Source organism: Myodes glareolus, chromosome 6 (assembly GCF_982192425.1).
Source record: "Myodes glareolus chromosome 6, mMyoGla1.1, whole genome shotgun sequence".
NCBI lineage: Eukaryota > Metazoa > Chordata > Mammalia > Rodentia > Cricetidae > Myodes > Myodes glareolus.
In genome coordinates this window covers 103,337,345-103,401,365 of record NC_142031.1, presented here as the reverse complement: position 1 = coordinate 103,401,365, position 64,021 = coordinate 103,337,345, and the positions used below count along the sequence as shown (strand labels likewise).

The following is a 64,021-nucleotide window of genomic DNA, read 5'->3' as shown; positions in this document are numbered from 1 at the left end:
TAAAATATCTTGGGGTAACACTAACCAATGTAGTGAAATACCTGTTCAACAATAGCTCTACGTCTTTGAAGAAAGAAATTGAAAAAGATGCCAGAAAATTAGAAGATCTCCCATGGTCTTGTATAGGTAAGATCAACCTAATAAAAATGACAATCCTACCAAAAGCAATGTATAGATTCAAAGCAATCCCCATCAAAATCCCAACACAATTCTTCACAGACCTTGAAAGAATAATAATCAACTTCATATGGAAAAACAAAAAATTCAGTATAACCAAAACAATCTTCTAGGTATCACCATCCTTGACATCAAGCTCCATTATAGAGCTATTGTAATGGAAACAGCTTGGCATTAGCATAAAAACAGACATGTTGACCAATGGAATCAAAACAAAGACCTCAGTATTAATCCACACATCTATGAACATCTGATTTTTGAGAAAGAAGTTAAAATTATACAATGAAACAAAGTATCTTCAACAAATGGTGCTGCCATAACTGGATGTCAGCATGTAGAAGAATGCAAAGAGATCAATATGTATCCCCATGCACAAAACACAACTCCAAATGGATTAAATATAATATAAATCCAACCACACTAAGCATGATAGAAGAGAAAGTGGTATGTAGCCTCAATGCCAGAGCATAGGAGACCCCTTCCTAAATATAACACCAGTAGCACAGACACTGAGAGCAACAATAAATATATGGACCTCTTGAAGTTGAGAAGCTTCTGTAAAGCTTGTTGACACAGTCTGAAAGACAAGAACACAGACTACCTAATAGGAAAAGAATGTCACCATGCCCATATGAGACAGAGGACAAATGTTTAAAATATATAAAGAACTCAACAAATTAGACATCAAAATTCCGGATAATCCAATCTAAAATATGTGGTACAGAACTCAATAGTGAATTCTCAACAAAAAAAAATCTCAAATGGTTGCAAGACAACATCCTTAGCCACCAGAGAAATGCAAAGCCAAACGACTCTCAGATATCATCTTGCACCACTCAAAATGGCTAAGATCAAAAACACCAATGATAGCTTATGCTGGAGCGAATGTGTAGTAAGGTGAACACTCATGCATTGCTGGTGGGAGTGCAAACTTATACAACCACTCTGGAAGTCAGTATGGCAGTTTCTCAGAAAATTGGGAATCAACTTCCCTCAGGAGCCTGGAATACCATTCTTGGGCATATACAGAAAGGATGTTCAATTATGCTACAAGAATATTCAATCTCTTTCATTTGTAATGATTTGTTATACATTTCAATATGCGGTCTATTTTAGAAAAGTTTCTTTATAATGCTAAGTAAAATGTGTATTATTTAGTGTTTGGGTGGACTGTTCTGTAGGCATTTTTAAGTCCATTTGATATGTGATGGGAATTAATTCTGATGTTTCTCTGTATATTTTTCCTTGCAAGATAACATGTCTCTTGGAGAAAGTTGGGCATTGAATTGTCCTACTATTAATGGATTAGGGTTAATCTTTGTCTTTTAAAACAGAGATTCATTTCTTTGAAATTTCTGTCCCAAGGTTCTCAGAAAGCCAGTACATCTCAGAAAGCAGTTGTATCAAAACCCAGAGCCATTGTCCTTGGTTTCTCAGTAAGCCCTCCTTGTCAGTCACTTTCAGAGAGTCCGGTTTGATCACATGCTCCATCAGTCCCAGTCCAGTTGGCCTTGGTGAGTTCCCATTAGATCAGCCTCACCATCACAGTGGGTGGACGCACCCCTCGTGGTCCTGACTTCCTTGCTCATGTTCTGTCTCATTCTACTCCTCATAAGGACCTTTGGAGCTCAGTCCAGTGCTCCAATGTGGGTCTTTGTCTCTATCTGCATCCATCGCCAGATGAGGATTCTATGGTGATATGCAAGATATTGATCAGTGTGGCTATAGGATAAGGCCAGTTCAGGTGCCCTCTCCTCAGCTGCTCAAGGAACAAGGTGGGGACACCTCCTTGGACACCTGGAAACCCCTCTAGAGACTAGTCTCTTGCCAAACCTAAAATGGCCCCCTTAATTAAGATCTATACTTCCCTGCTCCCATATCCACTCTTCCTCCATCTTAACTTTCCCATTCCCCCAAACTCTCCCCATCATCCCGTTCTCACTTCTCTCTACCCATTTCCCCTTACCCACACCCCACCCCCATTCCCAAGGCTCTCAATTTTTGACTAGCAATCCTATCTACTTCCAATATCCAGGAGGATAACTACATGTTTTTCTTTGGATTCACCTTCCTATTTAGTTTCTCTAGGATCAAGAATTATAGGGTCAATGTCCTTTATTAATGTCTAGAGTCCATTAATGAGTGAGTACATACTATATTTTTCTTTTTGGATATGGGTTTCCTCACTCTGGATAGTGTTTTCTATCTCCATCAATTTGCATGCAAAATTCAAGATGTCATTGTTTTTTTACTGCTGAGTAGTACTCTAATGCGCATATATTCCACACTTTCTTTATCCATTCTTCCACTAAGGTGCATCTACGTCGTTTCCAGGTTCTGGCTATTACAAATAATGCTGCTATGGAAATCAGTGTGACAGTTTCTCAGGAAATTTGAGATTAATCTACCCCAGCAATACCACTCTTGGGTATATACCCAAGAGATCCCCTATCATACTACAAAAGCATTTATTCAACTATGTTCGTGCTTGGATTGTTATTGAAATGTGTGTGTTAGTTCTGGTCCTCACATTATTGATTTTCATTGTTGTGTTCTCAGTGGTCTTTATGGTTTAATAATTATGACTCATGTTCCTTCCAAAGTCTCTATATTTTGCTTATCCCTCTATTTATCCAAAAATAAAGCTTCCTGCATGACCTTAGATTTGGTTTGATGAATTAAAATTATTTTTACGCTGTAAATGTTTGTTAAATTGTTCCCTTTTCTTCAATCATGGCAGTAGTTTTGCTGGTCATATTGTTAAATTGGTTATCATTTAGAACTTGGGTGGTATTATTCCAGGTTCTTCAGGCTTTGAAAGTTTTCCCTGAAAAATCAGCTGTTCTTTGAAAAGTGTTCTTTACTCGTGATTTGCACTTTTTCCCTTCCAACTTTCAATGCACCTTTATTGCTCTGTCTCCTCAATGTTTTAACTATGAGATGCTATGGAAATTTTCTTTTCTGGTCTTTTCTTTAATGTGTTCTGTGTGCTTGTTCTATGTGTGTGGGTGAGTTTTTCCTTAGTTTGGGACAGTTTTCTTCTAAGGACTCCTTGAAGGTCTTGTGTTCGCCATTGACTTGGGATTCTTCTCCCTCACCTATGCATAGAATTTCAAGGTTTGATTTCTCCATGGTATCCCACATTAACAATGTCTACACATACACTCCACCAGCTAAGTTACATCCCCAGCCCACAGCTCACTATCTGCTGATTACATCAACTCATGTCTGGGCCCCTGTAAGAAAGATTAATTTTCCCAAGTGTATATCTGTACATTTTCTTAATATTAGCAAAAGTGCTTTTAATTTCTTGGTGAGGTCATGAAGCCACTGTCAAGTAAGTAAGAATGTTATTAAGAAACATTTTGGAAGCAGAAAGGATTCCATGAGGAATCAAAATGTTTTTCTACTTCTTTTGAATGTCATGTTATTTTTACTTTAGTTTTGTCCAGAAGGACCGGGATGAGCTAATCCACACAGACAGATATGGGCTGGGGAGAAGAGTTCACACATGGGAAAGCCAGTGTTCAGCTGCTCCTTCTAAATTGTTGTCCTGGAATTAGAGAAGTTCACTCTTCCAGTTAATGGTACCACTTTCTAACAACCTCAAGCTCATAATTTCCCCTTTCCAGGTGACATGGTAATTATGGGTCTAGAGAGGGTTTAGCTGATGACATTTCTTCCCTATAACTACTTCTTAGGGTCTCATTCCAAATGGATGTTTATCAAAGGTTGGCCAGGTGAGTGTTTCTTTTTCTCTTCATTAATAATGAGAGTTGTAAATGGTAGAAGGAAGCAGAGTTTTCTGTAATAAATGATTAGAGAATTCTCTGTTTAGAATTCATTTTTGAGCCTTAATGTATCAAGAGAAAACACAGCCAATGCCTGCAGACATAAAATATTAGTGTAATGAGTTGTAAAAGAACATAAATATCACTTGCAATGACCTCTGATTGTAATGTATGTGACAGTAGAAGGTGGCATTTTGGAAGGAGGAAGAGGACAGGGCCTAGCAGAAGTGTGGATAGACAGGGAAGGCTAATAGGGTGAAGCTGATCAATGGATATTATGTATTGAATGAAAATATAATGATATCTATCTCTTTGTACAATAAATGTATATTCATATCTCTGTAAAAAGTGACCCCATATGGAATATTTTAATGAGCATACCTGACTATGGATTCTTCTGAGGGTGTATTCATATAATCTATACACATGATTCTTCCTAAATAATTGCAGCTGTGTTAAATTTTCAACCCTCTCACAAAACCCCTGAAATGGCTTAGAATGTGAAACACAAAGAACAAGCATTCATTGTTATGCAGGAGTACATTTATAATATTAAGATATATATAAATTATATTTTATATTTTCTCATTTTTCTATCTTTCTCAAACCTATACATTGATTTATAGGAAACTTCACCAGGACTATGCAACAAACATTAATTAATTTAGTGTTTATCAGTATTTTTCTGTTCTGTTTAGTTTGTGTATACTTAGAAATTCTTAGGAGAGTTTCACTTCATGGTTTAGTAAAATGTAGTATTGTATTAATATTTTATTAATTAGATTGAAATGTTTTCTTACATTTGTTTATCCTATTGTAATAATTTTTAATGAAGTAGATCTTTTTGGTCATCTCAAAAGCATCTAGAATCCTACTTCACTTATTCATTTAATTATTTCTCATTGTATTTTATTTTTCTAAGAGAGAAAATAAACTGTTTAAATTATTTTAATGTTATATAAAAATATAAACTGAGTAATTTTCAGTAGGAGTTTGAGTGTTTTAATTAAAATGAATTAATTTTTGATATTTTAAGTTTCCTTAGTTGAACATTGTTACACTGCTACTGGTATAATATTGAATAAGCTTTTCATTAGCAGTAAGAAATATTTTCAGTTCTTGAATTACTAGCATCAAATTATTTAAAGTCAAAATACCCAAAGTTGGTGATCTCAGCCCTGGGACATTTTTTCCAATAAAGGTTCTTGGACAAACCGGAACTGACTGTATGGTATGCTGAAGACATCTCTACACCTTTTCAGCTCTCCAAGGGCCCCTCATGCCACCACCAACTTAAAGGAACAGACCCATTATAGGATGTTTGTGTCAGTGTTTTCGTCTAAGACGGGTAGGGAAAAGACAAGGAAAGGGTGCAGAGAGCTAAGGCCGCCTCTCTTTGGCTTTGTTGAATTGCGGCGAGGGGGGGTGCAATGAGAAGACACAGAAGTTTCTGCACCAGTGGAAACCAGGCCAAGTCACCATAAAAGGGCCAGTAGATTTTCTTTCTTATATCTTTGTCCAGGACCTTGTGCATAGCAAGCAAATGCTCTACCCCTGAGTTACATAACCGACCCCCTCCCCATTCCTTCAACTCCACCATTCCCTTTGGGAAAATGGTCAGAAGGACTGAGCAGGGTCATGGAGGGCTAGCCAAAGAGCAGCTATCACGGAGGTGTCCCTTGGTGCCGTGTATCCTCACCCTGTGCATACCAGTGCCTCCTCTCCGTTTTCTCTTTCATCGATGTCTCTGTTCGTTTAACATTAATAATAATTGTAATCCATAAAGGCGTTTATATTTATACACTGTAACATATCCAGAGCATTCTAGAAATAAAACAAAGGGGATTGGATGCCCCTATAGAAAAATTATAATCTGGGTTCTGGGACCTATTTGTGTTATCTGTGAAAAATGGAAACTGCCCTCTACTCGTTCTTAATTTTTCAAGAGGGAGGTAGTGTTGGGGAGAGAAATATTCGTTGCCATTGACAACTGCTGTGCATGCAAGGTTTTGGAACCCAGCTTCGGTCTGGAGATCATATGCTATGCTTTTGGGGGGTATAGGTCTTGCCAACCTGGGACCATTTAGAGAGAAAGGGCCTTTTTTGCATTTCAGTCAATCTCTTTGATACGGTGCAAGACACTAGAACAAAAAGAGAGCATTCCAATCAAACAAAATAAAGACAATAGTATCTTTTCTTAGTCAATCCCCAACCCCAGGTATCACACAGCTCTAAACTAGGAGGGCAGCCCAGCTCTGTCCATTACACTGATCCATAAAGACATCTGGATTTCGGCAAGCAGCCTTGAACTCACCGTTTTTACCCACTGACCATATGGTGCCTTGCCTTTCCTTAGCCAGGGTTTCCAATGCATCCCTCAGACCACATCACTTCCTGAGACCGTGTTACAGGTTAGAGAAGCTGAACAAAGAGACAATGAGTTGAGAAGACTTGAATCGTCTTACGGGAATTAAAAGGTTATCAGCTCTGGGTTGAATTCCGGTTCCATCGTTTATTAGCTGTTTCAACTTCGGCGTGTGACCCCCTCCTGTTGTGTAAAATGGGACTGTACCTCTGCCCACTTCAAACAGGTATATCCTTGAGCATTCACTGGTACCTATCAGTTGAGTGGCCTCGCGCAAGTCACAGAACTTTTGGCGGGGAAAACGGAGGCTGCAGTTCTGCGAATTGGCTTTCACTCTCGGAGCATCTGCCTTGCCCTTCTCCAGAGTTTAAGCAACTAAAGCGCACTTGGCCGGATACAGGAATGAGAAAAGCTGGGTTTAAAGTGATAGTGATATAGGATCGAGAGGCGGGGTTGGGGAGGGTGAGAACGGACGAAGACTTGTGGGAGGGGCTTTGCATTGGGTTTGCATGCAAGTACAGGATTGGTCGAGGATAGACTTCGACGACCCCCCCCCCTTATGAGCCCGCCCTAGGATTCACTGCGCTTGCACACGTCCCATTTGCACCGTCGCGAACCCACTACGTGACCTTATGACGCGTGTCGCACTCACGTTGCCTGTGCGTCAGCGGCTGGCGCCGTCGCTGCTTGGCGGGTTGTCCAGGTAACCGCGGGAGTTGTCTCGGTCAGCGAGCATCCGAGACCTGTGTGCCTCAGCAGTTGAAGCACCTGAGGACCCTGCTGAGCCCTCAGGTGAGGAATCGGGTGACTCTTCCATTCCTCGGCCACCGGGCGTTCCAAAAGAAAAAAGTGGGGTAACAGAAGTTTATAATGTTGAGCGCCTACTGTGTGCAGAAGATTGTGAAAGATCTTTCAGTAGGCGACATGAATTGCTAAAGACCGCAAACTTCCATTGCATCGCATACATCATTTGAGTGCCAGGCGTCGAGTTACATCACAGGGATGATGAGGGAGAGGCGCATATCTAGACAACGACCATAAATCTACACAGGATGAAAGAAGCGCAAGGCTGACGTTTCATTTGAATTGTGAAAGCGTGTCTCAGATTCAGAAGCGGCTGGGCTCTAGAAGAGGAGCCCAAAAACATGAAGGATAGGTTTGGGAGTGAAGGGATCGGAGTTCAGGTTTAGCACTGATTTCACCAAATGGTATCTCTGGCTTTAACCCTCGTCATACGTGGCCTTTCTGGCATTAGCTTCGTCATTTGGGAAAGAAAAGCTGTAGTGAGAGCAACTCCAAGAGCCTTAGGAGAGAGTTAAGTGAAGTTCAACATACATACACACACACACACACACTATAACCAGGGTTGGTGGCGCCAAAGGCCGGAAATCCCAGCAGGTGAAGACAAGAGGGTCAGGAGTGCATTCTTGGCTGTATAGAAAATTCAAGGCCAGCCTGGGCGGCGTGAGACTATCTTGAAAAAAGAAAAGAAAAATTGGGCCAGTGAGATGGTTCAGTAGATAAAGGCACTTACCACTAAGCCTGACTCCCTGGGTTTGAGCCCCGAGACCCACACAGTGGAAGGAATGAATCCATTCATGCAAGTTATCCTCTGACCTCCACACATGCGCCACCCCACCACACACAATAAATACATGTAAGGAAAACAGTCTTTTAACTTTCTTTTTTAAAAATTTATTCTTTGTGTCTTTCGTATCATGCATCCCGATCTCACTCATTTCCGTTCCCTTGCATCCGGCCTCTTCCCCTGCAACCTACCCCCCACCCCCACCCCGCACTCCCCCCCCCCACAATATAATTTAAGATAAGAAAGGAAAAACAAAAAAGGAAGAAGGGGGAAATCTCGTCATGGAAGCTGCAGTGTGGCACAGAGAGTCACACAGTAGACTCCTTTGTCCATACATCTTTACATGTGTGGGTTCATCGCAGAGATTCATGGGTTTCGTTCGAGGTCCCTGGTCTCGGCTACACTGCCAACACTGGGGCCTCACCGGGACTCTTCTTGGACATCCTGTTGCTGCCCTGGATCATGGAGCTGTAAGGGACAAGTGGAAAGGACGTTATGAACTGGACAGCTGTATGAAGAATGATAGACAACAGGGAAGGACATGGAAAGGGACAGGACAGGCTGACAACACAGATAAGGTTGACAGTGGGGGAGATGGCTCTTCGTGAGCATGAGATCTCCAACATCCACTTAAAAGCTAGGCACACCTGTAATCGCGGTGCTGGGGAGGCAGAGACAAGTGGGTTCCTGGAGCTCACTGGCCAGCCAGCCTAGCCAGATTTATGAGCTCCAGGTTCAGTGAGAGAAGAGACCCTGTCTCAAAAAGAATAGGTGAAGAGCAATTAAGAAGACCTTTGATGTTGACCTCTGGCCTCTGCATGCACACCCAAACTGGCACATGTGACCCCCAACATATAAAAAGAATGTGCTATTTGCAGAGGATGTTGCTAAGTAGACGAGCACGTGCTTGGCATGCGTGAGCCTCTGCATGTGTCCCTAGCACTACAAAAAGAAATCCGTTGCCTGATCATGGTGCTGCATGCCTGTAATCACAGAATTTGGGAGGCTTGCTGTGTGCTCAAAGCCAGCCCGACTACATAGCCATTCTTATTAAAAAATAAGAATACTGTGTGACTTTTAGAGTTTCCTGGAGAAGTAGGGTGTAGTCTTACCTCAACTAGATATGCCATGCCTTATTGCTGCCCATGGGAGGCCTTCCCCTCTCTGAATAGAAATAGAAGAGGAGTGGATTGGGGGAGGGGATGAATGGGAGGATAGTAAGGAGGGGAAAGTGCAGTCAGAATGTAAAATAAATAAAATTAATTAATTTAAAAAAAAGAATAGCCAGGCATGGTGTCTCATGCCCTGAGGCAGGCAGATCTCTGTGAGTTCAACACCAGTGTGATCTACAAAACGAGATCGAGGACTACATAGAGGACCCTGTCATCATCATCATCGTAGTCATAATGGCAACAGTAAATAACAGTGTATGGCAGAATTAAGTCATTAATACATATGCCACAACAGCATAAAGAGAGAGTTATAGCTTGTGGAATCAAACATACATTCATTCAAATATTGCATCTGTCATCTAAAAACTGTATGTGTGACTCAGAAACTTTCTTAATTTTCAGTGCCTCAATTTTCCCATATGTAAAATGGGAATCATAATAACTTCTGCCTCAGAGATACGAGGTGAGATACTGACTGGGTGTCCAGCACTTATGAAAATGCCTGTCCTACTTTCCATTCCACTCAATCCCCAGGCAGTCCAGTCAGGCACGTAGTGCAGAGAAAGACATTTCTGTTGATTATGGGACTCGATGTTTCCACTGTGTGAGGAGAGCAGAAGTCGGTTAGAAGAAAGGAAAGCTGAAGGGATAGAGCCCTGGCTCAGTGGTAGAAATAAAAAGTTGATCACATGCTCGTTCAGTCCCAGTCCAGCTGGCCTTGGTGAGCTCTCATTAGATCAGTCCCCTTGTATCAGTGGGTGAACGCACCCCTCGCGGTCCTGACTTCCCTCTTCATGTTCTCCCTCCTTTTGCTCCTCATTTGGACCTTGGGGACTCAGTCCAGTGCTCCAATGTGGGTCTCCGTCTCTATCTCCATCCATCATCGGATGAAGGTTCCCTCTGACCCTGCCTTTCTTGCTCACGTTCTCCCTCCTTCTGCTTCTCATTTGGACCTAGGGAGTTAAGTCCAGTGTTCCAATGTGTGTCTCTGTCTCTATCTCCATCCATTGCCAGATGAAGGCTCTATGGTGATATGCAAAATATTCATCAGTATGGTTATGGGCCAAGGCCAGTCCAGGCACCCAGGTTCCTCTGCTGCCCAGGGAACAATCTGGGGGCCTCTCCTTGGGCCTGGGAACCCCTCCAGAATCAAGTCTCTTGCAAACCCTAAAATGGCTCCCTTAGTTGAGATATATACCTCCCTGCTCCCATATCCATCCTTCCTCCCTCCCCCCATCCCATTCCCCCAAGCCATCCCCAATCCTCCCCCTCTCCCTTCTCTCTAACCATCTCCCCTTACTTCCACCCCCCAACCCCCATGCACGCAAGTTTGCCTGGCAATCTTGTCTACTTCCGATATCCAGGAGGATAACTATATGATTTTCTTCAGGTTCACCTTCTTATTTAGCTTCTCTAGGATCACGAATTATAGGCTCAAAGACCTTTAATTATGGCTAGAATCCACTTATGAGTGAGTACATACCATATTCCTCTTTTTGTGTCTGGGTTACCTCACTCAGTAAAGCATTTTCTGTGTCCATCCATTTGCATGCAAAATTCAAGGTGTCATTGTTTTTTACCGCTGAGTAAAACTCTAATGTGTATATGTTCCACAACTTCTTTAACCATTCTTCTATTGAGGGACACTGAACGAGCATGTGATCAAACCGAATTCTCTGAATGTGGCTGACATGGGGGCTGACTGAAAAGCCATTGACAATGGCACTGGGTCTTGTTTCCTCTGCATGCACTGGCTTTTTGGGATCCTAGTCTGTTTGGATGCTGACCTTCCTAGACCTGGAGGGAGAGGGGAGGAACTTGAACTTCCCACAGGGCAGGAAACCTTGACTGCTCTTAGGACTGGAGAGGGAGGAGGAGAGGGAGTGGGGGGAATGGGAGGGTATTGGGGGGAGGAGAGGAAGTGGAAATTTTTATAATTAAATAAATAAGTAAATTTTTTTAAAAAGAAATAAAAAGTTGTACTCCTTGCTCAGTAAATTGGTACTCTGTTATTTCAAAACACCCTAATGGAAAAATTGGAAATAGAACCCTTTGGTCTCTAAAAAAAGATGATGTCATGGTGCAGCTGGGCCAGATGCCCAGGATGGACTCAGTCTTGAGGAGGAGAAGCAGCCAGAGCTGATGAGGCGCCTGCATCCCCTTCCAGCCGACGATAGTGAATGGTTGGCTCATGACCATGATGGTGGTGCAGCTATTTTCTGGTTGTAGTTTGAGGATTTGGGGGCAGTGATTCCCCTGCTGGCTCTGGACGTATTTGGATTAGATGTAGAAAGTAAAGGTGTTGTAAGCCAAACCTCTAGAAGCCCAAGTGGTTAATCCAACATTTGGCGTAGGAGTCAAATTTCACCTCAGGAGCCCGAGAGGACAGCCGGCCAGGGACAAGCAGAGTAATTCACTGTGTGATGATCACGTATTTTCTTTTCTGATTTTTTTTTTTAAGTCGGGGTCTCAAATAGCTCAGGCTGGCTTCAGACTCGCTGTGTAACTGTGGAGGACTTTGAAAGTCTGAACGTCCTGCCTTCCCCTTCCAGGTGTTGGGTTTGCAGGCGTGTGCCGTCATACCTGCCATTCCCATATTCTTTTTATTTTTTTGCTTACTCTTGTGCGGTATGAAGGCTCACACCTGGGGACTGATGAATGCCAGACAAGCGCTCCATTATCTGGGCTGTACCTCTGTTTTTGCAGTGGTCACTTTCACCAAGAGCCTTTGGTGGACACTTAACAGGGGAAAGTGAGGTTGTTTATCCCAAGTCTCAATTTGAATTCTGTTGCTCCTTGTTTCCAAACTCTCCTATTCCTGCCCAATAAATCCAAATCGTTAGCAGCCTCTAGAGGCCCTTTCTGAGCTAGCCCAGTCTACGCTTCCTGCCCTGCCTCCTCTCTGGTTGGCAGTCCCAGCTTCCTTAAATTGCTGGTCCTTGGCCAGAGCTTGACTTTGTTCATGCTCCTCATTACATCTGAAGTAATTTACCATTCAATGGCATCCCTTCTTCAAAGTTTAATCTTGACCATTTAAGCATAAAATTGTCTTGGGCTTCTCTAAATTATTACTACACTCATATTGTTCTTATGGGACATTTCCAATTTCGTAGCATCCAATTAGGACCTGGGGCAGATGTGTGCTTTGCTCTTCGTCTCTCTGTCATCTTCCAGCCAAGTGTCTTTGACAGTAAAGTGCTGGAAAACATTAATTGAATGAGTAGCTATAAAAGCTAAAATTTATCAGATTAATTGACTGTTTTTTAGTCGCAGACCTGAAAGATGGGGGAATAAGGAGACCATTGCTTTTGGAACAGTTTATGCATTACATTTGTATCATGAGTCTCAGAAAAACACATTAGGGGACAAGGAGATGTGGCTTGGTAGTACAGTGTTTGCTTGTCTCGAGTGAAGCCCTGAGTCCTGTCCCTGGCATGGTATAAACTAGATGGGGTGGTGCATGCCTTGAGTCCTAGCACTCAGGAGGTACAGACAGGAGGATCAGAAGTTCAAGTCATCCCTGCCATAGAGTGAATCTGAGGTCTGTCTGGGCCATGTGAGGCCCGAGACTATTGTTCTTACAGTTCAGGTATCCAAGCACTTTGTCTTGTTTTGTTTAATTTTGAGAGAAAACCTGTGACATAGATGTAGAACAAAGGCACACGAAGACTGGTGGTCCTGGAGACGCTTTGTGTGCTGGAGACCAGCGCCTTGTTTACAGTACCCCTTTGCCTCTGCAGGATGGAGCTGCGAAGGTGACTTGTATGGCCTGGTCCCAAAACAACGCTAAATTTGCTGTCTGCACAGTGGACTGAGTGGTATTGCTGTATGATGAGCACGGGGAGCGGAGAGACAAGTTTTCCACCAAGCCAGCTGACATGAAGGTGGAGAGGACTCGCGTGTGCTCCAACACGTTATCCGAGAAAGCTGTATGATCTGCCTTCTAGCCGTAGACATGGGCAATGGTCTACGCTGTTTCTCTCTATAAACTTTCTGATCTTTGGGGAAATGTGTGTTTTCTTTTCTCTTTCATTTCTACTCATTATTTTTGTTTTTACTCCTAGTATGGCAGAAAGAGCTAAATGGTAAAGGACATGGCTTTCTCTCCTGACTCCACTAAAATTGCCATAGGACAGACTGACAATATCATCTATGTCTACAAGATTGGAGAAGATTGGTGAGGACAGGGAGTGGGCGGGTTGTGGCCACTAAAGAAGAGTTGGGCATGGGATGTGCCTCACTGGGATAACGATGGCATCAGGTGTGGAAGGCAGGGACTCTCTAGAGCCTGATTCTGCCTGCCCCACATGTCCTGCAGTCCCATCCCTGGAGGGATGAGTGTAAGGCCAGCAGAAGGTCCCGAGAGCCAGTGCTGTACTGTGTCATTGGCATAGCTCCAGGGCTCCTTGGGGACCCACTCACTTCTCCATCAGGCCTCCCACAGAGGAACGGGAAGGGTTTCCGCTCTTGCCCCCTTTCCCCACTGACATGTCGGGCAGTTCATTGGGAAGTGATTTTTAAGGTTATTTCCTTGCCTTTTGTCTGACAGGGGTGACAAGAAGGTCATCTGCAACAAGTTCATCCAGACGGTAAAGTTCAAAGATGAGCCACACCTGCTTCTCTCCTTGTAAATGTAACCAGAAGTTGCCTTATTCAATGTCTGACCCTGACTTGACCTGCTAAAGGATGGTGTTGTCACCTACGTGAGAGCACTGTTGTGTCCCCTCCCTCTTTCTCCCCTGGAGAGGACTAGAGTGAGGGTGTGTGGTGGGTGGCAGTTGTTCTGAGTGTGCCGGTCCACACAGGTGGGTCACCCTTTCACCCCTTCTCATACAGAGTGCTGTCTGTTACCTGTCTGCAGTGGCCTGCAGAGTACATTATTGTCTTCGGACTGGCTGAAGGCAAGGTAACAGAGGAGAGGGAGACACAGGTTGGGTATTAGGTGGGGATAGTGTCCTGGGGTGCCGGGCAGTATGGTTCATCTTTCCCCTGGAGCTCAAGTATGTGCCTGAGAAGAAGGCATGAGGACTAATTTTGTCATTTTGGGTTTTTACCTCTGTTTCTCGGTGCCTGGGTGACACTGTAAGTAGCCTAGCCAGACTTGTTTGGTTTTCAGGTTCGTTTAGCAAACACTAAAACTAACAAGTCGTCTACCATCTATGGGACAGACTCGTATGTGGTGGCGCTGACAACCAAGTGAGTAACAGAAGTAGACTGGGACTGTCGGGACAAAGCTGCGTCTGATGGAAAGGGGACTGTCACGGGGCGGAAGTCCCTCCCTCTGTGCCCACCTCTCTGCCTTTGCCCTTCAGTTGCTCTGGAAAGGCATCCTCTCAGGTCATGCAGACGGCACCATCGTCAGGTATTTCTTCGATGATGAAGGCTCCGGAGAGTCACAGGTACGAACGGCGCGCACTCACTCTGGGGTGGGGTGGACATTCCAGGAGCCCTCCCTGGGATGCTGCATGTCTAAGCACCAAGAGGGCGATCTTGGAGAGAAGCGTTCGGTGCCATCACGGAGATTTGCGTTCAGGAGGCTAGAACTCACTATTTATAGGGAGGAGTGGGCAGAAGGGACCTTGAAAGAAGGGAAATAAAGACTCTAAGGGAGACAAAAAATGAAAATTATTTCCATTTATGTAAATACATACATATACACAAATATATGCATGTGTGTATATATATATATATACATGTTTATGTAATGTATATACATCCAAATGCATAGGAGGAAAAAGTTAACAGCCCACCAAGATACCTCAGCAGGTAAAAGTGCCCAGTGCCAAACCTGACGGGACCCTTGCCATGCAAGGACAGAAGTGACTTCCGCAGTCATCCTCTGCCCTTCAACCATGTGTGCAAATGTGCAAATGTGTGCACAAAAACACACGCAAATAAATAAGATGTTAAAGAATTAACTATTTTCTTGGAAAAAGAAAAGATAGACATAAAGGGAAACTTAGCTGCTTTGCTCTGTATAATTCAGTACTGCGGAATCATTTACATTGTGAGTTACCCACATAATTAATTAAATTTAGCCCTTGAAGCCATGTACTCTCTTGGACCTAGACAGTGTTGGTTACTGTGTGTCGTCTCCCTTTGGGTGGCTTTACTAGTATACACCAGAGGTCTCAACACACCACTGTGAGTACACGGCCAGTGTACCCATGGCATGTGTGTGCTCATGATACAGAGACAGGTTGTGAAGCCTTCAGAATTAGGGCGTGTTGATATGGGGAAATGCTGGCAGGAAGGCTTGTTTTCTCTCCAGGGTAGGATGGTCCACAGTGTGTGGATCAGCTGCTAGGCTGGACAGTTTCTAGGCTGGCATTTGCAGCGAACAATTGAAATATTCTGTCTCAGGGGAAGTTGGTTAACCACCCATGCCTTGGCTTGGACAACCAACAGCATCGTGGCTGCAGGCTGTGATGGGAGAATTGTAGCCTGTGGAAAGGAAGGCCACGTGCTACAGACTTTCGACTACAGCCGTGACCCTCAGGAGCGTGAATTCACCACAGCTGCGGCAAGTCCCGGAGGCCAGTCTGTCGTGCTAGGAAGCTACGACAGGTAGGTCCCCTGGCCAGTTGTATCTTCTACTTTCTCTGTGAGCTCTGCCCTAGCCAAGTTGTTCTGAATCGCAGCGGGAACCTGGACAGAAGCAATGTGTGTTGAAAGGGATTCTCAGATTGTCATCTGCTGGCATGCTGGCAGCTTCAGGATGCGCTGTGCTGCCTCAGCCTGGACTCCACAGCAGAGGCCATCACGTTCCCAGTTTCTCCCTGCCTCGTCCCCACTATGCCATTGTGTTGTAGTTTGAGAAGAAGGCTGAGTAGCCTTCATCTCCAGTGCCTGCACTGGCATGGTCTGTAACGTAGCCGCCGTTTGGTGAATGAATAAAGAAACAGCCAAGCAGTTAGGGTTAGGTCTCCTCTTTGTCTGTCTTTATGTTTTTCCAGTCTTGCGTGTCTCCTTAGGTTCCATCCTTCTTTGCCTCTTACACTTTGTTTCTTCCTCTTCCCACTCCTGGCAGTCTGTTTGCCTCACTTGTCCTGCTGTCCTGCTGTTTCTACTTCTGGCCTTTCTGTTGTTGTTGGTTTTTGAGACAGGGTCTCATTATGTGGCCCCAGTTAGCCTGGAACTCACTAGGTAGACCAGGCTGGCCTCAAACTTACAGTGATCCTGCTGCCTCTGCCTCTCACCTGTTGGCCATTACAGGCGTGTACCACCACACCTGACATCCATCTTCTTACCTGCTCCTTTCACTCCTACTCCCTCAACTCCCCGCACCTTTTCCCCTCCTGTTAGGCTGCCTCGCTGGTCTGCCCTTTTGCATTTGCTTCCCTTTCTGATAGAGTGAGATGTTTCCCTATTAGTACTAGCCTGTTTTCACTCTTTACCTTTCTCGACTCCGGTTGTTCAACTGGAGTCCTCGAAGAAGTATCTGGGAAGAGGCCAAACCCAAGGAGATTGCCAACTTATACACCCTCACAGCCTTGGCGTGGAGGCGGGACGGCTCCCGGCTCTGTGCGGTGTGTTATTAGGAGCTCCTTTCTGTACTGGTGATTGTCTCCACACTACAGTAAAATATAAAATACTCCCTGTGCCAAGGGAGTCGTTCTACTCTGACACAAGAGAACTCCAGCTGCCTTGTGACTTCAACCTAAAAAATACTGTTAAAGGCAGGAAAGGGAAACTTAGACTTTCCAGAAGGCCCTGAGGGACAGGCTTGTCCAGGACAGCCTGATTTTTCCCTCATTGCCAACCCACATGTGATCCCTGTAAGTCCTAGGATTGCCACTTTTTTTTCTGATATGTTCAAAACCTGCTCACCCTTTTGCTGGCCACTTCTGTCTAGATTGTGACACTGAGGTTTGAGGTCTTGTGGGTATATCCAGATGCCATCCACAGCCAGTGCCGTCCACAGCCAGTGCGCCGTGCATTGCCTTCCATGCTGTCCCTCTCTCTCTCTCTCAGGGCACCCTCTGTGGTGGGGTGGAACAGTTTGACTGCTGCCTCCGAAGGAGTATTTACAAGAACAAATTTGAACTGACGTATGTGGGACCCAGCCAGGTGAGCAGCTGATGGCCTATCATGCTGAGACCTCTCATGGCTCATCTGTTCTTACATTTCCCCCACCTGCTGGCCACAGCCACAGTGTCACATTTAACCTTCCTCCCTCTGGCAGAGTTGTCGTAAGGAACTGAATGTGTCAGAACAACTTCTGGCAACCCTCCTGCTACGTAGTTGTTATTACCCATTGTAAGCAAAGTTTACGCACTAGGCTCAAGAGTACAGGGATTGGCGCCTGTAACTCCCCTGTGAAGCTGTCCTCAGCGCCACCCACTAGAGTTGTGGATGAGCAGGATCATGGGCAAATTGTAATGCCGCAGGACTCTGTTGTCCCAGAGACACGTGTCTCACTCTCCCACTTCCCTTCCCTGGCGTTTATTACCGATTTGTTCCTGGATCTTTCCAGTCTCTCCAGAAACATTTATCCTTTCTCTACTGTTGTTAGATCTGTTAAGGACTGAGAGTACAAAGGTAATTTATCTGTAAGACATCGTGCCAGGGCCAGAGATACGGCTCTTACTATTCTCACAGAGAACACAAGTTCAGTTCCCAGCACCATGTTAGTGTCTCACAATCACTGGGACTTCAGCCTTGGGGATGTAACACCCTCTTTCAACATCTGTCAGCACCTGCACTCACCTTTGTACATAGCCACACACGTAATTCAAATTCTTTTTTTAAAGAGACATTGTGGTCTGGTATGTGGCCAGTGAGTTTGAGGCCAGCCTGGTCTATATAGCAAGTTTCAGGCCAACCAGGGTTACATGTCTCAAAAGAGAAAAAAATCAGGAGTAGAAGAGGAAGAAAAAGAAAGAAAATCTTAGCACTTAGGAGGATGGCCATTTGGAGGTCATCTTAGCCACATGATGATCTAATAACGATAATAATAGGAACATGACTATATAACAGTAACGATATATAGTATTCTGTCTTCATAAGTAAAGAGTCTTTAGTGTAAAATACTACAATTTTTAGTATTCGGCAAAACGAATTCAAGAACACATTAGAAAAATTATCCATTATGATCAAGTAGGCTTCATCCCAGAGACGCAGGGCTGGTTCAACATACGATAGATGGTTCATACATCTATCAATGTAATCCCTCATATAAATAAACTGAAAGAAAAAACCATATGATCATTTCATTAGATGCTGAAAAAGCATTTGACAAAATTCAACATCCCTTTATGATAAAGGTGTTGAAGAGATTGAGGATACAAGGATCAACCCTAAATATTATAAAGCTATTTACAGCAAGCTGACAGCTAACACCAAACTGAATGGAAAAAAACTCAAAGCCATTCCATTGAAATCAGGAATACAACAAGGCTGTCCACACTCCCCATACCTCTTCAATATAGTGCTTGAAGTTCTAGCAATAGCAATAGGACAACATGAGGGGATCAAGGGGATTCGAATTGGAAAGGAAGACGTTAAACTCTCGTTATTTGCAGACGATAAGATAGTATACATGAGCGACCCCAAAAACTCTACCAAAGAACTCCTACAGCTGATAAACACCTTTAGTAATGTGGCAGGATACAAGATCAACTCCAAAAAATCAGTTGCCCTCCTATACACAAAGGATAAAGAAGCAGGGAGGGAAATCAGAGAAACTTCACCTTTCACGATAGCCACAAATAGCATAAAATACCTTGGGATGACTCTGACCAAGGAAGTGAAAGACCTATTTGACAAGAACTTTAAGTCTTTGAAGAAAGAAATTGAGGAGGATACCAGAAAATGGAAAGATCTCCCCTGCTCTTGGATTGGATCAACATAGTTAAAATGGCAATTCTACCAAAAGCAATCTATAGATTCAATGCAATCCCCATCAAACTTCTTCACAGACCTTGAGAGAATAATAATCAATTTTATGTGGAAAAAACAAAAAATCCAGGATAGCCAAAACAATCTTATATAATAAAGGAACTTCTGGAGGTATAACCATCCCTGACTTCAAACTCTATTACACAGCTACAGTATTGAAAACAGCTTGGTACTGGCATAAAAACAGAGAAGTCAACCTATGGAATCGAATAGAAGACCCAGATATTAACCCACAAACTTATGAACACTTGATTTTCGACAAGGGAGCTAAAGATATGCAATGGAAGAAGGAAAGCATCTTTAACTAATGGTGCTGGCATAACTGGATGTCAACCTGTAGAAGAATGAAAGTAGATCCATATCTATCACCATGCACAAAAAATCAAGTCCAAATGGATTAAAGACCTCAACATTAATCTGACCACTTTGAACCAGATAGAAGAGAAAGTGGGAAGTAGTCTACAAGACATAGGCACAGGAGACCACTTCCTAGGTAGAACCCCAGTAGCGCAGACAATGAGAGAATCAATGAATAAATGGGACCTCCTGAAACTGAGAAGCTTCTGTAAAGCAAAGACACCATCAGTAAGACAAAAAGGCTACCTTCTGACTGGGAGATGATCTTCACCAACCCCTCATCAGACAAAGGCCTGATCTCCAAAATATACAAAGTACTCAAGAAACTAGACACTAAAACTCTAATTAACCCAATTAAAAAATGGGGTGCTGATCTGAAGAGAGAATTCTCAACAGAAGAACTTCGAATGGCCAAAAGACACTTAAGGTCATGCTCAACATCCTTAGCGATCAGGGAAATGCAAATCAAAACAACTATGAGATACCATTTTACACTGGTCAGATTAGCTAAACTCAAAAACACCAATGATAGCCTATGCTGGAGAGGATGTGGAGAGAGGGGAACTCTCATCCATTGTTGGTGGGAATGCAAACTTGTGCAGCCACTGTGGAAATCAGTGTGGTAGTTTCTCAGGAAACTGGGAGTCAACCTCCCTCAAGACCCAGAAATTCCACTCTTGGGAATATACCCAAGAGATGCCCTATCATACCACAAAAGCATTTGTTCAGCTATGTTCATAGCAGCACTATTTGTAGTAGCCAGAACCTGGAAACAACCTAGGTGCCCCTCAATAGAAGAATGCTTAAAAAAGGTGTGGGACATATACACATTAGAGTTTTACTCAGCGGTAAAAAGCAATGACATCTTGACTTTTGCATGCAAATGGATGGACATAGAAAACGCTTTACTGAGTGAGGTAACCCAGACCTAAAAAGAGGAATATGGTATGTATTCACTCATAAGTGGATTCTAGCCATAATTAAAGGTCTTTGAGCCTATTATTCGTGATCCTAGAGAAGCTAAATAAGGTGAACCTGAAGAAAATCATGTAGTTATCCTCCTGGAGATTGGAAGTAGACAAGAATGCCAGGCAACGTCGGGTGCAAGGGGGGGGTGGAGGGTTGTTGGAAGTGGAGAGGGTTAGAGAGAAGGGAGTAGGGGAGGAATGGGGAAAGCTCGGGGGATTAGGATGGGGGGAAGGAAGGATGGATATGGGATCAGGGAAGTATATATCTCAACTAAGGGAGTAATTTTAGGGTTTACAAGAGACTTGATTATAAAGGGGATCCAACCAGATTTTCTGAATGTGGCCAGATTCTCTGAATGTGGCTGGCCAGGAGCCTTTCTGAAAAGCCATTGACAATGACACTGGGACTTGTTTCCTCTGCATATACTGGATTTTTGGGATCCAGTCTGTTTGGATACTCACCTTCCTGGACCTGGAGGGAGAGGGGAGAAACTTGAACTTCCCACAGGGCTAGAAGCCCTGACTGCTCTTAGGGATGGAGAGGGAGGAGGAGGGGGAGGGGGGGATGGGAGGGTGTTGGGAGGAGGGGCGAAAATGGAAACTTTCATAATTTAATAAACTGAAAAAAATATAATAAAAGAAAAAAAAAGTAAAAAAATAAAAAAATAAAAATAAATAAATAAATAAATAAATAAAGGGGATCCCAGGTCCAAGGAGAGATACCCAGATTGTTCTCTGGACAGAGGAGAGGGTGCCTGAACCGGCCTTGGCCCATAACTATACTGATGAATATTTTGCATATCACCATAGAACCTTCATCTGGCGATGGATGGAGATAGAGACAGAGACACACATTGGAACACTGGACTTAACTCCCTAGGTCCAAACGAGAAGCAGAAGGAAAGAGAACATGAGCAAAGAAGGCAAGACCAGAGGGAACCTTCACCCATTGATGGATGGAGATTGAGACAGAGACCCACATTGGAGCACTGTACTGAGCCCCCAAGGTCTAAATGAGGAGCAGAAGGAGGGAGAACATGAACAAGAAAGGCAGGACCATGAGGAGTGTGTTCACCCACTGATACAAGGGGACTGATCTAATGAGAGTTCACCAAGGCCAGCTGGACTGGGACTGAACGAGCGCTTGATCCAACCAGATTCTCTGAATGTGGCCTGATTCTCTGAATGTGGCTGGCACGGGGTCTTTCTGAAAAGCCATTGACAATGACACTGGGACTTGTTTCCTCTGAATATTCTGGATTTTGGGCATCCAGTCTGTTTTGATGCTCATCTTCCTGGACCTGGAGGGAGAGGGGAGGAACTTGAACTTCCCACAGGGCAGGAAACCCTGACTGCTCTTAGGGATGGAGAGGGAGGAGGAGAAGGAGTGGGGGGATTGGAAGGGTGTTGGGAGGAGGGGCGGAAATGGAAACTTTTATAAATTAATAAACTTTTATAAATAAAAAAAAGAGTGATTAGTGTTACCCAATAGAGCTCTCAGAATCGAATAATCATGGACAGCCTAGGAGAGCATGGGGAAGTATTTCCTAGGTAGCAAACCCCTGTGTGGATGCAAAGGTTGTCCTTATCAACAGCATCCTAGGCCGAGGGAGAAACAAGGTGTCCTGGAGTTGCGTGAGGGGCCAGAGCACCTTCCCTCCTCTCCTGCGCCAGGAAAGCCTGATGGGTTGGACTGGTCCCTTCCCAGGTGATAGTGAAGAACCTGTCTTCAGGGACCAGGGTGGTGCTCAAGTCCCACTATGGCTATGAGGTAGAAGAGGTGAAGATCCTGGGGAAGGAACGGTACTTGGTGGCCCACACATCGGACACGCTGCTGCTCGGAGACTTGAACACTAATCGCCTCAGTGAGGTAGGAACCGAGAGAGGAAGAGTGGGTAATGGGATGTCCTGGCTTGCTAATTCTGAAGATGCAGGGCCCCAAGAAGTAAGATTCCCCAAAAGATACCATTCTGATATTATTTCCTGGAATATAAACTTCCACAGTCAGACTGGTTTTTGCTGCTGTTTCTCTCGGAAATAAGAGAATCAGGGCAAGAGTCTGATACAGCACCTTTTGTGTAACATCAAAGCCTCACTGAACGTCATCTCTCTTCCTTGCCACTGACATCCTCCAACCTTGTCTTGTGTAATTGTCTACATCGTCTCTGACGTTTTCTCCTCACTTTGCAGATAGCCTGGCAGGGATCTGGTGGCAATGAGAAATATTTCTTTGAAAATGAGAATGTGAGTAGCCTCGATTCCCTGTCCCCATTTCACTAAGCCCCATTCCCGCTTCTAGTCAGAGGGGTGAGTGGCAAGGGATGGGGAGACTGCAGGTAAAGGGTGGGGGTGAAACAGGAAAAAACAGGGAGAGGTCATGTGAACTACAGTGCCCCTTCCCCACTTCTCTCCACATCGCCTCCATTCTTCCCCAGGTGTGCATGATCTTCAATGCTGGAGAGCTGCCCCTGGTGGAATATGGGAGTAATGACTCCTTGGGTTCTGTACGCACTGAATTCATGAACCCTCACCTCATCAGGTAACTGAACCCTGGAAATCCAGAAGGATTCCTTTGGGACTTCTAAAATGTGTGTCCCCAGATCAGGCTAAAAATGTTTTCCCGTGTGGTATTTCAGAACCCTCAAGAAGACCCTGCCTAAGCCCATTTTACCTTACCTTGTTGTTTCATGTTTCAGCGTCCGTATCAACGAGAGGTGCCAGCGAGGAATGGAAGATAATAAGAAACTGGCTTATCTTGTTGATATTAAGACTATTGCTATAGGTAAGATGCTTTTATAACTTTAATACTGACACAGATACCTGTATTGCACGTGTGTATCATGGGATCATATTCAGTGATGAAGCTGAAAGGCACTAGGTAAATATGTAACCTCATTTTTACAGTGTTAGAGGAAATGTTTAAGTCCCTGTGGGTATGCCTTCTTTATGAAGTGTCTGGCTATGGATACATTCATGCTCAGACCTATCAGAAGGCCTGTCCATAGAATTACCGTGTTCTCTCGTCATATATCTTAGGGTCAGCAAGTTGTGAACAGCAGAGAAGAATTATCAGCAAATTTAGGAATTTTCCTGTTTAGACATCATCAAATCCTAGACTCTTTAGAACTGGAAGGGCTGTGTTTTTATATTTATGTTATTAGTAACCCTTATTATTAGCAACTAGTAACAATAGAAATGTAATTTGCATTTCACAAGTGTTTCATTTATGAATCTCCACTTTATGATTTCTGTCACCAAACGTTCCAGGCATGGCAGGAAGAACTGAGGCTAGCTTAGGATCGTGCAGAAGGTAGAGAGACGAGCACGCCACATAGTGTGTCTGTAAGGATGGGGCTGGTGTCAGCGACCCTGTCCGTACTTACTGCTCTGTGAGCTTACCAAAGTTACTTCGTCTTTCTTAGTGTCTTCACCCACAGAGTGAACGAAGATAGCACCTATGTCAGATAAAGCACTCAGATCCTTCCCTGCCACATAATTGTTAATAAATTTCAGCTGCTGATGGTCATGACATATTGTTAATACTTGCTTACCCATGCCTAGTTCTGTTAAATCATAACTTTTTGTTGCTTTTACATTTAGTTTTTTTTACCTCATCTCTTACTCATGGGCATTTAGAGAGAGGGTTTTTTGTTTGTTTGCTTGCTTGCTTGCTTGTCTGTTTTGTGTTTTTTTTCATTGTTTGGTTTGGTTTTCTTTTATTTGAGACAGGGTTTCTCTGTGTAACCCAGGCTGACCTGGAACTCATTCTGTAGACCAGGCTGGCCTCGAAATCAGAGAGATCCACCTGCCTCTGCCTCCCGTGTGCTGGGACGAAAGGTGTGTGCTGCCACAGCCTGCTGAGTATTAATTTTTTAAAGGTTTATTTATTTTAGTTGTATGGATATTTCGCCTGCATGTGTGTCTGTGTGCCATGTGCATGCCTTATGCCTTTGGAGGCCAAAAGAGGGCACTGGGATTCCTGGAACTTGGTGGGTGTGAGCTGCCATGTAGGTGCTGGGGATTGAACCTGGGTCCTCTGGAAGAACAGTCAGTACTTTTAACCACTGAGCCATTTCTTCAACCCCTAATTGTTTGGGGGGGGGTTGTTGTGTGATGTGGTTTTAATCACATTACTGCTACTTGCCGAGGTCCACGTTTAGAGCAGAATTGCTGAATCATAGAGGAGCAGCTGTGCCTTCAGCCTCACTAAGAATCTCCCATTGCTCTCCAAAGAGGACGATCAATGTCTGTTTCTCTCCAGTCAGAGTTCCTATTCTTGCACATCCTCTCCAGGACTTGAAATGCATGGTGTGTGTGCAATGCCATTTCATTTACTTATTGATCACCTGGATTTCTCTTCTGTGACTTCCAATTTCTCATCCCTTATGCACTGTGAAAGTCAAGTGGTCTCTTTGTTAGAGATGTGAAATTCTTACGTATATAACCTCTGATGGTTACTTACATTGTAGATTTTTTTTCTGTATGTGTGGCTCTTTTAGGTATCTTTAGTATTGAGACATTTAAAAATTTATTATAGTTATTTATGTAATGGAACCAGTTGGAGGAACCATGTATGCCATGGCACTCAAGTAGAAGCCAAAGGACAACCTGAGAAGCCGGGCAGTGGTGGCGCACTCCTTTAATCCCAGCACTCAGGAGGCAGAGGCAGGTGGATCTCTGTGAATTCAAGGCCATCCTGGTCTACAGAGCGAGTTCCAGGATAGGCTCCAAAGGTACACAGAGAAACTCTGTCTTGGAAAAAAAAAAAAAAAAAGACACACCGAGGCGGTAGATCCCTCCTTTCCACTGTGAGGGTCTAAAGGATCAGACTCGGGCCCTGTAGCACACACCTTTAAATATTAATTGAAGGGCCAATGGGATGACTCAGCCTCTAAAGACACTGGTCCAAGCCTGATGACTCAGGTTTAGTCCCTCAGGAGAGGACTGACTCCTGCAAGCTGTCTTCTGACTCCCACCTGCGCTCCTTGCAAAATAGAAACAAAGAGCTAAAAATGTAATTAACTAATTCTTAGTTTAAAAAATTGAGTCTAAGCCGGGGGCGATGGTGGCGCACGCCTTTAATCCCAGCACTCGGGAGGCAGAGACAGGCGGATCTTTGTGAGTTGGAGATCAGCCTGGTCTACAAGAGCTAGTTCCAGGACAGGCTCCAAAGCCACAGAGAAACCCTGTCTCAAAAAACACACACAAAAAAAAATTGAGTCTAGGGATATAGTTCAGTGGTGAAGTGCATGGGAGCCCTGTGTTCAATCACCAGTGCTGCCAAAATGATAGTAATAAAAATTGCTGATTTTGGAGGTCTCATTTAAAAGCTTTTCCCCATATTCCCTCCTATATTTTAACATTCTTAAGTTTTGCTTTCCATCTGGAATTTATTTTTGTATGTGATGTGGGTAGGGTTTTAACTTTATTTTTTCCATCTGTTTAACCATTTACTGAAAGCCCACTAATTTGTTATACCATCCCTGTCATAAATCAAGCTTTCGTATACATATGGGTCTCTTCTTAAGATAGTTTCCTATTTCATGAATATTACATTTCACATCTGAGCTCAGAAATGCGGGTATCTGCAGTGAGAATGATATGTAGGCCAGGAGGGCTAATTCTCATGGTGGTGATAACTTTGAGACCTCAGACCCGTCCATTCGCTTGGGCCGCAGGGTTCATTTCAATATATGTAAAATGACAATCGGTCCTCTGAGTCACTGGTCCCTTTTAATGTGATGAAAATTATAGACATTTCCCAGGAAAATGCATATATATCAAATTTTATATATTATTTCAGGGTCCCTATGGGGTCCTGGAAGCTCTACCATTACTTGGTTTGGTTTGGCTTTAGTTACTGTTTTGTTTTTCAGTGTTTGGAGGCTGGGTCTCATGTTGCCCTGACTGGCTTTGAATTCCTGGGCCTCTTGTCTCAGACCCCTGGGTACTGGGATTATAGGGATGAGTCACCATGTCTATTGTCATAATTTCTATGTCTCCAGGTTACCAGTCTGTGTGCCGGCTGGTCCCATTGGGCATCCTCCTGCTTCAGCCTTTTTGCCTTGGGCTTGAGCTCTGGGTGTGAGCCACTGAGCTTCACTGAGCCTAGCTCTCCTCAGAGGCTTCCTTCTCCATTGTCTCACTTGTGCATCCATTGCTCTGGTGACTCCTCGCAGCCAGGGTGACATCACCAGGTCACTTCACTCATCAGCTCTCTCTGGTACTCAGTAACACGGTCACCCTTTTTCACTGTCTTTTCAAGACAGAGTCAAACGAGGCAGCTGGAGCTGGGCTACATAGAAGGGCGTGGCCTCAAACCCCCACTGTTTCTGCCCCGGATTTCTGAGGACTGGGTTATAGCATGTATCACCATTTCTCCATGAGATCCTCTATCTAGTTGCCTATAAAGCCAAGTAAAACATTTATAATTCTAGACAAGTTTATTGACAGTATTTCTCTGTGTAGCCTTAGCTGTTCCTGACTGTCCTGGAACTCTCTCGGTAAACCAGGCTGGCCTCAGATTCACAGAGATCCACCTGCCTCTGCCTCCTGCGTGCTGGGATTAAAAGTAGGCGCCACCACACTTGGCAAGACCCAGTTTTGTTGTTGTTGTTGTTGTTTTGTTTTTTTTATTTCCGAGACAGGGTTTCTCTGTGGCTTTGAAGCCTGTCCTGGAACTAGCTCTTGTAGACCAGGCTGATCTCGAACTCACAAAGATCCGCCTGCCTCTGCCTCCCAAATGCTGGGATTAAAGGCGTGCGCCACCACCGCCCGGCTAAGACCCAGTTTTTTAAGCATCTTAGAAAAATTGTGCAATATTGGTCATTTGTAGTCCCCATTGATATCCCTGAACTGATAAAATGTTCTTAAATCCCAACATGATTATCAAACCAGCCTTCTAGAGACCAACTGCAGCCCTCTACATGGAGGGGTTCGCTCTTCTTACCATGTCTTCTTTGCAGTGGATCTGATTGGCGGCTACAACATTGGTACTATCAGTCATGAGAGCCGTGTGGATTGGCTGGAACTTAATGAGACTGGGCACAAGCTTCTCTTCAGGGATCGGAAACTTCGCGTGAGAGGTTTTACTAGGGTTTTAGGCCTGGGCTGGTCCACAAGCTGTTACCAGGGACTATGGGGGCAATGCAGGACATAAGTTCTTGGTTCCATATGCCATTAGCATAGCAAAGTGGACCAAGGATAGTCTATACCCTGTCAGAAACTGTCCTAGGTACCCTGACAGACTGTTTACAGGCTGTGTCCTCGTGAAGCTGCTTCCCCTCCTCAGGTCCAGCTGCCCTTTGCCCAATCCCACTGCTGCAGTGTGCTTCAGCCACACTTAGCTGAAGGCATGGACACTGACTCCAGCAGCCCCTCCTAGCACTTATGCAGTCTCTTGTCAGTGTGGCATCACCAAAGGTTCACTTTTCTTGTGATGCTTCATTCCAGTGAGAGCCACACACACTGCAGACTGTCAGCTCACTTAGTTTTGTTTGGTAGCCTTACCTGTTAATCTGGCCCAGGGTTACTCTAAGAACCTATACTCTATAGTCTGACCTTCACCTTACCATACCTTGAATTAGGTTGTAGCTTGTTTGGTCATCTCATACTCGACCAGTCAGGATATACCAACTTAGCACAAGCTCCAAGGGCTGGCAACTCAACACATAACTGACTGGTGGGTCATTTTACCGTGGGGAAAATGGGCAGAACTAAATGACATCACCACACGCCCTCCTAACTGTACTGTCTCCTCCTCCAGCTGCATCTATATGATATTGAAAGCTGCTCCAAGACAATGATCCTCAACTTCTGCTCCTACGTGCAGTGGGTTCCCGGCAGTGATGTGCTGGTAGCCCAGAACCGAAACAGCTTATGTGTGTGGTACAACATTGAGGCACCTGAGAGTCACCATGTCCTCTATCAGGGTATGTTGGTACCAGGAGGCCCAGGTGTGTCGCTCTAACTCACTAGCACTCCAAGGAGAAGTATGTGAGACCGTGTGGTGTTCTCTACCCACCACCCACAATCGCTGTGATAAAACTGGCAAGCGAAACATTCACCCCCCTCCCCATACTGGCCTGGCCTCCAGAATTATCCTTGCTTGCGTTTCCTGACCTTGTATTGCGTTCCTAGAGATGAGGCCACATTCCAGTGGCCCTGGGACTATATGAAGTCACCATATGGCATTCTTTGTAGTCTAGAAGATAGACCCCAGTAGGAGGGATGATTCCATGCCATCATCCTTGTTCTTGTTCTTGGCCATTCAAAATCCCTCCTTTTTCAAATTTCACATCAAACATTCTTTACTGTCCCATCACAACACCACACACCACACACACACACACACACACACACACACACACACACACCATACACACACTACACACACATCCTCCACACACACACCACACACACTATACATATCCTCCACACACACACTACACACACTATACACATCTTCCACACACATACCACACACATAGCATGCACACGCACACACATACACACACACACCACCATATACACTCACACATATCACACACATATGCAGACCCTGGAAGGCTCAAGTTAGCTACCATGTAACTTTCTCTCCCCACAAGTAATATAGGACCTTGCAAGGCTTTGACTTTGGTTACCTCTCTTTTTTCTTTGTTGAACAGTATTTTCATTCTAACCTTTAAATTTTTAAATTACATTTATTTATTTTGTGTATTTGTGTATGCATCTATGGAAGCCAGAGGACAACTTGTGGGAGTCTGCTCTTCCCACCACGCGGGTCCTGGGAGTGAATGTAGGCCAATAGGTGCCTCTACCTGTCGAACCTTCTCTCCAGTTCTTAGTGATAATCTTCATTGCTGCTGCTGCTGCTGCACTGGAATCAAACCCAGGCTTCAAGCACACTGCACATGTTTTTACCACTGTGCTTCCAGTAGTAAAGGGTTTTCTTTAGTTTTGATGGTTTTTTATTTTGTTGTGTTTTTCTTTCTTTTTTGTGTGTGGGGTTTTTTGTTTTTGTTGTTGTTGTTGTTTTATTTTGGTTTGATTTTGGTTTTGGTTTTTGGATTTTATTTTTAGAAAATATTTATTTATTTATTTAAGAAAGGAAACAAACTATCTTTTTTCATTTTATATGCCAATCCCAGTTCCTACTCCCTCCCCTCCTCCCATTCCCCTGCCTTTACCTCCTAAGTGCCTGAGTGCTGGCATTACCGACCTAGGCCACCATGCCTTGCTATTAAGATTTTTTTTAAACTTCCAAAATGGGCGTCATTCATATTCAATTTCTCGTTCTTTCTCTCCTCTCCTTCCTCCCTGAATGACCTGGAACTGGAACTTGTAACCCAGGCTGACCTCCCTGAGTGCTGGTATCACAAGCACTGGCCACCGCACGTGATTTATGATGTTATTACCTTATATGGACAGAACTTAGATTTCCCACCAGCACATTTCTTCCTACTTTTTCTTCTTGCAGGATTGGTCTCCCGTCAGGAATTATTTTTCTGCCTGGAGAATATCACTTAGAAATCCCTTTGGTGAGGGTCTCTTTAGTGGAAGATTATACTCTCTCAGGTTTTGATAATATGAAAGTAGCTTTGTTTAGCTTTTGTTTTAAAAAACACTTTGGAACTCAGTACCCAACTCCAGACTGACAGCTAACTTTTCTTAGCTTTTTGTAACATGTTATCCCAATAGATAACTCACATGTTGTACACATGTGTGCAGTGCCTCTGAGGCCAGAAGAGGGCACCAGATCCCTCAGAGCTGGAGTTACAGGTCACTTGCTGTGAGTGCCTATCTTGGGTGTTGGGAACCAAGCTCGGTCCCTCTGTCATAACAGTCAGTGTTCTTAATCTCTGAGCTGTCCACTCTAGCCCCTTTGGTTGCTCCTAAAACCTACTTGTTTGTTTTTTTGTTTCTTTTTTTTTTTTGGATGTTTTGACACTTGACTACAATTTTTGTACATAGTATTTTTCCTCATGAAGGGGTCTTGCCATATAGCACAGACTGGCCTCAAATTTCGGGGCTCAAATTTCTTTAGAGGCAGGGACTGTAATCACAGGCCACCCATCGGGTTAGAGAGTTTGGGGGTTGTTTTTGCAGTGGATGGCTAGCGACTGAACCTGTGCATTAGAAGTGAATTCTCTAGTCTGAGCTGTACCCCGGCCTTTTTACATGAATTTAAATAATATCCCACGCAGCATATGTTGTGTTTCATGTAGTTCCGAACATACACATTGCTCTCAGTCTTGGGAACTTCTCAGCCACTCTCTCGGAATGCTGTTGCCATTCTCCCGGAATTCTAACTCAGCATATGCTTCGTTTCTTGTTCCATCTTGTTTGCCTTTCCAGCTTCTTCTGTGTCTCCTGCTCCATGAACATTCTAGATGACATCTTCAGATCCATCCTCAGCTCACGGGCTCACTCTTTTCCTTGTCTGCTGCTTATGCCACAAGAGGAACTTGTCCTTGTTCAATGTCACAGGCTTCACTCCCATAAGATTTGATTTGATTATCTTTCCGGTGTGCCCAGCCACTCCAGTCTTTCCTTAGTTAATTTTCCATGTCATCTTTATCTTCAAATATGTAATATTTAATTTTATTATAAAGCATTATCTATAATTGCTATTTTTAATATCTAAAATGCTTAAAGACCTAAAATTATTGTCTATAATTACAGTTTATTATTTCATACTGGTTGTGTTATATTGCGTGTGCTTGCACGCATACACCCACAAGTCACTCTGAAGGCAGTCTCTACTTGTTTTCCTGCTGAGATGGTTGTTTGCTTTTGTAACAGTCAGAATCCATGTTAAGGCTGTACTACACTTGCTTTGGTGCCCTACAGAACAGGGGGCCGGGTTTACTCATGAGACTCTGGCTCAGCCCATCCACGTGCTGAAGGGCCCGAGGCTCATTTTCGGATTCATGTGTTCACCTTCAGAGCAGCACCCCCTTTCCTGCTGCTCAGATTTTAACTTCTTGGCCTTTGCTCTTCTGTCTGTTCTCTTTTTTAAAATTTTCTATTTATTTATTTTGGATTTTCGAGACAGTGTTTCTCTGTAGCTTTGGAGTCTGTCCCGAAACTAGCTCTTGTAGCCCAGGCTGGCATTGAACTCACAGAGATCATGGGATTAAAGGCGTGTGCCATCACCTGCCTGGCGAAAAAAATGTCATTTTACTGATTTGTTTTGTTTTGTTTGTCTTTTTTAATTTTTTTAAAGAGGGATGGGTAGCATAGAGGTGGGGAACATTCTTAGTGATTTCGTCACCTGAACTGAGTAGTGCATGAAAAGAAAAAGTATGTTCTGGGTTCAGGTTCAAGTTGTAATTTAACTGAAGGACCCTCAAGAATATCTCAGTCTGGGACCTGGGGAAATGGTTCCATGGATAAGGGTGCTTGTTGCCAAGCCTGATGACCTGAGTTCAGTCTTCAGAGCCCACATGAATAGACAAACACATGCTTAATAAATAAATGTGAAAAAGTAATTATATAGATACATATTACAGGGATTCTCTGTGCAGCCCTGGCTATCCTGGAACTCACTTTGTAGACCAGGATAGCCTCAGACTCACAGAGATTCACCTGCCTCTGCCTCTTGAGTACTGGGATTAAAGGTGTGTGCTACCACTGCCCGACAAAATAATATACTTTAGAAAGAATATCAATCTAAGAGTTGAGAAGATAACTCGTTTGGTAAAGTGCTTGCTGTTCCAGTAGAGGGACCTGAGTTTGAGCCCCAGAACATTCAGCAAGAAAGTGAAGCATCACACACTTAAATCCCAGAACTGGAGAGGCAGAGACAGGAAGACCCCTCGGGCTCAGCCCAACTTACTTGGTAAATTCCAGGGCCAACCTGAGATCCTGGTTCAAGAAAGAAAGGGTGGAAGCAGCTGAGGAATGACACCCGAGTGTGTCTTCTGGCATGCTCACATGTACAAGCACAGTCATGTGGACACACGCAGTCACATGAGCACCCACAGTCTGTGCGTGCATACACACCCCTTAGTCTGTTTACAACTGAAGAACTGGATGCCACTCTTTGTATACTGTGCAGGGTGACGTTGTAGGTCTGGAGCGAGGTGGAGGGAAGACAGAGGTGGTGGTGACCAAAGGTGTGATGACTGTGGCCTACACCCTGGAAGAGGGCCTGGTTGAGTTTGGAACAGCCATCGATGACGGCAACTACACCCGGTGAGAGGCTGCTGACAACCAGTGTGGTGGTGAGCCTATTTGGGCATAGGGGACGCCTGCAGTGACTGCTCAGTGGGGCCCTGTAATCATGGGAGGAGCCTTTCTTTCCCCCTCCTGCTACCCCAACAGCACCAGGGTTCCTCTCTGCTCCTCAAGATCCTGTTTCACTCCTGTGCTTTCTTCCCTCCCCCTCAAGGGCAACAGCCTTCTTGGAGACCCTGGATATGACCCCAGAAACAGAGGCAATGTGGAAAACCTTGAGCAAACTGGCCCTGGAGGCAAGGCAGCTCCACACTGCTGAGAGGTGAGAGTGCATGGAACTGAATGCTGGCAACTAGGAGGCCCGTGGGTAGTCACCTATGGGCTGCTTCTGTCCTGTGTGTGGGCACTGCTCCCCACACACCCCACCAACAGTATGAGCTTCCCCGGTGCACTTACTGCAAACACCCTCCTACTCTAGATCAATGCATCTTTTAAAAAATAGTTTTAAATTCTGTGAGTAAGAATATCAATGTGTGGGTTTGTGCACATGAGTGCCAGTGCCTGCCAAGGTCAGAAGAGAGTGTTGAACCTCCTGGAGCTGGAGTTCCAGGCAGTCATGAGCCACCTTGATAAAGGTGCTGGAACCAAACTCCAGTCTCCACAAGAGCAGTACACACTCCTGATTGCAGAGCCGTCCCTAATATGAATATGCCCTAATGTTTTAGCTTCTCCTTTACAAAGTTCTCCTTTAACAGGTTGTTTCTTGTTTGTATTATTACTGTTTATATATTTAAAGTTTTTATGTTTTTAAGATTTAGTTACTTTGAGCTGGGTGTGTTTTAGTCACTTTTCTATTACTGTGGCAAAACACCGTGACCGAGGCAGCCTATAAAAGAAGCACGAAATGAGCTTACAGTTCCATGGGGTTAGAATCCATGATGGGTGCAGTGCAGGCATAGCGGCCTGGACAGCTGAGAGCTCACATCTTGGAACCAGCAAACACAGCACTGGAGATGGCAGAAAGTTTTTGAAACCTCAAAGCCTCACCCTCACCCCTTCTCCAACAAGGCCACACCTCCCAATCCTTTCCAAACAGTTCTACCTCCTGGGGACCAAACCTTCAAACATCTGAGCCTGTGGGAGGCAGTTTCATCTACACTGCCACATGTGTCTGTGTGAGGGTCCATGTGTGGGTATGGCCACATGAATGATGGTCCCTGCAGAGGCCAGAGGTATAGGATTCCCCTGGAGCAAGAGCTTCAGGCAGTTGTGAACCTTCATATGTAGGTACTGGGAATTGAACTCAGGTCCTCTGCAAGAGCAGTACACACTCTTAACCACTAAGCCATCTCTGCAGCCTGTCCAAGCAATTTAAACGTACCTCTGTTTAAACGTACCTCTTTCCTGGGTGTGGCACAGAGGTAATGAACACATTTGGGATCTCAGATTCCTTGAGATCAAACATTGGTTCAACTTTTCATCTTGTATACACTTAGGTCATTCATCCTTTCCAACCCCGGGATTTGGTTTTCTTCATATAAACTGGGGGCACTGATGACAGCATTTACCACACAGTATTAGAAAGGAGAGTGACAATGGTAATGGTGGTGAAGAACAAGAAAATCTGCAAAAGACTTAGATGTAAGGGCTCAGTAATGTCAGCTGCTTCCCAGAAACAGTTTGAGCTTTTTCATATACACGCCTCCTCCCTCGACCCCATGTAAACTGCTGCAAGTCCTACCTTGTCTGTCTGTCTGTCTGTCTGTCTATTTACCTCTCCCCCCTCTCCCCCCTTCCCTCCCTCTTTCTCTCTATTTGTCTACTTTTTACCTTTTAAGGTGCATTTTATTTTTACATGTATGACTGTTTTGCTTTACATAGGTACCCATGTATGCCTGGCACCCATGGAGGTCAGAAGAGGGCATCAGATCCCCTGAAACTGGAGTTACAGATGGTTGTGAGCTGCCTTGTAGGTGCTGGGAACCAAACTCTAGTCCTCTACAAGAGCAACAAATGCTCTTAACTGCTAAACCATTGTTCCAGCCCCAGCCTTGTTTTTTGTCTTGTTTTTTCAGATTTTGTTTTTAAGCAAAGTCTTATGTAGCCCATGCTGGCCTCAAATTTCAGATATAGTCAAGGATGACCTTGGAGTTCTGATCCTCCTGCCTCTTCCTCTCAGTGCTGAGATTGCAGGCTTGCACTGCCTCGCCTAGTTTATTCAGTGGTGGGGATCAAACCCAGAGCTTAGTGAACACTAGAGTGCTCAACCAACTGAGCTACATCCCAGCTTAGGTCTTAGTCTTCACACATATTCCAAGTCTGATATCTGGCCTGGCCATACAACCACCAGTGCAGATCACCAGCATCTCCCACCCTCAGTCGTACAAAAGCCTCTTCCTTAGCCTTACTGATGCTAGCCTTGTCCTTCAAAATCTGTCCATCACACAGTGGGGACCCACAGTGTAGACCAAGTTGACCTCAAACTCAGTGATCTACTCAGATTCCCCAGTGCTTAGTTTAAAAACCTGTGCCATGACATTTGACCTATTTTTTTTTAAACTAAGGGGCTAGAGAGATGGCTCATCAGTTAAGAGCACTGGTTGCTCTTCAGGATTCGATTCCCAGGACTCACCTAGAAACTTATAGTCTTCTGTAACTCCAGTCCATGTGATCCAATGCCCTCTTCTGGCCTTGGGGAAAACCAGGCATGCATGTGGTGTACAGACCACATGGAACATAGACATATATGCAGACAAAATGCCCATACACATAAAATGAACATTTTTTTAAACCATCAATATAGGACCAGCAAGATGACTCAGTGGTTAAAAGGTCTTGCTGCATAAGCCTACTACTGATGAGCGTTCAATCCCCAGAACCCACAGTAGATGGAGAGAATCAACTCCACAAGCACAGCATAACACAGGCATGCCTGCATTCACTCACATGTAATACATACACACAAACAATAACTGAAATAATTTTTAAGACAATCAGTTAGAGGCTGGAGAGATGGCTCAGTGGTTAAGAGCACTGGCTGCTTTTCCAGAGGTCCTGAGTTCAATTCCCAGCAACCACATGGTGGCTCACAGCCATCTGTAATGAGATGTGGTGCCCTTTTCTGGCATGCAGGCATACATGCAGGCCAAATACTGTATACATAATAAATAAATATTATTTTTTTAAAAAAAGACTATCAATTAGAAGCCTGGGGCTTGCCTAGCACACGTGACGCCCGGCTTTGATCCCCAGCACCACATATGCAAGACATTATAACACATGCCTATAATTTCAGCATTTGAGAAGTGGAGGCAGAAGGATCAGAAACTCCTTGACTATATAATGAGTTCATGACCAGCATGGGCTACATGAGACCCTATACATAAAACAACAACCATAAACCCGCTGTGTTGTGTAACTGGTTTTGCCTAGAATTTTCCAGTAGTTTACTCTTATATTCCATATAAAGCCTAGAATGCTTACTGTGGCCAGGGGTGCAAGTATTTGCCTCTGCTTCTTTCTTAGGCCAGTTATCTGCTCGCCCAGCAGTTTCTAGCCACATCATACCCCTTGGCTCTGAGCATGCCCTCCTCATCCTTGCTGGGCGTGTGTTGCACAGCCATCCGCTCTGCCATGTCTTGCCATGACTAACTCCCTTAACTTTTTTTTCTATTGGCATAGATTAAGCATATACACTAATGAGTTTCCTTATGGTGTGTAATTCATTTTTACCATATTCACCGCATTTCCCTCTCCTGTCCCCTCTCACTGCCTCTGATCCCCTTCTTCCCAGCCAGCCCCTCTGCTACCTTTGGCTTTTAATGATTCTGTGAGTTTCTTTTAGAGTTGCTTACAGGAGCATGGGTGGGTGAGGGGTTGCTTACAGGGGTGTGAGAGAGGGGTTGCTTACAGGAGCATGGGTGGGTAAGGGGTTGCTTACAGGAGCATGGGGGGTAAGGGGTTGCTCACAGGGGTGTGAGTGAGGGGTTGCTAGCAGGGATGTGGGTAAGAGGTTGCTTACAGGGGTGTGAGTGAGGAGTTGCTTACAGGGGTGTGGGTGAGGGGTTGCTTACAGGAGCATGGGTGGGTGAGGGGTTGCTTATAGAAGTGTGGGCACCTTACCAGTGGCCACACCACTAAAGAAGTGTCTTTCCCTCCCCCACCAACCATTAACTGCCCTTAGATCCTGAGGGAGGGCTGGGGCCTCTTGAGTGTCTCCATCCCCATAACAGGCTATGTCAGTCCCCACATGGCAGAGCCATGTCATACCTGGAAGACAACATCCTCCCTTTCTTCCAACTCTTACATTCTTCCCATTCCCTCTTCCATGATGTCCCCTGAACTTTGATACATATATGCCATTTTAGGCTAAGCATTCAACAGTCCCCCACCCTCATTATTCTGACCAGTTATATCCCTGCAGTTACATCTGCCACTACACAAAGAAGCTCCTCTGACCAATGCTGACCACAGCACTGATCGAGGGCATAAATGTAATTATTTGGAAGGCGGTCTGGTGAGCACATCATGTGCATTTAGCAAAAAGTAACAGCAGTCACTTCCCAGCTAGGGCCTGTGACTTCTCGATCACAGACTCTGGGCCAGTTTTACAGCACCAGATGTGAATTCCCTCTTACAGGGCAAGCCTGGAATTCAACGAGAAAACCCTTGGTTCCCTCCTTAACAGACTTGTCCCTTTAGCAGTGAGCATATTTTTGCCTGGCCAGTGACTAGCTGCTTCTTGTGTTCTGGTCCCAGCCAGTTTTAGTGGTCTCGGCCCCTGTGACAGCTGCTCATTTTACTCTTCATTCTCTCCCCGAGAGCAAGGCTTTTACCTTCCTGTGCCTCTGTGGGCTTTCTGTGACAGTCAGCAGTGTCGGCGCACACTAGATGCCACTACTTGTTTGTTGAACCAGTGACTGAATGACAGCCCTGTACTAATGTAACGTTGGTATCATTGCCTCTGTGCTGCAGGTGCTTTTCTGCTTTGGGTCATGTGGCAAAAGCTCGATTCCTGCATGAGACCAATGAGATTGCAGATCAGGGAATATGCAAGTATTGTCCTCTTGCTTCATTCAGTCTCCCAAGCTGGAGTTTCTGTTAGTTTTCTTCCTGATTCCTACTTTCCCAGCCTCTCTAGCTTCCACCCTACCCACTTTGGAATTGCCTGTGAAACCTCAGGCTGCTAAGTCCCTGAAAAATCTTAAGCTTCTCAAGTCTGTTAGCCCCCATGTCCTCCTGGCCTTCCTGTGTCCACCTGTGCCGAATGACCAAACATCCTTTTCCCTATAGGGTGGAGAAGGAACTGACTTCTATCAGGTCCGAGCACGACTGGCCATGCTGGAAAAGAACTACAAACTGGCAGAGATGATCTTCTTGGAACAGGTAAGGGGAGATGAGGAGCAGGATGGAAGAGGGTATTTGGGAGGGGAAAAACGATGAAAGACCAAGACTTCCAAAAGTTGAGAGAGAACTTTTAGGTTTAGAGAGTTCATCCCATGCCTTCTTTAGGTTTTACAGTTTCTCCTCTGTTAGTCTTTTTTTTAAGACAAGGTTTCTCTATGTAGCTTTGGAGCCTGTCCTGGAACTCGCTCTATAGATCAGGCTGGCCTCAAACTCACAGAGGTCCACCTGCTTCTGCCTCTCAAGTGCTGGGATTAGAGGTGTGCGCCACCACTGCCCAGCCTCCTCTGTTAGTCTCTATCTAGGCAAACATCCTTCTTTGGTTTTAATTTCTTCTTCCTTTCAAAAAGTATCTTAGCTCCTATCTACTCCAGAACGTGTCTTTGCAACCTTTCATTTCATTTATTTGTTTGTTTGTTTGTTTGTTTATTGGTCTTTGCAATTTTTATGCACAAGGTAGATTCAAGTTTTTGTGGCACCCAAAACACATAGTCTGAGGAGCCTTCATTAAGATAAATTGCTCTGGGTACCTGTGCAAACAAGGAGCACAGTAGTCTATAATAAATTTATCACTGAGTCAGGTGCATAGCTCAGTGGTTGATCTTGGGCTTAAAATGTGCAAAGCACTCAGTTCAGTTTTCGATGCACACACACACAGTATGTTCATGCCTGGCATCTTAGACAGTCTGAGCAGGACGTATTGATGGTCTGCCTTCCCGGAGTCCAATTTCTTTTGTGTGAATGCTCTTAACCCTTAGAATGCAGTGGAGGAGGCCATGGACATGTACCAGGAGCTACACCGCTGGGATGAGTGTATCGCTGTGGCCGAGGCCAAGGTATTGTTCTGTCTTCTCTGCATGATTGTTCACGACTTGGCATCACCAATTTTAGCTGTCTTTCTAAGGAAGCCATAGGATCTGGGATGGGGCTGGGGCTGGCTGATAAGGTGAGGGATTAACATATTGGTGGAATGGGAGGAGCCACACTGTCCCAGAAGAGGAGCAGAAGAGACATGGAATCCCTAGCTCCCTCTGTAATGTCCAGGGACACCCAGCCCTGGAGAAGCTGCGCAGGGATTACTATCAATGGTTAATGGACACACAACAAGAGGAGCGAGCAGGTGAACTGCAGGAGAGTCAAGGGGATGGGCCGGCAACCATCAGCCTCTACCTCAAGGCTGGGCTCCCTGCCAAAGCTGCATGGCTGGTGCTGACCCGCGAGGAGCTGCTGGCCAACACGGAGCTGGTAGAACACATCACCATGGCCCTCATCAAGGGGGAGCTCTACGAAAGGGTATGTGGGCTGCCTCTTCCCGGTCATTATCCACCCAAGGAGACCTGGGGGTCCATAACTCTCCCTGACTGCCAGCATTCCTTCTTCGGGGAGCTGATTCCTGACTCTTTGTTCAGAGTTTCATTGTAATCATGTGTTGGCAGGCCGGTGATCTCTTTGAGAAGATTTGAAACCCACAGCGGGCCCTTGAGTGCTACTGTAAAGGCAATGCATTCATGAAAGGTACTAGGTGCTCATCAGCTGTCTTTACCACTGTGCACTCCTGCCCACCCCGTATCCCAGCATCTCCTTGGGGACATCTCTTCAGGCTGACTGGCTTTCTTTCCTCTGCATTCCTCCACTTGTCACCCATCCGTCCATACTTCATCTCCCTGTTCTGTTTTCCTGGGTCCCATCCCCGGGATTCTGAGCCAAGTGCCTCTTCTGTCCCTCGTAGTGGTTGAGCTGGCGCGACTGGCTTTCCCCGTGGAGGTTGTGAGGCTGGAGGAGGCCTGGGGGGACTACCTGGTGCAGCAGAAGCAGCTGGATGCAGCCATCAATCACTACATTGAAGCCAGGTATGGCAGCACAGGGCACAGGGATCTGGGCATGACATGAGAAACTGTGGGCGAAGGAGGATGGCACGGCCTAAAGGAAGAGATCTCAGAATGTAGGTTAGGATGTGCTTGGGGTCTCTATTCTTCCATCCTCCTCTCTCCTCATACATATTAATGTCTTCCCTGACTATGCCAGATGCTCCATTAAAGCAATTGAAGCTGCTCTGGGTGCCCGTCAGTGGAAGAAGGCAATTTATATATTAGATCTCCAGGACCGAAACACTGCGTCTAAATACTATCCTCGTGTGGCCCAGCACTATGCGTCTCTGCAGGAGTATGAGGTGAGGAGAAGTCCCGTTTCTGCAGCTCTGAAGCAGTGCAGTGCAGAGCAGTAAGGACGTCCCCTAGAACAAGATATGGGGCAGCTCACCAAGCTCTTCCTGCTGGAGCGCAGCCATCACGTCCCTACCATCATCCCAGCATGGCACAAATATGATCTCTAGCTCCCTTTCCTGTGCCAGCTCAAATGATTCCTCATGACTGACTCTAGCATAGCTAGTGTAGATTGCTCTATGTGGCAGAAATGTGAGGCCCTTTAAGTTCCACCTGAATAGGTGGCTCAGCAGTTGAGAACACTTGTGTGCAACTGGGAGAACCCATGTGGTCTCACACATGCCTGTAGCCCCAGAGCTGTGGGGGTGAAGCCCTACTGGGGCTTGCTGACCACCAGCCTAGCTAAAAGACACATGCTCCAGCTTCAGAGACCAACCTGCCTCAAAGAAACAAGGCAGAGGGCAATAGAATTAACACTCTGTGCTCTTGCTCCTGTGTTTATGTGTGTGCCTAACACATGTGCATACACCACACATACGTGCACCACACACACACACACACACACACACACACCCTGCTTTGATCTAGTGTTTCTCCTAGAGACACATTTTCTTGTACTCATCTTTCCTGCAGTATCACTACAAAGTGGTGGGCCAGGCTCTCCACCACCCCTGTTGACATCTTTGCAATTTCAGATTGCTGAGGAGCTCTACACCAAAGGAGACCGGACCAAAGATGCTATAGACATGTACACCCAGGCTGGCTGCTGGGAGCAAGCCCACAAGGTAATGAATGAGCAGTGTCCATGAGGAAAGAATTCTGCGTTAGTGGCCACCATGTTGCCTCACTCCTTGATCTCCGATACCCCTCCTTTACTAGTTCCCTGAAAGCTAAGAAAGTACTAAAATACAGCCTTGACAGTTTGGATCCTGTCCCTTAGCCCGCACTTCAGCTTGTGGACCAGGAAGCCAGGCATTCTGAACTACCATTCCAAAGCCCCTGGTCCCTTGATAGCGCTGTCATCTCCCCTACACTGCAGACCTCAGTAGAGTAAGCAGAGGTCTGGTAATGCAGCGTGTGCTACATGTCCGTCTCTCAGGCCTCGGCAGAGTGGAGCTCTTCATGGGCTCCTGATGGGCATGACATTGCCTGGACTGAGAGTGGCAGTAACTAAATGCCAGTGATTGTTGGGCGGACTCGGAGTTTCCATATGGCCTGGCACCTGAACCTCTGGGTTCCATGTTCACAGCTGGCAATGAAATGCATGCAGCCAGAGGATGTGTCAGTGCTGTACATCACCCAGACCCAGGAAATGGAGAAGCAGGGCAAGTACCGAGAGGCTGAACGGTGAGTGTGGAGAAGGGATGGGGCTGAGGCATCAGTGTGGAGAAGGAATGGGGCTGAGGACTTGTGGCCTCCTCCCAGAAGCAGTGGCAGCAGGGATCTAGCTGTAGGAAGCTCCAGGTGCATCCCCTGTCCTCAGGCTGTATGTGACAGTGGAGGAGCCTGACCTTGCCATCACCATGTTCAAAAAGCACAAGTTGTATGATGATATGATCCGCCTGGTACGGAAGCACCACCCAGATCTACTCAGTGGCACATACCTTCACCTGAGCAAGGTGAGCCTTTTTACCCCTGCCCATGCCTCCCAGCCAGTATCCATCACCCCTTCCATCATGATGCACTACCCCACAGGAGCTGGACCAGCCAGTATCCGTCACCCCTTCCATCATGATGCACAACCCCACAGGAGCTGGACAGGAGCTGGACCAGCCAGTATCCGTCACCCCTTACATCATGATGCACTGTCGCGACCTCCTCACCAGCAAGGAAGACGCAACACCGGACTCTTCTAACTGTGGTTTATTCAGAACCTTTGATTAATCTTCTGACCTCTCGCCCCCGGCAAAGCCAGCCCACAGCTTAAATAACCTCTGGGTAGCCAACCCCAGCAAGCTACGTGTGTGCTCTTTGGAATGCCTGCTTTAGGCTCTGAAAAAGCAGCTGGATGAACTTGGGCTGGATGGATTTCTTAGGTTGTCTCTTTGAAGAAACAGTGCTGGTTTGAGCGGTTTTGATACTCTTGCTCCTTGATGGATCTGTCAGTTTTCCAGAAGGACTCTCTTCTGTGGTTCTACTGTTTTTGTAGAGCTTTGTGGTTTGCATTTTAAGTTCCTTGGTGATTTTATTCATTGGATATTTTAAGTCTGAGGTCTTTCTGAGTCTTGACTTAGCCCATATTTCATCCCTGTTACTTTCAAAGCCACTCTCTGACGTGGAGAGAACCTCACAGGATTCACGATGCCCAGAGTCTTTGGCTTCTGTCTTCCCTGCCACACCATGGCTGCCCCATTGCTTTTGCCTCCTGTGAACTGGTACAGAAGCCGGAGACTGGGGAGATCTGGACTGGAAATCTCTTGTAGAAGTTGGACTCTTGGAAGCTTTCCTTTGTGATGGTGAGGAAGGGTTCTTCCATGTGTCCGTTCTGTTTCTCCCACGATAGTTTGAGACTTGAGGTCTTTTTCTAATGTGCAACCTAAACACAGGATGCAACCGAATCTCACCATGGCCTTCAGAGTTTTTTATAAGGTGAATCTGTGGGTAGACCAGAAGGTAAGCCTCAGAAGCAGACTGTAACTTATGACAGCACTCAAATCCTGAACATCGACCACACTGCAAGCAGATGGGGTATTTCAGGACAGGACCTGACCCTGGGGGTGGAGGGACGTTGTGGGGTATTTGACTCCGTAAGAGTTTTGCCGCTATCTTTAGCTGTAGATCTTTTAGTTGATGGAGCTGTTCTGAGAGATCGGTCTTGGTCTGGGAAAAATTACTTGCCGTGAGGGAGTGGTAAGACTCAAAAGAACTCAAAGTTCTTGTCTGTGAATCACTCTGGGAGATTTTACTTGACTCCCAGGAAACAGGATCTTCCCTATCGTAAAGTATCCCGAGAGGAGACTCTGGCTTTCCTAAGACAGGAAACTGGGCCCCTGGACATGAGACAGGCATGTGCTGAGTGACTTCCTGGAATATATCACCAAGTTTTGAGTTTGTTTTTAGTCCCAATCTGGTACCAGAGTACTGCTGTATTATGGAGGATGTGGATCCGCGTGTCCACATCTTTAAGGGCATTCTTTTCTCGTGACCATGACATAGAATATGTCTCTGAATATAGTTTTTGACAACTGAAGTCTGTGAAATCGTCCTTGGACCCCTCTCTAGTAGGCTCTGGGAAAATTCCATCAGTTCAGCTGGAACCCCAAATAAATTCTGAATAGATCGGCAGATATCCATAGTGGCTCCTTCTGTTAAAAACGGTTGATAAGAAAGCTTCCTTTCCATAGTGGTTCCCAGAACATTCCCCAGCATTAGCATATTGGAGAGATATTTCCTGGGTAGTCGCTGCCTACAGACATGACTTTCCCAGATGTTCAGTTGTCTGCCCAGGAAAGAACGGATAGAGTTTCTTCGAGATCCTAATCCTGCCCGAAACTCCGAGGGTAGTAATCTCAGTCGATACGGAGAATAGCTATGCAGTGAATTCCCAAATTCTTCCATTTGCTTCTTTTCGGTTGATTCCTTAGTTAAGACATCCATTTCCCAGATCTCAGGATATAGGGATCCCACAGAGTTCCCTGTTTTATCAGAGGGAAGGACCAAGGGAAGAGCTGATGATTGTATAATAGTGTCTGTGTAGGATTCTGGAGACTGCAAAATGCCAGCATTAAAGTTCTTCATATTCAAGGCTCTTGGCATTTCTGGCATTCCAGAACCCTGAAGGGGCCCTAATTCAGTTGTTTTGACAGAGCTTGAAATAGATGGGATTGGAGGGCTGCTTATGAACCTAGAGAAGTAATTCTCCGATTGTAACTTTTCTGATGTTTTCGTTTCCGAATCTCTATTCTGGCACACCCGTCCTTGGTTCAAATTCATTTCCAGTACTTTAGGAAATTCTCTTTTGATTCCTACAGATTTTCCAGCCTTAAGCCTTTGCTTGTGAGTTAATACTGGAGGTTCCTCAAGTGGAGATGTTTGCTGTAAAATTAATTCTGTAAAATTCTCTTGAATATTTGCCCTTCGAGTTTGTTCTATAGGTTTTATCTTGTCTTGAAGATGTGGTCTTGAGAGTAAATTCAAAGAATCCTTTACTTTAATTCTTGATCTTGTGGCAACTCCTATTGGTTCTACAGCCTGGGGACTTGGTCCTGGTGCCAGTTCTTCAGATTTCACAATCAGAAGCAGTGGCTTGGGACGCAATATAGTTTTTATCACTTGAAAGCCTGATAATTCTATCGTTTCTAAAATCTGATGTGTTGGCTCTGCGATTAATTTCTTAGATTGCACATTTTGTAGCCAAAGTCTTGGAGCAAACTCTGAAACTATCACATCACATAGTTTGGGAGTCAAATCAACATATTTTGACCCTTGAGAGGTCGGCTCCGGTATCATCATTGACTCTATAACTTGAAGTGGTGGTCCAGGAATCACTGTCACAGATTCAGAAACTTGAGGAACTTGAAGCTGTGTCTTTGCAGATTCTGTCACTTGATCGAGTGGCTTTGGGCTGATCCTTAGAAAGTTTATCATTTGATTAAGTGATTCTATTGGAGTTACACTTACTTTTCCAATGCTTGCATTCTGGGGCTTTGTTAGACTCCTTACTACCTCTTCTGTCTGACATTCCTCAAACGCCAGCTTGACAGAGGCTGTATTTCCCACAACTTGATTGGTTGGCTGGGCAGCCAACTCTGAGAATTCTTCCCTTTGCAGCCATAGCTTAGATTTGGGAATCTGAGGTCCTGATGTTATCCCTGGAGCAGAATCTGGAACATGGTAGAATGGCCTTGGTGGCGGTACTACAGATTGTTCCCTTGGGGATCTTTTCTCAGAGCTCAGCACCACAGGTCCTAAGCCTTGAGGATATGGCCTTGGGGATTTTTCTGCGCATTCAGTCTCTCTATTTACTGGCATTGAAGTCACTCTAAGAAATTCTTTTCCTTGTTGCCTTGCCTTACAAGTTAGCGCCGTCATTTCTGTGACATGATTCTTGAGGTCGGGGGTCATTCTCTTAGATCCTGTGGCTGGTTGGGTCTGTAACTGCTTGAAATCTTTTGATTGAGTCCACGAATGAGAAAGAAACTCCAGAGTTTCTAGGCTCTGGTAGTTTTTTTGTGGGGTCAGTTCTGAGAAGTTTGAATCTTGATCACTTAGTGTTGGAGTCAGATCAACAAATTCTGGTACTTGAAGCCCTAGTGGCTGAGGCATCCCTGATGATTCTGTGACTTTATCCGTTGGTTTGGGGACTTGGTACCTTATCTTTGTGTTCATCTCTGCATAGTCCACCAGGTGGTGTGCTGGTCTACACGTCGCCTTAGAGGGTTCTGTGATTTGATCATTTGTTTGGGGAATTTGGTTCCCAAATGTCACATTTTGAAGGAATGGACTTTTTGATAAGCCCACAGAGTTTCCACTTTGTGGCAGGGACACTGATGATAATTTCACAAGTTTTACACTTTGTCCCCTTGGCTCTGATGTTTTCATACATTGCGGCTGCGATTCTGGAATTAAATTTGAAAATTTGACACTTGTCAGGGCTGGTCCTGCCAAGGACTTCCTGGTGGACTCTGGTGTTACTACCGTGGGCGTCTCATCTAAAGCAATCTGGTGGCGATTCATACTTTGCTGTTGGGATCCTAGCCTCAGCTGCGTGGGTTTTGTATCTTGAAGACACGGCTCTGGAGCAAAGAAAGACTGAGCATATTGAGACCTGTGGCACAGAGCAAACTCTGAAGAGTTCCCACTCTGAGACTGTGACCCTGACTTCACATGCATAGCTCTAACTGTTTGAAAACAAGGTCCTGGTGAAAATTCCTCACTTCTCAAGTCCTGCAGACCATAGCCAGGTGTCAGATTTACAGAGTTCTTACAAAGCAATGGCTGTTTGTTCAACTCTGGAAACATTCTATCTTCAGGCAGTGGTGTTGGTAAAACTTCCACAGAGTCCACACCAGTTGACTGAGGCTTCAGAGTCAACACGGGTTGTGCGGTTTGCTGCCGTGACCCAAACTGCTTCTTCGAAAGTGGGATATCTTGAAACTTTGCCCCTACCATTAAGTTAGATGGCTCCACACCTTGAAAAGGGGGTCCAGGGTTCAATAGAACAGATCTTGTACACTGACATTCTGATTCAAGGGACTTCATGTTTTGTAACTGTGGCCCTGAACCAAGCTTCACTAAATTTATGGGTTGTAATTTTAATCCTGGATTCAATTCAGAAAAATTCACACATTGTTCCTGTGGCCTAGGGTTGTATTCTACAGGTGCTATACGTGCAATATTTGACCCTGGAGTTAATTCAAGCTTTAAATCTTGCAAGTGCTGTCCTGGGTTAACTGTTACAGGCATCTCTCTTTGAATTCCTGTCCCTGGGTTCAACTCAGAAAACTTCATACCTGGAAGTTTATGAGCTTCTAAATGTGGCCCAGGGTTGTATCCCATAGAATCTGCAGACTGTGATTCTTGTCTTCGAGTACATGCAGAAAAATTCACATTTTGCAAATGTGTTTGGACACTGCACCAAACAGGATTTACACACATAATTTGTGGTGCTGGAAATGTTGTACCAGAATGCGTACCTTGAAGAAGTGGTCCAAGATTATTCCTATTAGAATGTTCACACTGAGGGTTTTGCCCTGGAGTGGATGCAGAAGAATTCACACCTTGCAAATGTGCTTTAGGGTTGCACTCAGTGGAATTCATACATGGAGGACTTGGCTCCGGGGTGCATGCAGAAGAATTCACACACGGAGGACTTGGTCCTGGTGTGCATACGGAAGAATTTACACACGAAGGACTTGGTTCTGGGGTGCATACGGAAGAATTCACACACAGAGGACTTGGTCCTGGGGTGCATATGGAAGAATTCACACACGGAGGACTTGGTCCTGGGGTGCATACGGAAGAATTCACACACGGAGGACTTGGTCCTGGGGTGCATACGGAAGAATTCACACACGGAGGACTTGGTCCTGGGGTGCATATGGAAGAATTCACACACGGAGGACTTGGTCCTGGGGTGCATATGGAAGAATTTACACACGAAGGACTTGGCTCCGGTGTGCATGCAGAAGAATTCACACATGGAGGACTTGGTCCTGGGGTGCATATGGAAGAATTCACACACGGAGGACTTGGTCCTGGCGTGCATACGGAAGAATTCACACACGAAGGACTTGGTTCTGGGGTGCATACGGAAGAATTCACACACGGAGGACTTGGTCCTGGGGTGCATATGGAAGAATTCACACATGGAGGACTTGGTCCTGGCGTGCATACGGAAGAATTCACACACGAAGGACTTGACACTGAAATGCATGCAGAAGAATTTACATCTTGCAAATTTGGCTCATGATTGTACCCAGTAGAATCCACACATTGCAATTTTGGTCCTAAAATACACACAGAATTCATTCCATTAAAATGTGGTCCAAGGTTGCACTCAGAATTTATATATCGAGGGTCTGGCTCTGGAATGCATGCAGAGAAATTTGTGTTTTGCAAATATGGCCCAGGTTTATATTCACTGGAATTTGTATACTGAGAATTTGCATTGGGAGTACATGTAGAATTCACATCTTCCAAATGTGATACAAGGCAGAATTCGTTAGATGTTATGCCTTGAAGGTCTAGATCAGGGTACAACTTAGACGATTGTACATTTTGTGTTCCTGTCTTGGATGTCACGATATTTTTACAGTGAATCTGTGGCCCTGGACTCAAGTCACAGAATGTCCTACCTTGCAATCGAGACTCATGTTTGAATTTCAGAGATGACTCATCTGGCAGCTTGGACTCTGTGCACACCTCAGGAACTTTTATCTCTTGCAACTGTTGCTCTGAAGTGAATTCCGTAGACTTCAGGTCTTGAAGCTTTGTACATACTTCTGATGACTTGATATGTTGCAAATGTGGTTCATGACTGAAGACTACCGGTTTTATACTTTGAAGCTGTTGCTTTTGATTTAATTTGTGAAATTTCCCATCTTGCTTCAGGTTTCCGGCACTGAGTTCAGAAGGTACCACACAATAGATTGTTGAGTCCGAGTCCTGCTCAGCAAATCCCACAACCTGCAATTCTGCACCATGATTGATCCCCATATCCTTCACTGCTTGGACATTTGTAGGCTCGGGTTGCACGCCTTTCAACTTTGATCCAGTCTTGACTGCCTCAGGTTCCATACCTTGAAGATATAATTCTGGGGCTAACATGGACCGTTTCCTGTCCTGGAACTGAGGGGTTTTCAGCTGCAAAATCTTCCTGTCAAGTGCCTTGCAGAAAGTCCGCCTAAGAGATTTTACATCCTGCCACAGCGACTGGGCCTCAAAGCCCATGGGTTTCTCTCCTCGAAGCATGTCCTCTGGAAATACTTCATAAGTCTTCATACCCTGCAAGTATGGGCAAGAACTGACCTCTGTAGGTCCTGCATCTTCATACTTTATCCCCAGAACTGACTTAGATTTCTCATCTTGTAACTGAGGGCCTGGGTTTAACTCCACAGAGTCCCCACTTGGAGACTTTGACTCCACTGTCAAAGATTCCATACCTTGGAGCTTTTTCCCATGAGCCAACTCAGACAGCTTTTTATTTTGTGGCTGTGGTCCTGAATTAAGGTTCATTGCTTTTACACCTTGGGATTTTATATGTGTTGCCGGCTCGGAAGATTTTATACTTGCAACATGATGTTCCATTGAGTTTACACCTTGAAGTTTCATACCCAAGATCTGCTCAGGATATTTCAAATCTTGTAAAGGGGGCGCTGAGTTCAGCTCTATTGATTTTGTGCCCAAAAACATCTTCTTTGGGGTGAAATCAGGTTCCTTACCTTGTAACTTTGAAGTAGGTTTGCTTTCTACCAATCGCACACCATGAACCCTCTTCTCTGTAAGGACTTCAGATGGCATACCTTGTAATTGTGGTCCAGGAGTAAAGCCCATAGCTTTGACATCTTGGACCTTTATACCCATGATTGTCCTTGAAGATTTCAGATCTTGTAACTGTGGGCCTGATTCACAGTCTTCCATCTCCATTTCTTGGGACTTTGTCCTCAGAACTGAATTGAATTTTGTACCTTGCCACTGTGACCCATGTTTACAGTCTAGCTGGACACTTTGATTGGCAAATGGCTTACCTTGACTTGACGTGATACATTTTATATTTTGGGACTCTGTTTCAGGTGTCAAGTCAGAACATTCTGCACTTTGCCACTGGGGCCCAGAGTTGATCTCAGATTGAGGCTGTGTTCCTGGGGGTGACCCTAAGAGTTTCACTTCTTGTGGTTGCATTCCAGAGTTCAATCCAGGAGAGCCTGTGCCTCCTAAGTGAAACCTGGGTTTGGATGGGAATTTTATATTGTTAATCTTTGACCTTAAGTGTGGGTCACCTCCTTTCATACTTCTAAACTGGAGCTCCGATTTAAAATCAATAGTTTTGAACCCGTGAGACTGTTGTTCCGGGGTTGACCCTGAAGGTTGTTTACTTTGTAACTTCGGCCCTGTAGTAGTTAACTCACTAGAAATCTTCACGTTTCTTAGTTGTGCCAAAGGGTTTAACTCTTTTGCCGTGACATCTTCAGATTGTAACCTAAGATTCAGTGTAGATTTCTTAGCTTTATAGTCAGACACTGGGATCCACTGAACAGATTTCGTATTTTCAAGCTGTAATCCACGGTGTAATGCCACACTTTTTACACACTCAGCCTGTGGCTCTGATCCGTGGTGTAATGCCATACTTTTCACACACTCGGACTGTGGCTCTGAGTTTTCCCCTTCTTGTAACTCTGGTTCTGGAGACGCCTCGGGGGTTTTTATGTGCTGTACTTTTGGCTCAATGTTAAAATCCACAGATTTATTCCCTGGAAGTTTTGGCCCTACAGTCGTTTCAGGTGGTTTCACACCTCCCAACTGTATGGATAATTTCTGTTCTGTAGATTTGACGCCTTGAGATTGTGACCCACGATTTAACCCTAAACACTTCACACCATGGAACTCAGGTCCTGGTATCCACTGAATGGATCTAACACTTCCAACTGGTGGAGCTTGGTTTTGAGGCTGTGGTTCTGAAGTGAATGTGACATTTTCTCCTTTCTGTAACTCTGGTTCTGGGGACAATTCAGGTGTCTTCATATGGTGTACTTGTGGTTCAAGGTTAAAACCCACAGATTTTTCTCCTTGAAGTTTTGGCCTTACAGTCGTCTCTGATGGCTTCACACCTCCCAACTGTATGGACGGTTTCCGTTCTGTAGATTTGACACCTTGAGATTGTAACCCATGATTTAATCCTAAAAACTTTACACTGTGGAACTCAGGTCCTGGTATCCACTGGATGGATCTTACACTTCCAGCTGGTGGATCTTTGTTTTGATCCACAGTTTTGATTCCTTGAGGTTGTGGCTCTGATGTTAAGTCAAAAGTTTTTGTTTTCTGAAGCCCTAGTGCTAACGGAGAGGTTTTTACTTGCTGTGACTGTGGCTCAAGATTAAACCCTACAGATTTTTCTTCTTGAATTATTTTAGACCTGACAGTCAATTCAGAGGGCCTCACACCTCTCCATTGTGTTGATGACTTCAATTCTGTACATCTGGCACTTTGAGATTGCAACCTAAAGTCTGGCCCTACCCATTTCTCAGTTTGAAACTCAGATATTGGTATCCATCGGACAGATTTTGTACTTCCAATCTGTGGCTCTGTGAGCACCATGGTTTTCACATCTTGAAATGGTGGCTCTAACGTTGGCTCTGAGACTTTCACCTGGTGCCCCTGTGGCCCTGGAGTCACCTGGCACGGTTTCATACTTGGCACCTGTGATTCATCTTGGACCTCTTCAGGTTTTACACTGTGAACAACTGGTTCAGGAGTCAATTCAAATGATGGTATATCTTTAAATTGTACTTTAAATTTGATCTCTTTGGGTTTTTTATCTGCAGGTTTGGCTTTTTGACCTGACTTCATGGACAACACATCTTCTGACTGAAAATGTTTGCTCAGCTGGTCTAAAATCCCACCTTTCCGCTCAGGTGATCTTACAGTTTTTTGGTCATCCTGTCCAGGCTTGGGAGTTAAATCCGTGGGTGTCATTCCTCGACACTGTTGTGTTGAGACTAAATTCACAATTTTTTCTCCTGGGATTCCTTGTGTTTTGGCTATATTCACAGGTTTTAGACTTTGTGGCTTCAAATATGAGATATTTACATGTTTCCTATCCTGCATTTGTGACTGTGAAGTCAGTTCCTTGGGTTTTATACCTTGTAGTTGAGGCCCTTGCAACACCTCCATAAACTCATCTTGAAACTGTACCCCTGGTACAAAAGTCACAGGACTCTCTTCTTGCTTCTTGGGTTCAAGTTTCAAACCCATGGCCTTTACATCTTGAACATGTGTGTCACGGTCCAGTCCCACAGTCTTCAAATCTTGAATTGTTGAACCTGGAATCAACTTCACAGTTTTTGTACTGTCTGACTGGGAACTACGTGGGGATACCACTGTAGATTTTATCCTCTCTAGACATTGTTCTAGAGTTAAGACTGCAGATTTCCTATTCTCTAACTGTGGTCTTGAAGGTAGTAACTCAGATTTTAAACCTTTCAAGTTGGGGCCCAGGGGCAGCTCCTCAGGTTCTTTATCTCCTGCTTTTATCCCTGGAGTTAATGGTATAGATTTGACTTTTCCCAGCTCTGACTTTGACCTTAGCTCCATAGATTTCACATCTCCCAAATAAGGCCCTGGCATTAACTCTTCTTGCTTTGAGGTTGTGACCTTCTCCGCAGGTTTTATATGTCCCAAATGCTGTCCAGGGATCGATTCAGAAGGTTCTATACCTTGTGCCTGTGGTCTTCCAACCAACTCAGAATCATGTACACTTGCTAGGTGTGTCCCAGGAGTCGATCTCATTGATTCTGCCATGGGCATCTGTGGCTCAGATGGTAGCTTATAAGACATCTCACCTTCAAAGCTTGGTACTTGATTCCTTGTACTTGGTACTTGATTCCTTCTACCTCCAAACAGTGTCTCCTGTATTATTAACTCTGGCTTCATCCCTTGCCTCTCTGGTTGTGTGGTAAACTCAAACATTTTTACACACTCCAACTGTGGCCCCAAGTGTAACTCTGAAGTTGTCACACCTTGAGATTGAGTTCCTGGTGTTCCATCAAAAAATTTGACATTTTGCAGGCACGGCCCCGAGTTAGAACTCGTCTGCTTTGTATCGTGGAGCCCTGGAGTCATCTTTGCTAATTTTGGATTATGTATCCCCAACTCTGGAGTCATAGACCGCATACCATGAAACAATGGTCCTGGAGTTTCCTCCCCAAATGTGGCCCTTTGAAGTCTTCGCCTAGAAGCCAACTCAGAAAATTTGGTATCTTGTTGCCGCAGTTCCGGATTTACCTCCTCAGATATCCCACTTGGATATTGTAGTTCAGAGGCTGGTATTGTGTGTTTCCTGCTCCGAAACTCTGATACTTCCACAGGTAGAACAAGCTTCCTATCTTCAACCTGTGGCTCTTGGCTTAATGGCAAAAATGATTCTGGTGTAAGTCCCTGAGACTTCCTATCTTGAAACTGAATACCTGGTATGACCTGTGTACATTTGAAACCTTGGTGCTTGGGCTCAGGGATCAGATCAGAGAATTTCACACCTTGCAAGCATGGTCCTACATTTACTTCCATAGACTTCACATGTTGCAGTTTTGGTTCTGGAAGATTTGGCCCTGGGATAAAATCTGACGATCTGATTTCTGGTACTGGGGAGCATGATAGTGCCTCATCAGATTTCACACCATAATGTGGGGGACCTGAGATGAAATTTCCTGGTTTTCCCCCTTGAAGAAGCAGCCCTTGATATAACATTGGACATCTGACACTTTGCAATTGTGGCCCTGGAATCAATCCAGGTTTGATGCTTAGCTGCTCTGGGCCTAGATTTAAATCCACAGATTTCACTTTTGGGGGTGGTGTCTCCTCAATCAGTTCCTTTGGTGATGGACTTTGTGGCCCTGGCTCTGGCTTTGTCTTTTCAGGACCTACCTCTTCTATAGATGATTGTTGTATTACATTTACAGATTTCTCATTTTGCAACTGTGATTCTGTATCTATTTGCCCTGGCTTTACTTCGTGGAGCTGGGGCCCTGGGATCACATCTTTAATGTGTGGTTTGGGTCCTGTAGTTAGTGCCATAGTCTCTACAGCTAGTACAGGAGGTTCACCGATTACTTCTGCAGATTTCAAGTGTTGTGCCAAGAACTCTGATTTCTCACCTTGCACTCCTGGCTCTAGACCCAACTTCAGAGATCCCACTTCTGAATATAGTTCTGTCATGGCCCCCTGAGTATCATCAACTTTAGGCAATGTCAATCTGATAGTCTCTCTGTCTTTGTATTCTGGTCTCAGAGTTATTTCTGATAAGTTAGTAACTTCTGGACATGATTCTAGAGTTCCATGAAGAAACTTCACATCTGGGGGCTGTGGTTCTGGGGCCATCACCATTGATTCCAGAGCATCTTTAATTGCGTCTTGTGATTCTGGAGTCTCTTCCATCCCTTTTACAACCTGGTTCCTAGTTTCAAGAGTTTCTTGGAGTGGTGGTGAGTACGTCTCCATAGAGTCTGAGGTTTGGCTCAATGGTGCCGGAGTCATTCCTAATGATGATTGTGTCGGCTCAACAGATTCTTCCACCTGATGATGAATGTCAGAGTCCACTCTTTCTTCTGGGGCTTGATACCGTAGGACCAATTCTTTGGGTTCCAGGAAATGATAACTTGGGTCGGGGTTCACTTCTAAGGATTTTAGCGCATTAAGGTGTGTGCTTGGGACCAATTCACTAAGGTTCACACTTTCCACCAGTGCCTCAGGAATTAAACTCCTACCTTCTACCAACAGACTCTTTGTATCTTCAAGCAATGGTACACCTCTAGACTCTACTGCTCCTATTGGGACAGTAGAAGTCAGAACATCTGGCTGCGCTGGCAGTGGGGTCAGATTTTCAGTTTGGATCAAAGCCCTAGGTTCTGTAATATGTGACTGTCCTGGTGGAATTATTTGCATGAAATCCATAGTTTGTTGTGCCACTGGAGTTGCTTTTGTATAATCAATGGCTTTAGGAAGTTCACTGGAGCTAATTTCCAATATATTTTCATGCGTTGGACCGGGAGTAATTCCAATGTGTTTTATGGCTTGATTCTGTGACCCCAAGGTCATGTTCGGTGTTCCCATGACTTTATGCTGAGGCTGGGGAATCACTTCCACAGTTCCCAGAACTGATTGCTGTAGCCCTAGACTCCTATCTCCTGGTCTCATGGCTTGGTGGCCATGCAATCTATCTACCTTCGCCGATTCCATAACTTGGCATTCTGACTTTGGGGCTATTCCTGCTGGTTCTATGACATGTGGGTGTAATTCATTCACCATCCCCATGGAATCCATAATGTGAAGCAAGGTCACAGGAGTTACCTTCATATTATCTGTGACTTGACTCAGTCTTGAGGCCATACTCTCTGATTCCGTAGCTGGATGCGGAAGACTTTTTACTATTTTTGGTTCAATTACTTGATCTGATGGCCCAGGAGTTATACTCGCTGTTTCTGCTTGATTTGGTGGCTGCGGGGGAAACCCCATATCATCTCTCACCTGTGCGTGTGATTCTGGGATCATTCCCATCAAGCCCATAACCTGAAGCAATGCCTCTGGAGTGACCTTTACACTGTCCGTGGCTGAGCATGGTACCTGGGCTGTCAGTTCCACTTCAGTTACTTGTGCCCTTTGTAGTTGAATCCTTTGAAGACCTAGGACCCTCTGATCTATATTCAGCTCTAACACATGCTTTGGATCCTTTTTCAGTACAGTGTTTTCTTCCTGAACTATGTTAATGGGAGATGGAGTGCCCATTGATATAACTAAAGGGTTGTATCTAAGAACCTGGTGGTCATTCTCAGCCTGTAACTGCTTGTTTGAGGTAAACGGCTCTGCCACTTCTGTCCTTCTTAATTCAGAATTCACCCCAATGTTTACATGGACATGAAACGATGGAACATCTGGAGATCGGTTGGTATTTTGCTCAGCACTCTGAGGGATGAGTTTAGGTAACTGAGTTTTGGGGAGCCCTTGTTCAGGCACTCCTTGTACATCCATCAAATGATTAAGTATTTCCCAGGATTTCTTCACGGGCAGAGGCACCTCTTGTGCCTGCAAAGTAGAAACCTTCTGACATATGTGTCCTTCCAGTTCTCCTCTGACTAAAGGAGAGAGCTGAAAAGTAGGCATGGATGAGCCCTGGCTGCTGGAAGTGGATATGGACGGTTCCTTTCGGGAGAAAGCAGGTAAATGACGTCTCCGGAATTTCCACGTTGGAAGAAAGGATGTGTTCGAGCTGTCGCTGGATAATACAGACATACTGGAGTCAGAAGAACTGCTTCTCATCATATGGTGGCAAGAAGGTGGGATAGCCTCCCGACCCACAATGTCAGAGACGGAGGAGGAAGAAAAATTTTGGGACTCTTGTAAAGTCCTTTCGATAAGTGTTGACCTGACAAAAAGAAATGTTTTCATTTTCTTTGGAATCAGTAGGCACAAAATCAGTAAGAAGAAAGAGAGTGATTGTTTCAATTCCAAAACACTTTTGGTCTAAGGGAGAGATGAAAGGAGGGGTTGCATTCACAAACATCAGTTGTTTGTGTAAAGAATCCCTCCACCAAGAGCAAAATGTGTGAGTTAGTCAGTAAAGTACATGCTATTCAAAGAGAGAAGCTGAGTTCCATCCCCAGGACCCACATGAAAATAAAGGGACATAGTGCCCCAGTGCTGGGGAAGCAGAGAAAAGTGGGTCCCCTGGGGCTCACTGAACAGCCAAGGCTAATTAGTGAGTCTGAGTGAGAGGCATTATCTCAAAAATCCAGGTGGATGGCTCCGCAGGAATGACACCCAAGTTTTGCAGACACACACAGACACACACACACACACACACACACACATGTACATACACTGTGGGGCCTAGAGAGATGTCTCAGCAGTTAAGAGTAGTGTTTGCTCTTCTAGAAGATCCAAGTTTGCTTACCAACACCCACATGATAGTCTACAAACATTTGTAACTCCAGTGCCAGGGGATCCAATGCCCTCTTCTGGCCTCTGTGGGCATCAGGCATGCATGTGGTGCACAAACACACATGCAAGTAAAATACCCATATAAAACATGGAATAAATAAAGCTCAAAATATTGTTCTCCATTGCTCAAACTCACTTTTCTTTTACCTCCCTCTTTTTACTCCCTCTCTCTCCCCTACCGAGAAACTCTGTCTCCTGACCTTGCATTTTCCAGATGTTGGATGATCCGTTGAAGACTCTTGTCTATTGACCAGAATACATAGTCCTGGTTCCAGCCCATAGGAAGTCCTGAAACACTGAACACAAAAGGGGATGTCAGTGGAACTGAAGTGATATTAATAAAGTACCAGTAAGCCAGCCAATAAGAATAGGAAGTTAATTTAGGAAGGAGGCAATTGCTATCACAGTAAACGAAGTAAAAGTCCCAGGATTTTACATATAACATTTATGGTTAAGATGGTGTCGTAGCTAGGATTTCCACTGTTTTGCTGAAACACGGTGACCAGAAATGTAGGGGGACAGGGTTTGTTTCAGCTTACAGTTCTCAGGTTACACTCCATTGCTGAGGGAAGTCATGGTAGGATCTCAGGGCAAGATGGATCCAGGAGGCAGCAGCTAATGCAAAGGCCATGGAGGAACCCTGCTTACCGCCTTGCTTTCATAGCTTGCTCATCCTGCCTTCTTGTACCACTTGAAACCACCAGTCCATGGGTGGCATCACCTACAGTGAGCGGACCTTCCCATACCAATCATCAATTAAGAAAATGTAGCTGGGCATGGTGGCACACACCTGTAATCCCAGCACTTTGGAGGCAGAGGTGGGTAGATCTCTGAATTCAAGGCCAGTCTGGTCTACAGAGTGAGTTCTAGGACAGTCAGGGCTACACAGAGAAACCCTGTCTCGAAAAACCAAAACAAAGTTAAATTAAATTAAAAATTAAAAAAAAAATGCAGCACAGGCTTGTCGTCAGGGCAATCTAGGCAGGGCAATCTCTTCCAAAATGATGCCAGTTTGTACCATGTTGACATGAAACCAGCCATCATGGTATTTGTCATAGGACAGTCTGAAGACAGACTCTGCTTACCATGTTAGATTAGTTTCAACAATTTTCGTCATTCTTGCTTTTTCCCTCTGTGAAACTGTAACAGGAGTAAAGAGACCGTGAGCACAGTGACTACTGACATCATCTAACAATTAGGGGAGCAAAGATGAAGTCACATCATGAAGCTGATGAGTGGTACAGCCCAACCATCAAACTTTGCTCTGTAAGCAAACTATACTGTCTTCATCATGTACTAGAAGTGACCCCAGAATGCAGCAGTGGGGGACATGGAGATCCTGATACATCTTTTCCTCTAAAGATGTCTTCCCCACATCCACATCCTTGGTAGAGGAATAAAGCTGATGGACCACCCTCACCAAACTCTTGGTAGTTAATCTTTGCCCATTCTCCTTTCCCATGTTTTGGGCTTCCCATGAAAATATATGGGACAGAGAAGCATGAGGAAAGCAAACAGTGGAGAAATTATGGAGCTGTTTGCATGACTTTGGAGGTGAAGATGTCAGAAAGATGGGGGTACTCTTCAGGACACCCTCTTTTTCAACTTTCTTCCACCCACTGCTAAAGACTAGAGTCTGAAAGCATGGCCCACAGATCAGTCACCAGCCTTGAGCTGATCAGCAAGGGAGAGAATCATTCTGACCTGTGAGTTTCTGGATTTGTTTTACGTGTCGCTTGGAAATCTAGAGAAACACACAAAAAGAAAGTCAGGTTTATGCTCTAGATTGTGGGTTTTATGGACAAAACATCTCACCTTATCTATGGGTTATTGACACATTTTATATCAGGTATCAACACGGTTGTTATCTGTAACCATATTATTAGTTACCTTCTCATCTAATTATGTGTGAATAATTTATTAAATATACTAAGGGACCAGCAAGATGGCCCTGTAGGCACAGATGTTTGACACCAAGCCTAATGATCTGAATTCCCATCTCTGGAGCCCACAGAGTAAAAGAAGAAAAGCAATTTTCACAAGTCGTCTTCACCTCCACATGCATGCCATGGGCGTTTGTACATAGATGTACACACATACAAATTAGTCCTAGATTATTGTGTGTAGTACTGAGACTCTAGAGATAAATATGAGTCCTGTACTCTAGAGACTTGCATTCATAAGGAAAATAGCCAACTAAACAGGTAAGATGCCATATGGGAGCCAGCAAAATGACTCAGTGGCTAAAGACACCTGTGGCCAAGCCTTGGCAACCTATGTTCAATCCCTATGACCGGTATGGTATATGTAAAGAACTGACTCTTTCAGGTTGTCTTCTACTTCCACACTCCCCTGGCCCCATGCCCTATGCACACATGCACACACACACACACACACACACACACACACACACACAAAATTTTCATTTTGTTTTGTTTTTGTTTTTTGAGACAGGGTTTCTCTGAGCAACCTGGCTGTTCTGGAACTCGCTTTGTCGATCAAGCTGATCTGGAACTCACAAGGGTCTAACTTCGGCCTACTGAGTGTTTACAAATGTAATTTTTAAAACATGGGGTACCTCACTCAGGATAGTGTTTTATAATTCCATCAATTTGTATGCAAAATTCAAGATGTCATTATTTTTTACTGCGGAATAGTACTCTAATGTGTAAATATGCCATATTTTCTTGATCCATTCTTCAGATGTGGGCCATCTAGGTTGCTTCCAGATTCTGGCTATTATAAATAATGCTGCTATGAACATAGTTGAACAAATGCCCTTGAAGTATGATTGAGCATCTTTTTGAGGTAACCCAGACCCAAAAAGATGAATATGGTATGTACTCACTCATAAGCAAATACTAGCTATAAACAAAGGACATTGAGCCTATAATTCATGATCCTAGAGAAGCTAAGTAATAAAGTGAACTCTAAGAAAAACATATATAGATCTACCTGGAAAGTCAAAATAGACAAGATCGCCTGACAAAATTGGGAGCACAGGGTGGGGGGAGAAGGAAGGGTAGAAGGAGAAGGAAGGGTAGAAGGGGAGAGGTGAGAAGAACTTGAGGGAATGGGAAAGTTGAGGTGAAGGAAGGACAGAGATGTGAGCAAGGAAAGAGATAGCTTGATTGAGGGAGCCATTGTGGGGTTAGCAAGAAACATGGCTCTAGATATAGGAATTTACAAGGATGACCCCAGCTAAGACCCTAAGCAGTAGAGGAGAGGGAGCACCACTGTTAATTTGCCCTGTAATCAGACTGATGAATGTCTTAAATATCACCATAGAACCTTCATCCAGCAACTGATGGAAACAGAGGCAGAGACCCACATTGGAGCACTGGACTGAGCTCTCAAGGTCCAGTTGAAGAGTGGGAGGAATGAGAATATGAGCAAAGAGATCAAGACCATAATGGGTTCACCCACTGAAACAGCTTGCCTGAGCTAATGGGAACCCACAAACTCTGACCTGACAGTGAGGGAACCAGCATAGGACCTAACTAGGCCCTCTGAATGTGGGTAACAGTTGTATGACTGGGGCAGACTGTGGGGCCACTGGCAGTGAGACCAGGATTTATTCCTACTGCTTATATTGGCTTTTTGGAACCCATTCTCTTTGGAGGGATACCTTGCTCAGCCTAGATATAGTGGGGAGGGCCTTGGTCCTGACTCAAAGCAGTGTGCCAGACTTTGTGGACTCCTCTCTGAGGAGTGGATGTGCGGAGGTGGAGGGAAAGGGAGGAGGGGAGCGAGTGAGAACTGGGATTGTTATGTAAAATGAGAAACAAAAATTTTTACTAAATAAACATACTGCTTGCCAGGCGGTGGTGACATGCACCTGTAATCCCAGCACTTGAGAGAGAGCAGACAGATTTCTGTGAGCTCAAGGCCAGCCTGATCTACAGAAAGATCTCCAGGACATCCAGGATTACACAGACAAACTGTGTCTTGAAAAACCAAAAGAAAAAAAAAAAAACTAAAACAGACAACAAAAAAAAAAAAGGAAAAAATGCACCAGAAATGTAAAGTCATTGCTTTGCCTGGAAGGAGCAATGACCTGAATTTGATCCTCACTAACATACACACAGACACCCAGATACTCACACGCTCACACACACTCACACACTCACATCCACACACACTCACACACAAATTCACACACACTCACACACATCCATACACCCTCGCACACAAATTCACACAAACAAAAAATGCACAAATGACTTGAATAGGCAGTTTACAAAGGAGAATTTCCAAATGACCGGGGGGGGGGGCAGGGGGGGTGCGCGTGAAACCACAGTGAGATGCCACACAGTCACTGGAGCAACTCAATAAAGAGGTGGGCATGCCAAGTCTGGGCAAGATGGCAGGACTGTGGGAGAGCCAGCCACTCATGGTCTGCTCAAAGGACCGAAAGCTCAGAAGAGACGTGATCTACTGATGTTTCAAACACGTGAACCATGTACTCAGACAACCCCTCTCCCACTGGAAATAGAAACTCCCCAACCAAGCGACACTTGCAATTCACTTCCTGAGACCTTCTTTGTTTTGTCATATGGTTATAAATCTTTCTCTGTAAGACAAGCTCTCTCTACCGTCTGCCTCCCATCCATGCAATGGACAATATCCACACCACTCTTACTTACCACATTCTTTTCCATAACTTCCCCAGAGTTAAGTCATATGAATGTTCCATTTCAGCTGGAAGTCCTAGACAGCACTTCCTCTATACCTAGTAATTCTTCCTCAGTGTCTATTTGATAATAGATCCTAAAGCTACTGAAGCTACTTCTTTCTTCTTTTTCTTCTTCTCCTCTTTTGTCTTCTTCTTCTTCCTCCTCCTCCTCCTCCTCCTCCTCCTCCTTCTTTCTCTTCCCCCTCCCCTCCTCCTTTTCCCCCTCCCTCTCCTCCTCTTTTTTCCCCTCCTCCTCCCCCTCCTCCTTCCCCTCCCCCCTCCTCCTCTTTCTCCCCCTTCTCCTCTCCCTACCCCCACCTTCTCCTCCTCCCCCACTCTCTCCTCCTCTTCCTCCTCCTCCTCCTCCTTCTTCTTCTTCTTCTTCTTTCTCTTCCCCATTCCCTCCTCCTTCCCCCCCTCCTCCTCTTTTCCTCCTCCTCCTCCCCCTTCCCCTCCCCCACCCCCACCTTCTCCTCCTCCCCCCACTCTCTCCTCCTCCTCCCCCCACCCTCTCCTCCTCCTCCTCCTCTTCCTCCTCTTCCTCTTCTTCTTCTTCTTCTTCTTCTCCTTCTTCTTTCTCTTCCCCCTCCCCCTCCTCCTTTTTCCCCCTCCCTCTCCTCCTCTTTTCCTCCTCCTCCTCCTCCTCCCCCATCCCCACTTTCTCCTCCTCCCCTACCCTCTCCTCCTCCTCCTCCTCTTCTTCTTCTTCTTCTTCTTTCTCTTCCCCCTCCTCCTCTTTTTCCCCCTCCCTCTCCTCACTTTCCCCCTCCTCCTCCTCCCCCTCCTCCTCCATCCCACCCCCTCTTCCTCCCATCCCCTCCCCTCCTCCTCCTCCTCCTCCTCTTCTTCTTCTTCTTTATTTTTTGAGACAGAATATCTCTGCTTAGTCCTGGTTGTCCTGGAACTCACTATGTAGACCAGGCTGGTCTTGAAATCAGAGATCCTCCTGCCTCTCCCTCCCAAGTTGGGATTAAAGGTATGCACCACCAAAGCCATCCTAAGACTTCTTGAAGTGAATTAAGAGAAAGACAAAGTGGGTAGTGGTGGCTCATGCCTTTATTCCCAGCACTTGGGAGGCAGAGGCAAAAGAATCTCTGTGAGTTCAAGGCCAACCTGGTCTACAGGAATCAGGAGAGCCAGGGCTACACAGAGAAACCTTGTCTTGAAAAACCAAAACAAGAAGAAAAAAAAGGAAACATCTATCAGTTCTGTCTCAACTCCCCTCTGCCCTCCATCTAGGTCCTCCTATGGCCCAGAGGACAGGCATTTAGACAAACCTATAGGCCGTCAGCATGGGGAGAAGTGACCCAAGAAAGAGTGGTTATCACGTACCTGTGTCTTGGCTGCCACCTGGCCCTGGTTCTGATACCTAGAAAAGAGTAGCCATGTGCCATAGACTAAAAAAACAAGTAACGTAAGGCTGAGACACACTGGCAGTGGAGCAGCGAGGCCCCACATTAGCGCCATGTCTCAAGCCTATGCTCCTCTCAGCTACAGTTCCTGCCTTTATACTGAGAGTCCATGACATCACAATAGGCACTGTCAGGGAAAGCCAGTCTGGGGGCACGCTCAGGTACCAGCTGCTGCCCTTCCCTGTGTCTGCCTGTGGCTCTGAGAGCTCTGGTATCTAAAGCCCAGGAAAGAATCTATCTGTGAATCTCCTAGGGTTCAGCTAGACAGATTTGTCATTAAGGGGGGCATGATGAGGCAGACTTTCAAAGGTCTTCCTAAATGACTTGTTCTGACTCACATTTTCTTTGGAGCCGGTCACTGGTCACTATCAAATTTGGACTGGGTCTATGGCCACAACTTGCAAACTGCAGGTTAGAACACAGAACCAGGTGGAATCTAAGAGAGCTGGGATAGATCAAGTGGAATCCCTCAAGGACCTGGAGGTGCTTGGTTTTCTAGGTTTACAAGTCTCCATATTTCCTAGTTGCTGTTGCCCTGACACACATCACACTGAGCAGTGGCCTTAAGAGAGGACCGACGGTCTCATTGCCCAGTTCGGTCATTATGCCACCCATCACTCCATCTTCCCTAGAGTCAATGCAATGCAAACAATATTGATGTGATCACTAATAAAGAAAAATGCTTTTTTCCTTCTAGGAACACTAATGGACTACTGCCTAGTAGGCACCGTTTTAGAAGACAGACTAGGTCTTTTCCCCACAGGGTCATCTGTCTATAGGGGCAGCGCAATTCATATTCTTGGGAATCCCACTAAAAAAATAAATAAATAAATATGGTGTGCATGCTTTATGAAGCACTGTTCAATTTCTACAAGGATTTTAATTATAAAGAACTCTGGCTTGTACCCTGAACAGCGGGCAGGTGCTAGCCACATAGCATGTATGTATGTACACCAGGGTACACCAGCCTGGAGCTCTGGGAAGTAATTAACAGTGAAATATCCCTTCAGGTTCTTAAAACATTTGTGTGCAGTTCAACAGGAACCCTTAAAGATTTACTTTTCTATTTTAAATCATGTGTGTATGCATATGCACGTATGAGTGTGGGTGCTGTGGAGAGGGGCCGAGAGGGTGTCTGCAGGGACAGGTGTATGAGAACCACACAACATGGGTACTGGGTACTGAACTTGAGTCTCTGCGAGAGCAGTCTTCATTCCCCACCTCTGGGCCACCTCCAGCCCTAACAAGGAGCTTTTAGGCCCTGTCATTCAGATTATGATGTCAGCGTGTCCCTTAAGGGTTCATGGGGGGGGGAAGTTTTATCCCATAGTGAGGCATTAAGAGAGTAGGAACTTAATTCAACTACATAAATAGTTGTTAATTATTAAATAAAATAATGTTTACTACTTTATCTAACATTTTTACTTAACATTTTTGATACAGGACCCAGTTGAGCCTCAAATTCTCTATGTAGCCAATGCTGGTTTTGAACTTCTTCCTTTTTTAAATTTTATTTAAAATTTCTTAAAATTTATTTTACATATTAACCAGTTTCCCTTCCCTTCTCTCCTCCCCTCCCATCCCCACCCCTGCAACTCCCTTCTACCCCCTTTCTAACCACTCCTTCTCCATTCAGAAAGAGCAGGCCTCCCATGGGCTTGAACACAGTACAGCACATCAAGTTGAGGTAGCACCGACCTCCTCCCCCTGCATAAAGGCTGG

General features: G+C 45.0%; 2 protein-coding genes across 2 annotated transcripts; one reads left to right on the top strand and one right to left on the bottom strand.

The window, feature by feature from the left end:
* Positions 1-13,175: 13,175 nt before the first annotated feature.
* On the top strand, positions 13,176-41,919 carry LOC148121923 (intraflagellar transport protein 172 homolog). Its single transcript, XM_087907568.1, is given in 29 exon segments — positions 13,176-13,270; positions 13,643-13,720; positions 13,930-13,999; positions 14,210-14,289; positions 14,406-14,413; positions 14,416-14,492; positions 15,457-15,479; positions 15,481-15,657; positions 16,496-16,622; positions 17,068-17,163; positions 22,027-22,188; positions 22,509-22,562; positions 22,754-22,857; positions 23,015-23,100; positions 27,284-27,396; positions 28,084-28,223; positions 28,225-28,249; positions 32,380-32,516; positions 32,713-32,820; positions 37,473-37,566; positions 37,791-37,883; positions 38,660-38,737; positions 38,946-39,194; positions 39,338-39,416; positions 39,631-39,751; positions 39,927-40,071; positions 40,759-40,848; positions 41,313-41,410; positions 41,547-41,919. Coding segments are annotated over 29 exon segments (3,180 nt in total).
* Positions 41,912-62,354, bottom strand: LOC148121922 (uncharacterized). The gene is made up of 5 exons (XM_087907457.1): positions 62,220-62,354; positions 57,917-57,956; positions 57,298-57,352; positions 56,413-56,508; positions 41,912-55,637 (listed from the first exon to the last, which is right to left on the bottom strand). Exons 1-5 carry the CDS (start codon positions 62,352-62,354, stop codon positions 42,020-42,022), a joined length of 13,944 nt encoding a protein of 4,647 aa, XP_087763583.1. The 3' UTR covers positions 41,912-42,019.
* Positions 62,355-64,021: the final 1,667 nt, after the last annotated feature.

Excerpts from the sequence above, each read along its gene's own strand:
- LOC148121922 (XM_087907457.1), bottom strand. The coding sequence starts at position 62,354 with ATGGCGCTAATGTGGGGCCTCGCTGCTCCACTGCCAGTGTGTCTCAGC. Across the intron at positions 57,957-62,219 it reads AGGTGGCAGCCAAGACACAG|ATTTCCAAGCGACACGTAAA; the intron begins GTACGTGATAAC and ends GTGTTTCTCTAG. Across the intron at positions 57,353-57,916 it reads ACAAATCCAGAAACTCACAG|TTTCACAGAGGGAAAAAGCA; the intron begins GTCAGAATGATT and ends CTCCTGTTACAG.